At 37.8% G+C, this 51,688-nt stretch overlaps 3 protein-coding genes across 9 annotated transcripts in view; all 3 read right to left on the minus strand.

Annotated features, from left to right (window-relative positions):
- Positions 1-1,318: 1,318 nt before the first annotated feature.
- On the minus strand, positions 1,319-37,396 carry LOC109036174 (uncharacterized). 2 transcript variants are annotated; one of them, XM_072296841.1, is made up of 8 exons: positions 36,492-37,396; positions 11,365-11,691; positions 9,271-9,606; positions 8,653-8,824; positions 8,069-8,192; positions 7,098-7,378; positions 4,315-4,591; positions 1,319-2,454 (listed from the first exon to the last, which is right to left on the minus strand). In XM_072296841.1, the coding sequence occupies exons 2-8, from the start codon at positions 11,602-11,604 to the stop codon at positions 2,295-2,297; spliced, it is 1,590 nt and encodes a 529-aa protein (XP_072152942.1). In that variant the 5' UTR covers positions 11,605-11,691; positions 36,492-37,396; the 3' UTR covers positions 1,319-2,294. The 2 variants fall into 2 exon arrangements, with proteins under 2 accessions (XP_072152942.1, XP_018905699.2); XM_019050154.2 differs by having other exon boundaries at positions 9,271-9,624; positions 36,492-37,395.
- LOC109036173 (uncharacterized) lies at positions 12,687-34,069 on the minus strand. 6 transcript variants are annotated; one of them, XM_072296845.1, is made up of 4 exons: positions 33,977-34,069; positions 33,326-33,432; positions 17,057-19,545; positions 12,687-14,718 (listed from the first exon to the last, which is right to left on the minus strand). In XM_072296845.1, exons 3-4 carry the CDS (start codon positions 18,121-18,123, stop codon positions 14,574-14,576), a joined length of 1,212 nt encoding a protein of 403 aa, XP_072152946.1. In that variant the 5' UTR covers positions 18,124-19,545; positions 33,326-33,432; positions 33,977-34,069; the 3' UTR covers positions 12,687-14,573. The 6 variants fall into 6 exon arrangements, with proteins under 6 accessions (XP_072152946.1, XP_072152947.1, XP_072152945.1 ...); XM_072296846.1 differs by having other exon boundaries at positions 33,326-33,376; positions 33,977-34,066; XM_072296844.1 differs by having other exon boundaries at positions 33,326-33,510; positions 33,977-34,055.
- Positions 37,397-40,379: 2,983 nt separating the features above from the next.
- Positions 40,380-51,688, minus strand: part of LOC109036150 (uncharacterized) — a 19,145-nt gene continuing 7,836 nt past the window's right edge. Inside the window, exons 3-5 of the mRNA XM_019050123.2 lie at positions 49,563-49,886; positions 47,022-47,253; positions 40,380-41,670 (exon numbers count right to left, since the gene is read on the minus strand). Of these exons, the coding sequence (XP_018905668.2) occupies positions 41,472-41,670; positions 47,022-47,253; positions 49,563-49,886 (755 nt within the window). The 3' untranslated portion in view covers positions 40,380-41,471. The remainder of the gene's footprint in view (positions 41,671-47,021; positions 47,254-49,562; positions 49,887-51,688) is intronic.

The following is a 51,688-nucleotide window of genomic DNA, read 5'->3' on the forward strand; positions in this document are numbered from 1 at the left end:
ACGGGTTATTTTCATTCAACGAAGATATACTTTTCTATCACGCGGCAGTTTCATCACACATTGGATAGAAATGATCAAAAGAATTTTAAATAGAAGGGGGAAACAAGAGGCTATCGAAATATTGGATGTTCAAAGGCAAGGTCAAACCAAAGAATATGACTAAAAAATATATCGCATCGCATAGATTATAAAATTAAAAATACGACAACCTCCTGCCTGGATTCATGAATTTTATTAAACTACAAGAGCAAACGTTTTCAACCTCATTACCGAAAACGGTTAGATTTTTTTCTCTTTTTTAAAGAAAAAAATAAATGGTCATTTATCATTATTTAGACAAAAATGTCTGATGGAACAGATATCCTATTTAGCCCGTTTTTGGCCTTTTAATCATTGTTAGAGTGCACTGAGTTTTATTGTGCAACTCTTTAATGCTCTCGGAATCATTTTTTGCGTGAAAAACAAAATGCGTCCATCGACAGCAAGAGGCGCATTTTGGCAAAGAAATGAGTTTTTCAAAACGTTGTAAATCTGTATCCAAGTTGTCGACTTATCATAATAGAAATCGAATACATCTGTCCAAGAGAACGCTATTAATACAGGACTTGACAAGGAATACGAAAGTAAGAGCATGACAAAAAAAAAACAGCATTCGGCATGTGTAAAAATATCAAGTTCTCGAAAAAAGAATGTCATTTTTTTCGGCGACGACATTTTATCTAACTGAAACTTCTTTGAAGAAGTTGAAATGAAGAATTTAAAAGTGGTACTTTAAAATAATTTGCGGTTTTTTGGTCCAAGATGTGTTGCTTTTCTCTCGAAGAGCGCGCACCTTAAAAAATCGAAAATCAAAATCGATCTATGGTGAACTAATGAAGAGTGTCTTTGATCTTCCAATTCGCTCCTGAATGTTCTTACATATATAACGAATGGAATAGAACTCGCCTTCAAACGTACGGGTATGCAATACGAGTGTATAATCATGAAGTCGAAGAGTTATGATGAGCAATAATACACGGAGACAATTTCTGACCGCAATGAGGTTTGCGGTGAATCTAATATACCTATAATTATTAATAATGAAATACTAAAACTCAAATGAATAGTTAGTTATTATTCTTTAGAGATATTTAGCCATTAAGGCTCTAAATATCTTCCCAGAACTAGTGAGAAATGACCGAAATCACACAAAATTTAGATTTTTAACTTAATAGATGTGAAAAAGTTTAAAATCTTAAACTCGATCAAATATATTTTCACTAAATTCACTCCATCAAAAGAGGATTTTTCGAATTTTACGGCTCAAAAACAAAGAACAGACCAAAGAAGATATTTATTCAGACTTAATTATATGCAAAAGTACGTAATTACACAAGGACAATTGTTTAAAGATATACACTATAGTTATCCTCAATAACATTGAAAGAATTAAAGAATAAGGCATCATCAAAAATGGTCGGAATTATTCGGTTATAATTCACGCACTGAAACGATAGTGATCCATTTTTATGAAACCAAAGAAGGAATTAGTTATAATTTTTCAATATACATTGGACTTTCTACATAATGTACAAATGAAAAAAACATGGCTTCAGTTTTCTCCGTAATGTTCTACCAGTTAACTATCATGACCGAAAAATAAAATAAAAATAAAACAGCGCTCTGCGACGCCTAACCACACAACATCAGCCTTCCCACAGCCATTCATTAAATTGGCATCATTTCATTTAATACCCGCTGTCACCATCCTTTTATAGGGCATATCCCGAGTTTTTTAATCATTTAAAAAAAATAATTACCTCTTTAATATTAATATGTAATTTTTGTTTCTTTTTTTGAAAAAAAAAACATATTTTCGGTATGTGCTTTCATGGTCGGCTGAAAAATATGTTGACTGGCTTTCGTTTGATAAGATTCTCGTTGTGGATGATTTCGTCACCTTCCGGCCAAAGTATCACAAGTTTAAACATTTCCGCCGCCATTTTATTTTTCTACCGATAAATTGTTGGTTGAATCTGTTTGAAAATTTCACGATATTACATCGGCAGCACAAACAAAATTCAGTGAAATTATCGGACAGCTTCCTTAAACAATTTTTGTAAAAAAAAAAAATAAATAAATAAAATGTCGACGATAATGTTTAAACGTCGCTTGATGGTGCTTGTGATACTTTGACCGCGAGGTGACGGTTTTTAAACATTGTTTCTAGGGATGCAAACGGGCTTTTATGTAATAGGTGAATAATAAGGTTGCCCTTATAAAAGGCAAACAGAGGTAAATGTAGCCCATGAGTGTCACGAGGTTTGGCTTTTGTCTTTGATAAGAGAACAGGCATATTGCGACGAGCACCATGGTTCGGTCCGAGACTCTTGCACGTAGAGTCCTGACTTGTAAACTTGCACGTATGTTTTCACCGTCTGATATGGAACCACCGCAGCGACAAGGTCCAGTAACCTGTAACCAAAGAAAGGAACGGATCTTGAATACTACGAGAAAATTTTCTTGAAGAAGAAAAGAAAAAGTAGTAAGGTTGATTGGATTTTCCATGAAAAAGGTGCTTGTATCAATACATTGTTTACTCTCACATAACCCATTTGAGCAGAATCAAGGGGATAAGTAATTAGGTGAGTTTCCTTCAGCAAGTCATCATTTCCCACACAATGGACATGAACACAACCCAAAGTTGCAAAATGGCCTCAAACAATTCAATTTCTTACATGAATATGAGTATGAAATTTCGATGATATGCTGCTATTTTCGTGAAATCAGTAGAAAATCAAGTCAAATTTTCATTGTGTTCCCTTTAAATTCCACGTGATAACAAAGCGAGTGAAAATTTTGCAAGGTTTTCTAATTACTTTCATATACATTAAACAATAAACTTCTCAAAGTTGTGAGAATAGCATATAAAATAAAAAACTAGTTTGAATAATTAAGTAGATTAAGAATCCTTTTTTGAGCTTCATTTTTAATTAAATATTCCAGCATATGAGAAAATAGAACTAAGATTAGGGCCGATTGTAAAACCTCTGTTCAGGTGCTTGTCAAATTGGTGGTTTGAGCTGGCCAGAGCTTGACCAGAGGTAAAGGTGTGTATGGCTCCCTGTTTTCTTCAGGTCAAGTCCCGGTCAGCCTTTGCTCTTTCTCGCAAACCAGTAGTTAAGCTGATTAGCAGATTGACTGCTGGTCAGAGTCTGATCACTGGTTTGGTGACCAGAGGTTGACAAGAGATCTTACACTCGGCCCTTGGACAAAATCATTTGATGAGGTTCAACTGCAGATTGCATTTATAACATTCACTCGCTTTCTTCAGTCTTGAGGTCTACGGGGGCTGTTCAAACACACGAGTATGTTAAAATGTATCACATCTTTTTGAAGGAGCTTTCAATTTGTTTGAAAATGAAGGTCCAAGTTCTTTGCAGAATGTGCTGCTTTAGAAACTGGAAACTTGTATTTAATAAGTTCAATCAGAGCATTGGCGAAAACATGTATTTTTCTGCGCATTATTGGGGAACGTAAATAAATCCATATCAATGAGTAACGACGAAATACAAAGTGGTCCTGCGTACCTCCCACCGAATAAAAAAATCGAAGAGGTATAAAGTGTATATTTTATTGAGTTTAGGGCCTTTTTGACTTGCTGCTTATCATCAGAGCAGTCTCGTAACATGCATAAATTCACAGAAACACCGTGTAAAACAAAATTTTCAAAAAATAAACATCATCATAAGTGCTTTCATAGCTCCAAGTCATTGAATAAGCCCATCACAACACCTGACCTTGAAGATACACTGTTAAGGAAGTATAGTAACATATACTATACTGCCGTGTTAAGGAAAAACGCCGTATGAACCTTTAGGCGTTGCCAAGTTTTTTCCGATAAAGACCTAATTTACTGGAAAAATTGCGAATAGTATTTTCCAAAATTTTCAGAAAATTTTGTACGCAATTTGATCCGAAATATCTGAAAATTTCAATGAAAAATATGCATGAATGTTGTCAAAAATTCATGTTTTTTCAAAGGAAATTTGGCAATTCTCAAATGCTCATACGGCGTTCTTCCTTAGCACGGCAGTATAAGTCTACTCGATTTCTTACACAGTGATACTTTTTAGTGAAAATAACCAGAATTATGTAGTATTCACCAAAACTCTGGTAACACGTACCACAATATGAAAATGCTATCATAGAGTCTGGTGTTCATTACCATACTCATATCACTGTGTCAGAGTATGATTTGATCTACCATATTTTTTTCTCAGTGTATGATGGCTCGATTCGATCGTGTGACATCGGGTATTGAACTTTGATTACCTGGCGAGGACGACAGATTTGATTGGCGGCTTCCTTCTGGCTGCCATCTCACAGACGACCCGCTTCAAACACTCCTCCGAGGACAGGATCATCTTGAACTGAAGGAGGGTGGCCGGTGTGAGTGGGGCTCTGGACTCGCTGACGTCATCGTCTTCGGGTGTCCGCATCTCGGGCTCCTCCTCGTCGCCATTCGGAACGAACACTGGCACCGTCACATTGTTCAGAATAGCATTGAGCAGCATAGGAAGCAGTGCTAACAACGGCGTCAGTAGTAAAGCTGCATCAGAGGGAGAAAATTCAATATTTCGGGAGCTCCATAAGGTAAAGAAGTTAAAAGTAAATGTGACCGCATTTACACCTCGTTTTTATTTCTTACCGCCATAAATAGGCATTTTGAGTTAAGTTATTATAGAACTTAGATGAGGTTAAGTTAGGTCACTTGAAACCACCGAACGTATGATAGGTTAGGTGAGGTAATGTCACTCGGCAGCTTAGGTTTCATTCCGACTGGTCAGCTGAGTTTACCCTCTATGGCATGGTATTACTTATTCGTAACAGCGTATTTTTGGAGTATTTAAAAATTGATTCTCTCCTCTATGGCATCATTTATCAATTCATCAGGGCCAGATTAAGGGGGTGGCCACATGGGCCGCGGCCCATGGCGGAAAATCTAGAGGGCGGCAAATTTTGCAATTTTTTTAAATGTAGGTATAAAAAAATATCGGATTTAGAAAAAAAAATTACAAACGAGAAAAGGTGACAAAATCTCTCATTTCCTAAGAGTGTAGTAATTTTTAATTTTGTCGTCTTTCAGTGATACAAGAGACAGCATCTTTAACTAGTCGAGTTAAGAGAGAAACTATAAACACGCAATTTGGCCTGGAACCGCGCGGCGCAGAGAGCAATGATAACGAGGACTTGAGATGAAAAGGAGAAGCCATCGGCGCGGCGATCGGCATGTAACACATATCAGCGCCTACAAGACTGCACGAATACTTCACGCATTGCATCAAACACAGTGCGGTCATTGCGATCAGCGTGAAACGGATAGCGCCTACAAGAATGCTTGAATACTTCACGCATTACGCCAAACACAGTGCGGTCAGCGAGAAACGCATGGCGCCTACAAGACTGCGTGAATACTTCACGCATTGCGCCAAACACGGTGCGGTCTGCGCGGCGCGGCGCGGCGGCGGAAGTTAAAATCATTAAACCACATTCATGTTTGTTCTTCCATAATTTTTTCGTTCATGTCTTATGAATGAAAGGCCTTGTCCAGTGTCCACACAGAGATAGGTTTACAAAAATTAACTTTTGCTAATAGTGTTGACAGGGCATCCCCAAAAAATGTGTTCAACACGAGTAAACGCATCTTATGCACCCCTTCCCCGCTGGCACGTTCACTTGATGGTTTTTACTGATCTTTCAATACAAGTAGGCGGCAAGTAGGTAAATCCGGCCCAAAGCTCTGAGAAAAATGTTGAGATGAGTATAGGAACGGTTTGTAAATTACGAGGAGAGGCGGGCATTCTGTTCAGCATATATCGATACATAAGTATTTCCACACGTAGAATTTAATTTTCACGTCAGGGAGTCGACATATTTTGATTTTTTCGATTTTATACGGAAAATTTATGGTTTTTCGGGATTGAAATTACTTACAATTGTTTCATGAAAAATGAATGTACCCAAAATGACTATAGCATTTTGACTTTCACATACGTGCACTCACTAAATTGATTGGTAAATTCAAAGAGTGGGTACATCGACCTGGTATATCAAGTTTCTGCGATTTTTTACGGCAAATCGGTAGATTTTCGGGATGTGGATTGCTTACTTTCAATTCATGAATGAATAAAGCATGGACATGGTTGAGCTTCTTTGCATGAAAAGACGTTTAAAATAACAAAATCAAGACATATTTAATACAATTGCATTTATATCGAGTCAATTTCTTTTCACTGTTTTTTTTTCTTTCTTTGAATTACTAATTCCCGAAAATTTACAAATTTATTAAAAACGAGTACTCTGTGTTTATTATGCAAGCTTTATAGAGATTTGTGTCCCCGAGAGTCCAGGATCCAAAATTAATTCATGCCATAGAGGGCTTACGTTGTTATTTTCTCTTCACTACCATTGAAGTTATATTTTATTAGAAACTGAAAAAAAATTGGTCACATTAACCAAACGTTCGGTGTTCCATGTCGACCCAAATATCCGGTTTGTCAAACTGAACTTTCGATTTGTGTAATCAAACGCTCGGCTTATATGACCAAACCTTGTTCTTCAGATCAGTTTACCCCACAAGTTCGGTTTGACAACCCGAATTATAGTCTGTTCGAGATGGGAAGAACCGTGTAAAGTCGGAATTAATTGCACTATGTAGAAGCAAGGGTAGCGTTCGAGCCATTGTCCGCGATGAAGCACCAAACCAACCCTGGACCGTGGCGCACCGCACAGAGGGCTGGCTCCTCATGAGTCGCTTGCCGCTCGGCGCCTAGCACAGGAATTAGCGGCTCCAGGTTCGTATCCCGGGGAAAACCGCCGCTCCGAGGCCCATAGCCTCCTATGCGGTGGCTGCAGCGTGCGCGAAACATCGAAAAGTGACAGTTGACGAGGGTCGAGACACCCCCACCTTGCAAAATAGTGCTAATTATTCCGACTTTCCACGGTTCTTCCCATCTCGAACGGACTATAGTTGGGATGATATGGAACACCGAACTTCTTACGTACTTACGACCAAATTTGTTTTCATTGTAAGATGTGCAAAAATAAAGGATTACCAATGAGTGGCGCCAGGAACATAATGAGGAAGGGCACGAAGAGGAGTTTGAGGAGCTTGGCGGCCTTCATGAGCATGAGGAGCTTGAGGAACAACGCCATGAGGAGCACTTTCATTTTGAAGAAGAACAATATAGCAAGTTTGAGCAGAACGAACAACTTCAACTTGAAGAGTCCGATTTTGGTGAGGACGATCATGGCCAGTTTTGACATATCCCAACCTCCATGATGCTCTTCGTGGTCCCGGAACTGGTGGTACTCGATCGAATCTTCGTCTTGGTACCTTCATTGGTCGAAAAAAAGGATCCGACAGTTAGAATACTGATAAAAAGGGAGACTATCGAGCACTTTACAAGGTCTAAACCGATTGTGCGCAAGTAAAGTATGTTTGATTGAATGAAATGCTGCAAAACATACATTCCATTAATTAAAACAGCTAGAGCAAAAGTCAATGTCGATTTTCGCCAGTTCGGATTTATTGTTTGTTTTGTTTATGATATTTCTAGATATTGCAGGTCCCTATTGAAGAAACTTCTACACCATTTTCATACTTCTGTCTAATTTTGGACAGTACCTATACGATAAATTGAAGAACTCCAAACTAGAGGAAATGGAAATTAGTATTGTTCGTTCTAGCTGATTGAATGTCAAAGTTTGAACAAGTCAAAAATTCTGTAGTGATGATTGAAAAGAGTAGAAAGAGGACATAATAAATTTGGGCTCTCTAGTCGAAATTAGATGAGTTAAAAGTTGAAGTATTTTACTCCTATTTTCAAACTCTAAACGTTTATATTATTTAATATTAGATAAAAAGTATAGAGCAATGTACTCTGTATTGGCTCGGCTGAGAGAGTCTACCGTGGCGCGTGACTTCCTTGTCTATTCTTAAAATTAAAATAGATCTCGACAGTTTGATTCTCCCTGAACAATTTCTACTTAACGGTATGAATGTGGTGGAAAAAATATTGCCAACCTATGATAGCCCGTCCGTATGAGGATTGGCGGATGCCCGGGGGGCCAATACCGGCCTAGACCATCAAGATTTATAACTCTAGTGTCATCAACGTAGTCCACGTAAACAGGAGGCTCTTCTAAACCTACAAATATACACACACAAAAATGAATTTTAAAAATTAATTATCTCCCAAAAGCCGACAGCAACCAAATAGGTAAAATGTAATTATAAATTATACTTAAAAACGCTGAATGTAACACAACCTTGAAAAAAGCTGCCCATTGCCCTTATAAAGGACAGATGCCCCTCCAGACTCATAATCAGAGCCTCTCTTGACTCCAAGGAACTTCTGGGTGTCCGCCGGCCATTTTGCAGATTATAAAACTTTTGGAAGGCTATATAAATCAGTAAAAACACGATTTTATGGAATTGGTTGCCGATTTTATGTTATACTATTTATATTTTATATTATGTATTTGCAGGGATAAACAATGCAGCGTGCTATGAATCAAATAATTATTAACGTGAAAGCTTCAACCATTGACAAGTCAAGAATTTTTTTTGTAACCTCTGAAAAGTTAATGAAAATTAGTTTAAATTACCCATAGGTCGTCGGAATCGCGGCGGATTAAGAAAAGGTGGTTTCCAATCCGGAAACGAGTAATCCGGGATAGGAGGCGATGAGCTGTGCACCATTTTCGGGGCGTAGGTTGTCGTCAACGATGGAAATGTCGGACTCTGGAAATCGCTTTCAGGATATCCACCCCACATGTCCTGCAAACGAGAATAATCATATTATTTCAGCGATGGATTTCAGATCTCACCCGCTTTTCTAGTCGTAGTCTCAATGTCACGTTTGTGGCAACAATTCATTCGGTCCCGCTGATTATGCTGCAGTGTTACCGGAATTAGAGTATTTGATGCCGCAAAGGTAACATTGTAACTGCAACTAGGAAAGGAAGTGAAATCTGAGATCCACTATGAGCATTGTAACAGTAACGATTCTTCTTTTACGAATCGATCTTATCTTTTTAACCGGTGGAATGAGGAAAAAGAATTCTCTTCGATTTTAAAATGAAACTGATCAAGATGCTGAATCTACTCTCTCCAACCTCGTTTTTCTCTAAATTTACACGTTAATTATTCGATTTTTACAGTTTCTCCACAATTTTACCCCATAATATCTAAACTGTCTATATTTACCTAAAAGCATTTCTCACCTTGACCATGCCAAAGTTAGACATGATGTCCTCACCAGACTCGGTCGGAGCCTGGTAGTTGTAGACGGGGTAAGTAGGGTCGTAGTTGTAACTCCGTGACTCAGACTCATTCTCGCCGGAGAGAGTGAGTTCTTTGGTCGTCTGCACGAAGTTGACCAAATTGCCCCTCTGCGAATGCTTCTTCTTGTGCCCGCGGCGCCGCGCCACCGTCGCCGCCGTCAAACGCTGCAGGGTTGGTAGCGTCGAATTTGTCCGCATGATCTTCAGGTTCTTCCTCGGGTTTTTTCCACCTTTCCCATCGGCAACGCGAGTTCGGATCTCTTCATCGAGGCGCTTCTGTGACAACCGCTTGAGCTTAGGACCAATCAGGAGGAGCCGATCAAAGACAATGTATTTTAGAAGAACGGCACACAGTGGATCGAGTTTATTAAAGAGGTCGAACATGAAATTGTTGGCTAAAACTGAAAATTTTGATGTTTATTCTGTCACGTTTAATATTTTAAAGGGTGCTGTTATAAAGAATTTCACGAGAAAACCAATATGGAATCACTTTTAGAACCTCGAAGTTTTGTATAAACGGAGTTTTAAGCGTTTAAAGTTTTCAAATTTTGTCCGATCTCTAAAATTGACTCGATTCAGTGTGCGGCATTCACAAATTAATCCGTGTTATCAGAGACGAAAGGACCCTCACTGAGCCTCCGGTAACACTTGGAAATTTTTTCTTCCGGGCAAAGAACACTTCCTTATTGATAAGTTTAAGGGAGCACCAGTCTTCGTCATTTCCCAGGTAAAAACACGTAACAACATTCCAGCGTTCAAAATATCCGCTATATTTATTTTTATTTATACTGGAAGACTCGACTTCGGCATTCATGACTAAAAATTTCACCGATTCATTTTCTGACTCCATGCAAAAGTCAGCAAAATTAAAGCCATGAACAGTGCTGTGTTATTTTTGTAACTAATCGTATCGATTGAGTCCATATTGCAACCCTGGAATGACCCTCAATATGATTTGAGTCAATTTCAAGGTAAAAGCAAGTAAAACCTCATTATCTGCACATTTGAATGATCTACAAACTTAGTCCGCCATTTCCTTATCCTAAGCACTTTATAAAGCCAAAAACTAGTGTCATACGATCACACCTAGCCTTTACATTGGCGTGCGCATGCAACTTTTTCTTCAAAAACCAGCGGCCCGCACCTATCTGTGATGTGACCGGGATGTGAACGCGTCCATTTGACGGCTAGGTTTGATCGTGTGACACAAGCTGAGGCAATCAGGGGTGAATCCTCCAGTGACCATTCTCTCCAAAGTTACTCCAGGGGTCCCATCGAAACTAGAATACCTAGGTACGTAAGGAGAGTAAGGATACATCGAAATATGGAGCTCTACGGGCCTAAAAGAGCAGTCAATCTTCTGACACAAAAAATGTCACTTCCAATCTTCTAACTCAAAAAATGTCACCGCCAATCTCCAGATTCCAATATCAATCCAAGATAGCCGAAAATGTTCTTGAGTGAGCTTTCTTCCGCAAAAATGAGTAACTTTATGCAAAAATTAAGTCAAATACGTGCTTTAAAAACGACGAGTCCTAACAATTGTAATAATACATCACTCTATATAATTTGAATTCATTGGTTGGCTGCCCTTTTGGGCCATATAAAAGCTCCATGACCTAAGGACTGCACACGCATTCAAAGTGAAGCTTCAAAGTTGTGGCTGTTTAGTCAAGGGTTGCGCATTGATGCGGTAATCGATGGCAACACTTGGCTAAACAACCACCACTTGGAAGCTCCACTCTGAACGTGTGTCCACTCCAGTCCTTAGGTCATGGAGCTTTTATGGCCCAAAAGGGCAGCCAACCAATGAATTCAAATTATATAGAGTGATGTTTTATTACAATTGTGACAAAGTGAAGCTTTAAAGAGTGGTGGCTGTTTAGCCAAGTGTTGCGCCATCGATTACCGCATCAATGCGCAACCCTTGACTAAACAGCCACCACTTTGAAGCTTAACTTTGAACTTGTTTCCAGCCCTCTAACCTCAAAATTACCGACAGTGCCGTAACTATTTGAATAGTATGAAAAATACCTTCACGGTGCCGTTTTTGACATCTGCTCCCTCGTTGAAGCCCCCATCAGTGGTAGTTTTGACCACTTCGGGTAGGACGGTGACAATTTTCTGCGTCGTGAGTGGGTACGGAACCAGCGTGGCGCTCTCGTCTTTATCGAAAGTAAGCTCGGCCGACATGGATGACAGAAGGTTCAGGATCGACCACTTGAGCACGATGCAGTTCAGTTGCGATCGCCACCGTGTTAACGTGACACCCATCCTTCAGCTTCGCCAAATTTCGTCCTCCGACAGACACAGGCGGGATTACATGACTTGATGTAAAGCTCCTTAGGCACTCGTCGCAGCCTGCAAGATAACGTGGGCATAAAGTTATTTCCTGTCAGAATTTTCCTGTTCTGGGTAGCCCGCAAAATCAACATTTTCAGAAATGTTTAAGAATAAATGTTACATTGATTGATTTGGTTGCCCTCTTCTGATTAAAACATAACTCCTAATAAAAGATTAACCTCAGCAAGATGACTGTAAAAAATGTTAAATGGAAGATTTCAAATGTTCTTGGATATAATAATGGGGCTCATTTCTTTTTGCGAAATCGCTAAGTTCTCAAAATTTATAAAAAAAGAAAGAAAGAAAAAAAGAAAAAATAATAATTCTTGACTGCAATGGAAATTCAATTGATTCATCAGGAACGAGAATGTGTGACATACTTGACGAATTTTTGTGTAATTTGGGACAGTCTTTAAAATGGTTTTGCTTCTTAGGTTTTTCTTTACTTTATAATTTCAGTAAACGTTTTCTTAGTTGTAAAAAAATGAAAACAATCAAAAGTCATTTCAAACTTGAGCGATGTACATAATTAATGCTATTTGTTTATATTTACATTCTTATAATCTTTTTAGAAGAATTTAAAAGGTTTTTTCTTCTTTATATTTTCTCTTTTTTACACATCAAAGTGGTTGATGTTTGATAAATGCAATCCACGGTACGATCAATTGATAGAGGATATACATACAAATATTTGTAGCTATGACTCTAATAGCAACTTTTATAAATTCTGTAAATGCATTTTAATAGCCTAAGTTGCCGAAGGTGTTCAAAGAACAATAATTAATAAACTAACTACCTAACTAACTAAGTGAAAACCTCAAGTCTATTACATTATGTTTGAGTTTTCTTAATTTCTGATTCAAAGGTACTTCTGAAGTAAGGTATTCAAAGGTATTTTTTCATTTCAAAGCAAAATTAAATCATCTTACAAGTCAGCTTAAACTACCGTAATAGGTTGGGTAAACCACACTTTTCTGAAGTTTTAAGGTGTTCAAGGTTTGAAAAAATTGTAGATACTATACAAACGTATTTATACTAATCATCAGAGGTGCGTTAGAATGATAAAACTATTTCAATAACACACAGATACTTGTTCATTCGAAATAAAGAAATTTTATTCTCAACGTAACTGGAACAATTAATTACTTAACTATACATTCCTAAGAATTAGACCATGCATTAAAACACTTTCATCGATTTGACTTAAACTTAGTACAGTTTATAAAAATAACAAGAACGGTTTGTCGCATCTTAATTGTCTTGAGAATAAACCTGAGACAAAGTAAGAACTATAGCCCTTAGAAGTCCTTCAAAAGCATCAATTCTATGGATACAGATCGGTGGTGAATCTTTCAAACCAGTTATCTCGATGCCCGTCAGTTATGATCTGTAAGAATTGTCTCTTGATGCCATTATATTATTTTAGTCGGAAAAAACTATGGAAGTTATCTAAAAACTTAATTTTATCTCGGCGTTAGTATAAAATAAAAATAAACTGAGAAAATCTTCACGCTGCGCTGTACGCCTGACAATGTCAGGGTGCCTTCATTGTTTGTGTTTGCAACACGCGCAGACCACGAACTCCTCAAATATGATCGATGGAAATACGCACCTTTTACATTTCTAACCTTGTTTCTGCTAAATTTTACTCTTTACATCGTTCAAGAATAAATATCCTTTTTTGTGCAACGTTACTACACTATAATTAACATGTTTTCTTACGATCAATGAAACTTCTCTTAGTGGCTGAGGCATCACAGTGAAAAATTGATTGTTTTTAAATTACAAAGTGCAGGAGCTTTGTCGAAGCGCACAATATTTTGACATCAGTGGGACCGGAATATTTAGTGAAGGTGTGCAACGGATCATTAACTCAAACCCGTTTGGCGAGTGCAAAACATTATAATGGTGTGACAAGTTTCGATATTTAATAAGAGGACTTTAATAAGAGGATTTGCAAATCTAAAATTTAATGTAAATTTAAATCCTCACTCCAAAGAAGAAGTAAAAAGCAAACTATAATCGAATCAGTGAGAACGAAAACACACCAACTCGAAAAAATGAAAATAATCAAGACACACACAAAACTGCACAGTAGTTGAAGAAATTAGCACAAGAAAAATATTTTTGGAGCCGAGAGACAAGTACTAAAGGATAATTTATAGATCCAAATTGGAACGGATGCGTTAACTTCAATGACCTCTATGAAAACTGACTCTCTTTAATAAAAATTGAGCATTTTTGAGTTACCGAGTTGGTGTGTTTTCGTTCTCACTGATTCAATTGCATTACAAGGACCTCCATTAAGTCCACGAGAATAGATGTAACGCACTTTTCGATATAATATTAATTTAAATCTGAGAAGGAAATCCATTCATTGCTGAAGGGATTTTGGCCGTGAATGTGTTAAAAATAACCTCACATTAGTGTATCTTAAACTTGTCTCAATGGCAAATTCCTATTCCCTCCAGTCCAGGATTATGAGCTACAATCAATAAATAAGAGAGAAAAAAAAGAAAATAATTATGGTGACTACGTTTACCATGTTCAGATCACAAAATGACTATAAATTCTGCCTCAGAATCATAATTCTGCATAAGAATGAGACAGTCTTCTTCAGCAAACAGAGTGAGACTTATGGATTCTGTAGTAAAGTCGTATGCCTTAATCATTCAGCAAAATTGGTGTTTCCATCGCAACCATGCAGGAATTCATATGCATAAAGTATTTTATAAACCTGAAATTAAGTAATATACTAGCATAAATTTGACAATTTGACACAAACGTCACTTCAATTCCGCCGTATGACAATACTCTACCCTTTAGAGAACTTATTAATTTTGCACACCCGTAAATAATTTACTTTCTCAAAGAAAAACGTATTTCAAGTATGTCTCTGTTCAACTCCGTTTCTTGAGGTAATTGCATCTATATTTAGAGGAACATCCTGAAGAAGACCGATTCATCTGACGGCCATTAGTGTAAGCTTTTGCGTACTCTTTCACAATGGGGATTGGCAACATGTTGGCGAGCTTCTTCAAACTCCTGAAATGTAAAAAAGAACATATCAAGTAAGAAAGAGAAAAATGCAGTTCTCACTAGAGACAAAATTAAATTGATTTTAAAGCGGCGAGACTCTACTCGTACATTAACGCAATGAAGTGGGGTGGCATATATCGGTGAGTTGCTTTTGTTGTTTCTTTTCTTTCGACCATTTGATGAGCTGATAAAGGAAGTTATTTAATGAGCACTTAAAATGACCTTTTTTAGCACTACCCATATTAACGATATTTCATCTACCCCGGTCGGTGAGGCTTGTGATGCAGTTATTTTTTTCCCTTGCAATTCTTATCAATTTTATCGTAAGTGGGTTCTGTGATACAATACGTTGTTACTCCGACAGTCGGACGTATTTCCATTCCAAGTATAGTGACTCAAACGATTTATTTGTTTTATTAAAAAAAATTAGTGAAGTTTTCCTTTGGAAATGCCGGGCAGTTTCCTTTTAAAAATGGAACAATTCCCAACGTTGAAATAGAGTTGCGTTATCTTGTCTGGAAAACTGAAGAAGACGAGGTTGAGGAGACAATCTTTTAGAGGAACCCCCTACCCCTGAACTTTTAGCAATTTATCGTGGGAAAATCAGCATTCGAAAGCAGCATTGCCTTCGTAAAAATATTCTCTTAAAAATAAATGAGAAAAAAAACACACTTAGAAGTGGTCCGAGTACTGTACCTATGTAACAACAAGGTGTAGAAATGGTGCTGGGTCCACACCATTTCGCGGGGAAATCGAAGCCAAGAAGTTCAAAAATTGTAGAGTCAAAAATTTTTTACTCCAATTACAATTTTTGGAAGGTCTTGCCTTTGATTTCCCCGCGAAATGGTGTGGACCCAGCACCATTTCTCCACCTTGTTACTTGAAAATAAATCTGTGTCCAAAATACTATGCTTATTTACATTGATTTTGTTAGTTAAGCACGAATTTCCATTCTTTGGCATTGGATACACCTTAAGAGCGAATATTAGACATGTCTATTGCAAGTTGGGGAAAAGCGCGAAGAATGACGGTAAAATGGGGGAAAAATAAAGAATTTAAAGCAATATGATGCGGATCACCATAGTTTCTTGAATGCTACCCACGACTGGCCCCCTTTGCAAGTTGGCAACACTGTTTTCCTTCATTTAAACCCATAAATAATATCGATTTTAGGTGCGGTAAGCTGCCTCACCAAGAATCGATTGTGTTACACACATTCAGATGGAAGAAAAACAGTATTGCCAACTTTCATTAAACGGCACTGCTGGCCCTATGCCGAATCGGACATTCATTGGTACGCGATTTTCGAATTGAGAAAATCCCAGCTACTGAAAGTCCAACCTCGGGATTGAAAGGAAATCATTAAATATTAAAATAGTTAAGTAAAAATATTTTGCAATAATAATCATTGATATTGTACGCAATACTTTCAGTAAAAAAAAAACAAAAAAATCTAATTTGCATGAGAGATTACCCAAAAAACCCTTTACAACCCTCTGTAAATTCAGAAAGAAACAGATCCATCGAATTATAATGACTGCCAGTGCCATATAAAATAATAGTATCGCAGAATCATTTCAAACCAAAACCTCTAGTTCTAGATCCGCTCTACATTCTCCCTTTTTGAAATTTGTATTCACTCTGAGAACATGTATACATTTTTTGTATCCCCTATAAATGTTGTCTTGGGGACATATCCCCTCTCGGCATTCAGAGATTCAAAAAGTTCACCGAAAAAAAAGTGAAGTTGATTTAATATTCTAGATGTAAAAAAAGTGCAAAAACTTACAAAATGCTGAAATACTCGCCACGGCAGCTATAGTTTTACATCTTGGCAATGCTTAAGTAACTGATGTAGCGGGTAATTCTGCATTCAGTACGTTCTTGCACACTTTTTTTACATCCAGAATGTTGAATCAACTTCAATTTTTTTGCGGTGTTGGAATTTGAAAAAAAGGCATTTTTCAAAATTTACAGTCCCTCAAAATGAGCTTTCCCTGTGATTTTGCTGAAAATGGACCTTTAACCCAATTTGACCCTAGTCCCCCCCCCAAATTTTAGCGTACCCCAAAATCGTTTGACGTGCATAGAGAGACCATAGATATGGTGTTCTGTGCCAATTTTGAATGAAATCGAACAGATAGATTCTGAGATATCGCTGTACACAGATTTGGGGGACATCGGACGGACGGACACACATTTTTTCAAGTATGGTTATTTTGACTCCTGGGACCTTAAAACGTCCAGAAATGATGAAATTTCAACTTTTTTTTTTTTTTTTTTCTTGGAGGATGACAATACTTCCTCTCTACGCTAAGGGAGCGAGAAAGTAAAAATTACTCACCAAGCAACAATAAACGGTACGATGGCCAACTGTTTCTTGGCGGCCAGCTCGCAGGCCATCCTCTGGAGGCAATCCTCAGAGCGCAGAAGCCTTTGAATCTCGCCCAAGGCGCGACTTCTATGATGCTTCCGTCTCTTCCGCCTCTGGCCAGATTCCGGCGTATCTCCGCCCATTTCATCGGGCTCCTCATTATCCGGGGGATCCGGAAGGTCTTCCACCGGGTCCGGATCATCCGGCTGCATCTGGTTGAGGTTCATCAGGAGCGGGAGCAGCGCCGACAGCAGACTCATCGGAATCATCATGAGCAGCGGCAACAGCGACGAGAACAGCAGCGGCGCGATCAGGTACTTGAGCAGCTTCATCGCCTTGAGGACCATGAAGAACTTGAGGGCCATCATCGCCAAGAGGAGCTTGGCCTTCAGGAGAAGAAGCAACATGATCTGGAGCGCACCGAGGGCTTTGAGCTTGGCGATGGCTAGCTTCAACAAGAGGAGAAGCCCGATTTTTGAAAAATCGAACTTGCTCGTGGTCTCAGTGTGGCCGCCGTGTTCATGGACATGCGCGAAGTCGTAAGAGGGGCTGTAGTCGTAGCCGCCGCCGCCCCCCTCGTGGTACCGGTGGAACTCCGGGCGGATGGGGCTCACGCTGGAGGCGGGGGCCGTGGGCTGGGACCAGCGCTGGAGCTCCTCGTCCTCGAGGTAGTCGTAGAAGGGCTCGTCTTTGGGGTAGCCGCGGAGGCGGGCGCGGTACCAGAGCGGCAGGCGCCAGCGGTGGGGTGGTACCGGGAACTGCGGGGCGCGGGGTGTCTTGGCGGTCGTCAGCGTGGGGTAGGTCGGGTCCTGGTACCACCCCGACTCGCGAGTGATGGTCGCGAACGGGTGGTACGCCTCTTCGCCGGAGCCGCTTGGGTTCACGGGTTGCGCGTAGGAGGGGTACGCGGGGTCGTAGTTGTAGTTTCGGGACTCCATCAGGGTCTCCTCTGAGATGAACTCCTTGCCGCGTCGTCGGCTGACGTTCGAGAAAGTTTCGTTCTCGAAATTCGGGCTTACATTTAACTTTAATGTCATCGAGTCAGTCTCGTTGTCGATTTGTTGACCCACCAGTTTTGTACGGTTGGTTATTTTATCGAGAGTGCTGTTTCCACTGGAGGTTACGTTGAGCGTCCCAGCCGACTCTAACTTAATCGAATTACTATCACGTTTTTCTAAAAAACTAGGATCCTCGATCTGACTTCTAGGCTTTAAACCAGCCAACTCGGTGTCATTTCTGAAGTGAGGCTCGGAAAATTTGATAACGTTCTTTGGGTCTGAGCCGGAAAGTTTCAGATTGAACTTCGGCTGCAAATCAAACCATTTAAACCGATCCTCAGGTTGGTCCTTGATTGGGTGGATATCACTCTCTGTCTTCGAATTGGACGATATAAAATTATTCTCTAACTCCAGATTCAGAATTTTAGACGATTTTATAGACGCCAAATCGGTCAGATTTTTCTCATATTTTGACTCTAAACTAACTGGTCGACTATCATTGTTTGACTGTACATTCACTGTCCTGAGTACTTTTGCAATCGGTGAAATAATTTTTGATGGCTTTTCGTGGGATAGTTCGGTGATGTTATTAGGTTCCGCACTAATTCGTTGTTCTGAGACATTATTTAAGCTAAAAATATCATCAGAACGCTTTGAAGACTGCGTTATCGTGATTGGTACTAACTTATCACTTTCTTTGCTAGCCTCAATATTAAAATTGAATCTGCTATTATTTATGGGGGAAAAAGGATGAAATGCTTTAATTTTTAGCGCGGTCTCTCTATCTTTCAATTTCTGCTATCCAGTTCTGGCAGTGACAGCTTCATCTTATCTTTAAAATTCTCGCTAGAGTCAACGGCATCATTTATTGATGTATTCAGGTGTGTTCTATTGTGGAGTATATTTCGCTTGCTATCTTGTGTTCTGTTTGAAAATATGATTAATTGACGGTCCAAGGGCAATTTTTGCGGCTCAAAAATTTTATTTTCACTTAAATTGTAAACGTGCACAGTCATTTTACTGCCATCGGTTTGGTTCGAAGGACCAGAATCATTGAAATTACGGAAAGTTGCATCGGGAAAATACGTGCTTCCATTCATCTTTACTTCATCACGTGAAGACCTAGATGCCACATTGAATTTCGACATGTTGAAATTGGAGCCTGGACTAACAGTCTCGTTTACTGCGGGGGAAGTTCCGATTTCTTTTTTCGTGTGATGTGTCGATGTGACGTCATAGTTTATTTTCCCGTCATCGGTGATCAAAGAGAATGCGCTCAAAATAGCGTATTCGAACACAAAAACGCACAAAAATCTAATGCGGACACGGAAGGTCACTCCACGCGTGACCATCATTCGGGGGATTTAAATTTTATCGGTCCATTGAGTGTCAAATATTCTTTAATCTTCGAATCTTCATGATGGATTCTTGCGGGATTCCATACATTTATTTCTTCGAAACCTGTAACATACAAAAGATGAATATCAAAAATGTAATAAATAATGCTCGACCTACAGAGAATTTATAAAGCACAATATGAAGTCTTCGTGAAGAGGTTATAGGGTTATGTTTCCTTAAATTTATGCCAAAAAATACAAGCAAATAAAATTTATGGATTCAACTCGATTAACTTTCGCTAATTCCTTATAACGAGTATACATTTAACTACATTTTGCAATTAGGAACTGAATTAGGGTTATGCTTCGACACGGGGCAGTGGAGATTAGGTGTCGTGGAGGGCTAGGATGCTGATACAGAGACTTCTTTTACATAAATTTTCTGGCTCATCTATAAACACACTTATGAGCACAGGAAAACTAATGGTACGTACATTGTTTTTAATCTGAGGCAGAAATAGTAGTTCCTAATTGCAAAATGTAGTCCAATCGATTTGGCTTTATCCATTCGAGTGATGCAGAGGATTATTACGTCGTCACATTACATGTTTACTCTGTACGGACTAAATTGCCACTTGTTTTATCTCCGATTCCCAGTGTATTTTGAAACTAATACATAAGCGTTGGTAGCAGTGCTTTGTTAAAATGCCCATTCCGACATCTCTGGAGGTGTTCGATAGACGCAAAAACGTTCTCCTCAACAATGTCCCGAAAATGATTTCACACTAGCAAAGTCTCAAGAATGCCGTTCATCAGAAATCATAAAATTAGGTGTACGGGTTCTATTTAATAATCATAGGAACATGAAAATTTAATATTTTCACAGAAGCTATTTGAAGAGTGAATTACATGTAGTTTCGTTGTCAGAAGACGGACGCTCTGAGTGATATGACAGTATTACGACAGCCAAAATATTTGGGTTTGAGTTATAGGAGGTTAACATTAAAAAAAATAGCTAAAAATAGCACACAGCTAAAAATTAGCATTGTGAACTGTCATGTATAGGTAAACACTTTCAAGGCTAGATATAATGTAGTAATGTCGGATTTGAAGGATAAAGTTATGGCGCGGTGCGCGGCTGGCGAGTCGCGAGACACAGCGCGGCGCGGTGCTCTACATTGCTGAGAAGAATAGGATACCAAAGTGCCTTCAATTTGATGCATCTGCAATGCGGACAACCACAGAGCACGAATAGTTGTATCCGCAAGGCGCTATCGTTATACGTTGCGACAGCAATGCATTCACCCGCCGGAATAGTGACTCAAATAAATGAGTGCCTACTTTGCACAATATCGATGCTATCGGTCAATAGTATTGATCCCTTAAAATTGATAGCAAATAGTATATACTTCAATTGGATAGCATTTTGCAAAAAGGAACCATTGAATGTTGAAACCAATTGAAACCCAATTGTTGGACCAATTGAAATGTTGCTAAGATTATACAGCTTCTTTTGCCTTGGAAAAAAACCTGATTATCTATAAACAGTTTCTATTTTACTTGCTCAAAACTGTAAATTTAGGACAAAACTTACCATATAAATTTCATATTTTTTCAGGATTTCAATAGTTATATTTCAATGGATGAAGTTGCACAATCTTAGCAACATTGCAATGCTCCTGGTTCCTTTTTGCAAAATGCAATCCAATTTAGATATGATGTATTTTAGTTAGATACAATGCATTTGCGCTTCCCTTCTTTATTATTACAATTTGTGTAAATTAAATATTATTCTCTTAATTTTAAAAATATTTTTTGCTCCATCGGTGTAAATGATCTCAAACATTCAAATTTTTCGCCCTAATTTTGTACTACGTATTTTTACACGCGCACCAGTTGCAACTGGTCCCATCTTTTGTGTTGACATGTGCGATTGTTTTAAAAGTATTGATTGAGATCTTTATATTGTTGGGTTGGCTGATCTGGCATTAGTCTTCATACGAATATTGATGTATCTGTTTTGATAACAGTATCAAACAGATTTCTCCTCCATGATCCAATACTCTTTTTTACAGGATCAAGCAAAAATCACATTTTTCCCCTACTTAATATGTGGAAACGGAGATTGAGAGAAACACTATTCCTCTTGATTTCTCAGCCTGATTATCGACTGATTGATGTTGCTGCTGAGGTGGATTGGGAAAGCTCCAAGGCATAATCCTAGGTCTTTTCTGTCTTGTTGGACGGCCCCACGATCTATTATCAACCGCACAGTTGATAACTAGGGGGCTATGCCTCCTGGCCGCTACGCGGCCCAACCCCCAGAGGACGCTTCGCGTTCTCTTAGGCCCGCGTCGACAAAAGAACGACTAAAAAAAACGTAAAGATTTTCATACCCGACTCTCATTAATCCAATCTCCCTCTGGCCGGGAGCAATTGCACCAATAGGAGTCGAATGAAAAAATCGGCATTTATTTCAAACTTCATGCCAAGACTTACACGAAACGGAACGGAACGTTTCGTCGCTTTTGAATAGTCTGTAGCAAAGTAGCATGCCTTCCATTTCCTTACCCTACTAACAGACCAAGATTCGAAATTTCCCGCTTACTTCAATTTTCCACTAAATTTGAAATTCCCGCCATTTTTCATTGGCGGGAATTTCAAATTTTGCCCCCCTTTCTAAGCTTTCTGGTCTCCTCTAATATAAAAAAAACCTGGGTCCTATTTTCAAATTCTGATTACAGCGGGCTCATGTAGGGACTATCACCTGTCAATAATCGCAAAAATCATGGAAATCTGCCCAGTAAAACGCTCAATCGAACTATGATAAAAAATAAAAAAATTACATTGCTTAAATGGGAGAATTCGCGACTTTACCACGTAATATAAAAAAAAAAACCTGGGTAGCGGGCTCATCTAGAGACAATTGCCTGTCGATAGCCGCAAGAAGCATGAAAATCGGCCCGGTAGAACGCTGAACTAAGCCAGATACGCAAATTCAGGAGGCCTCGGAGCTTATATATATGATAAAACTATTTTTATAGACACGGGTATATTTCAACATTAATAACGTCACATAAGTTATATAAGGACGATATTAAAGGGGAAAAATTATACTTTTCCAGTATTATAAATGGTTTTAAGTACAGTTGTTCGAAATATTTGAGAAGTTTCTACAGAAACAGAGCCGGATCATAGATTTTGCACATTTTCCTTTGGGGCGTGTCTGATCTTGCATTTTCGATTATTTTCGAACAATTTTTTACAAAAAAACCCTGATCCTCTAGATCTCAGATCATTTAGCCTTACCCCGATCTAGGAGAATAGTACGCACTTAGATGCCTCTATTTTGAAAGCAGTAATGATGAATGTACTTAGCTTTTAATAAAGTTGCCTGTTATCAATACTTTGACGCGAGCTGGTATCACTAAATCGAAGAGAGCCGTTAGTTTTACTTTCGATTTTCATTTTCAGCAAAGTGAATTAACTATCTTATCGTTCTCCCCCCCCTCCCCCTCTCTTTTTACTCATTACACCTGTTATATGTGCAACTACTACAGCATGAAAATGTTAGGAAATAACCACACGGTTCGATCAAAAGGAAAAACTACTGAAAAAACTAAAATGACTGCTCCCTGGGGGTGGGGCACTCTCTGGGGGCAAAAGCGAATCCATTCACGTGTATTTATGTATTGCAACCCTCGAATCTAAACAGCACAAACGCTTAAACGGCTCTTACTTGAAGCAGATTTCACGAAATTAAAAAGGAAATGAATAGATAAAAAATTTACATAAAGCACTAGCAGCATGCTAAGAAAGGACATTTACAAGAGGTGAATAATAAGGCATGAAGTAGCGTGCGGTTAGTGGCTCAAATTTCAAGAAAAGATCGCGAAATAAAGAGAAAAGGAAAATAAAAACAAATAAAGAAATAGAGGTCAAGAAGTTGTGATGCTGAGACCACGGTCTCTCATTAGAATCGAATACACATTATGTTCAAAAGGGTTTCATTTTCAAATGGTATTGAACATGAGAAAATATTGATACAGTTTGAGAAGAGGAGCAAACACATTTCCCTTATTGTGTAAAAGTTTGTTTTTTTTCCAACCGAATCATTTGCACACTCGAGCAAATTGACAAAAATAACAAATTTCTATCAAAGAAACCATAATTTCTTTACAAAGCCTTTTTAGTTTTAAGGCATTGATTTAATTTCATTTTGCAATGAGGGACCACTATCTCTGACGCTTCTGCAAAAGCTACCTTTCGGCGTAGGGAAACCAATGGCATTTATATCGTTTCTAAAATGAGCCAGAAATAGTGGTTCCCTACTGCAAAATGTGGTCCATTTTTGACTTTATCAATGTTAACCTACAATTTTCTGTTCAACTAAAAATTGGTTTCCTGGAAGACTTTTCGACCGACACGAACGTTACTGATTTTATGTGGCTGATTTTATGGGCAGAATCAATATTCCAGAACGAAATTACCCCAAAAAACGACCGCGCCGACCAAATCTCGAGCGATACAAAAGCAACAATTACAGGTTTCAAGCGACAAACCGAACAATTAACGCATGGTCTGCAGTTGTTAACAAATCAGCGCAAAGACCGATCCGAGAAGAAAAGAAAAGAAATGGAAATTGGAGAGCCTGGCAGATGGGTGAGAATTACGTGAAGAAAGACCGGTTATTAAATTAAAATGGTGGGAGGGAAATGAAGGTGAAGGTTGGAGCGTGGTCTGCACTGGTACAGTGTTGTCATTGTGGTCAGAGTTTTTCGCGCTGTTGTACTTTTACACTCAGATGAAAAATTCGGTGGGTCTCCAGGATTGTATTTTCTACAATCTCTAATTTTTACTCTGCGCGTAAAAAAGAATGTTAATGTTTAGGGGATTCTCTAGTATTTGTAATCAAATAAATGGATAACGCAAATGCCTTACATTGGCTTCACTATTTCTACAAATTATATGCAATCCCCAGAATATACCACACAAAAGCCGCTTTCGCAGCACTCTCTGGCGCTCTGCGACTCCTAGCCGCCTGAGTCCCCTATCCTCTCAAAGCCCTTCAGGGGGTTTGGGCATCCCCAAAATATTTAGTAGCAAATACTGCAGAAAGCTTTCAGTTCTGAACGCGTGGATGGTAAACGTGATTGAATGCATGATTAAAACTGACAGAAATCCAGTATTTTTTGTCAGAATTCTTGAGGATAATGTATCTGTATGAATCTAATGACCACTAACATTCATTTGTATCGGGGTGCACAAATAGGAAGAATTTTTGATATCTTTGGGCCCATGTGTTTGATATTTGTCCATGTTGATAAAATATGATTAACCTTAACAATCGCGAGAAAAATGGATGGTGGCCTCCTTTTAAAAATTCAGTCTTTGCGCATGTGCACACTATCAGAATATACAGTCAGAATTGTAAGTGTGATAGTAGCTTATGCTACAATCGAGTTTAAATTATCCAACCTTGAGATGGAATTTATTCGTTGAAAATGACGATTTTATCGTAACTGTGACCAAAATCACGTGTTGGTTTTTGGCATCGCAAAAGCTTCTCTGGTGGAAAGCTTTGCGTTAATTTTGCTGGTGAACGCAATAGCAACGGTCCAATACCCTGCATAATAGTAGGGTTTTGATCACATAATTGTTCAAAATTTAAAGGAAATGCCGATTATTAATGTCAAAAAGTTCGTATCTTAATTTATGGAGTTGCAAATTTTGCGATGACATTTTTTCTCTCTGAATGAAACCTATTTTCACTTTTAAGTTAAGTTTTGTTCTGTGTGTGTTATGAAGCAAACAGCAAAAATTTAAAACGTAAATATGCTCATAACTTTTTAAAAAGGAAAAGTAATTAATGCAGGAATTTCAAGATACCATAAAAAGTTGCCCATTTTTCCCCTTCCATCAATGCACTTAGTATATTAACTTCCACCCGAAATTCGCAATTCTTCCCTAAAAATGCACTGAAAAACTTTCGCGGGTAAAAAATACAAGTCTCTCGGCATCTATAAAAAATGTTTCAAATCTTGCAAATAGTGCTCATGTCCGTATGTTGAGATAGTGGGTCAATCATTTCCCGTACTTTTCTTTTTCTCACTCATTTTTTCGAATTTTTCAAATTATGATTAAAGCTGTGCCAATTTATTTCAGTCATATCCTAATCAATTATACTACATTTTTTCGTTACCTAACCAAAAGATATATACTTATACCTATAACTTTTTTTCATGACTAAATAGTTGAGGAAGATGAATGGTGATGTGACTTAGCCAAAAGTTTTGATACTGTAGTTCTCGACATACCGACATCTAGTGCAACGAAGGAAGCGTCTCCGTCCGCAGCGTGTTTGAGCAAGATAATACTTGATTTTAAAGTGTTTTGGTAATGCGTACATTACTTAAAAGTAATTATCCAGTTAAACGGTGTAGCTAAGAGGGAAACCCCAAAAGATCTGAACTCCCTTTCCCCTTAGTTTTTGCAAAGATCATCTTAATTTTTAGGGATTTTATACGCTCAGACTTCCATCTCTCCCATGGGAAACGTTTGCCTCCTTCGTGATAAATTCCTTGCTACGTGTCCAGCTCCAGGTGGATAAAAAAAAAAAAACATTTGAAATGTTTCCAAAGAACAGTCGGTATACATTTTCTGCCCACAAAGTAAGAGATTATTCTACCCTCACGATACACTACTCTAAAAGCAAAGTGGCTTCCAGTAATGTTCACGATAGTATTGATAAGCGTTAATCAATTTTTCGTCTGAAACGTAAGACCCGTGTTCAGAGTTTTGATTCGCGAAAGATCTAACAGTTTTGATCTTCAATTCTAGTTTCATTAACACAACCTGGCAAATGTTCAAGGAACGTGTCGTCGTTTAGAGTGTTTAAGATCACCAGAGCGAATAATGAGAGGCCATTTAACCCGCAGTAGCCGCAAGCAGCGTTTAACTGGAGGGTTCCAGGCGCGCGCCCCGGAGAGGTGTTCCAGCTTCTGTGTTTAAGCATCCATGCCCGAATAGCAAACGTCCTCGGTTTCTTTTGACTATGTTCCATATTTTAATACAGCACCTACAAGTACTCATGTTCCTTGAATTTGTGAACCTGTTTTTATTACATGTTTAATTATATCTTTAAATTAGAACGTACGGTTCTGATTAATTTTTCATCGTTTTTGATTTTGGAATATTTTTTTCAATGGGAATTTTCAGCTTTCGCTGGTTAAAAAACTCGCTTTGCTGGATCTGCTCTGCCTAAAAAACCGGAATTTTACATTTTTTTCACGGTGAACAATGAAAATGAGGTGCGGTACTGAATCTACGCACCTGGAAAATCTTAGATGACTTTACTCCATCAGTCTAGCGGGCTGATTGTTGACATCGATAAAAATGTTATTGACAAAAAAAAAGAAAAAAGAAAAAAAAAAAAACTCATGAGCGGAAGGAAAGCTGGTAAAAGGGGGTGTATGCAGTGGATGTATGAGGTAAAGAATATACCAACTAACGGCAACTCACCAGAGACCCTTTATAATTATTTCATAATTTTTCCCCTTCAGCCCAAAGCAACCAATCTGATCAACCAATAGGATCACTTTATTTTCCCTTTATCTTCCTCGTATATCGCTGTGTCTATCAAATTAAATAGATAAACTAAAGGCAACCCACAAGGGACTCCATCGTCCTCCATTTCCAAAATGATCACCCGTTTCAACCAAAGGGGTGACTTGTTTTTTCCTTGCTTCCTTTGTCTATCGCTTTGTCTATAACTTTAAATAATCAGCCTACACGTTACCTACAGAGGATATCTGGGCATCATCTTAGCTTCTCATCCCTCTGTGGAACGTGTGAATGCTAAAAAAGAGTGACTTCATGCAAAACTTCTACTGAAAATTATTGGAGACTTGAACGCAAGGATAGAAAAGAAATCCAGATCCGAGGCGCAGCGCAACATCCTTACTTGAACAAAATGTACAAAAAACCCCTGCCTTTATTACGCCAAAGTTTGTCAAATTCGGTAAGTAAATTCTTCTGTCTTGAGATAACAGAAATGCAATCTCAGAATTCGATAAAAATGACAAGTACCTAAAAACATATGAATAATCGGTGCGATTGATCGAAAGCCATTCTGACGCAAAATATGGCGGCCATGGAATCAGCGAGCAATAGAATATTTTTGACAAAAATGCAAAGGCACCGAGGACATTACCAGAATCACGCAAAGAGTTGACAGTCATTTTCTCTGGTTTATGAGGAAATTATAGCGAGGTTAAATTGATCTCAGTTCCCCGAAGCCTTTATCAAATTATGAAGTTATGAGAATAAGGAGAGAAACTTCAACGGAGGTACGAAATGAAACGAAAAACAGTGGTAATTTACATGTTGATTTTACCAGCCCAAAACAATATTAAAAAAATATGGTCTTCCTTGAGAATTTGCCCCGTCACATGTCGCTCATTGTGGCAAAATGTTTAAGACCATCTCGCCAAAACTCCAAACGCAAAACCGGATACCTCGCAAATATTTTGACTGTCCGTATTTACTCATCGTTCAAGACGACGTCCTTCCTCTGATTCATTGATGTAAATCTTACGATCGCAATCATTACTTTGTCCGCGTTATAGAGTTGTCGTAGCGTGAAATAATTCATTTGTGCAAAGAAACATACTTCCTTGTTGTTGCATACTTTTAAAGCGTAGGAAACGAGAGAAAAAGCGCAAGTAAAGGATGCAAGTGATGACGCCGTGCTCTAAGTGATAAAATATTTATCGGTGCATAATCATGATTTATTTGCGATTTTACATGAGAAAATAATTAAAATTAACTCTTTATAAAGATTTATTTTATCAAGGGCCTTATCTGAAAGAGAGCTGACAGTTTTATTCTTTTTTTCGTCTCCGTGATATTTTTTCGGATGTATGGAAGACTGAAGATAAAATGCATATTTACGCACACTGAGAAGAAAATTCCGTCATATGAGCCGTAAGTATGGTGTCTTAATCTGCCGTGATAATGAAGAGAGCAGTACGTGCATGCTGGGATGAACCGCAAGACACTTAAAAGCATGTGCTAACCATGGCTCATACAGAAGGCACTTACTGCTCTCTTCGCTGTTACGGCAGTAATGTTCTATGGTATATTCCGTTCATATGAGTTTACGTTCGGTTTTTCGGCTCTAAGAGCCGTATCCTTGGTTTATACAGCCACGCTGATTCTATAGTTTGGTTTGGTTTGTAGGTTTGACTCGTAGAACCGAGTGTGCGGTCACATGAACCAAATGATTCGGCCGATATAGAACACCGACGGTTCGCAAAGTCAAACTTTTTTTTTGTCCTCATTTAGTTAATATTAGACTCGTCTGGTAAAACGACGTAGAAAGGGCGTTTGACACGGTCTGAGAAATGGCAACAAGGAGATGAATCCATTCATTCATGCTGGGGTATAATCAGCAGTAATCAATTACGCGAAATAATCAGGCTTTACAGTTTTGCACTTTCGCTGCCTCGAAAACGAGCTGACTTCCAAATTATCCAAACTCTTCTATGGCGCCCTAAGTACCGAGTATTTCATCGTAACAACTCACTTTCCATCTATTATGCAGCAAAGTACTGTGACAGTATCGAATTTTTTACGCCATACTTAACTCTCACTCTTCAAAAATTTAACAGGGACGATCCAAGAAATATAATAAATTCTGCATTTTTACCGAATCATCGACAAAATTCAGGGGAGAAAATATACAGATGTCTTACCGGCTGCTAACATATCGTTAAACTAATTAAATTTGGGAGGATTTGCGAAGAACGCGATGTACAATAATAGAAATACAAACATAGACTCCATTCTTATTGTGATTACTCGAAAATAATGGTGCAGTTTCAAAAATTCGCCAAAGAACTCATTATTGATAATTTCCACACCTAAGAGAGAAATGGGCACTGTGTCCTAAATGATATCACTTCCTTTAATCGATCTAGATAATTTTATTTCTTTAGAATAGACTTATCAGTATATGCTGTTGAATGTCTGCTGTATGCTATCCGTATATGTTGAATTGTTTTGAGCATTATGTGTAGCTAGTAATAATTTAAGCTTTGTGCCATAAAGTTCGCTAGTGCATTATGATAGAGCGGATGCCAAGTGCTAGGAAACAAGAAAAGCAGTAAAAATTCAGCTATGCGCTGTGCGCTGCCAGCTGCAGCTCATATACTATATATATAGTATGTGAGAGTTATCCGAAATACAGTAGATAAAACTAACTTAAGTTCCGAATTTAAGCTAAGTTTTAGAAAAATTAAAATTATATTTTAATTTTCAATCACATTGCCGATATCATATTATGAGCGCTTGTTCGCCGCGATTACAATTTGAAGACTTCTTTCTAGGTATAAAAGTAAAGTAAGTGAAAAGTATTGGATCAATACCTCCGTGATTTGTATAATCTAACTGTATTTACAGAAATGGGGCTGAATAGTAAATACATATACAGGGTCGTCCCTGCGTGTAAGGATCTCTAAGTTTGAAGATGGTAATTCATAGCGCCCTTTCCTGTCAAACTCTACCTAACAAGAAGCTTGTCAGACCCCTCATCTCATGCACTACCGTAGACGCTAAAATTCCCGTTGGAACCAACAAGCACAAAGTACTGGGACCAGTTATATTCTCCACGTGGAGCTGACACTGGACATATCCACTCAAAGAGTGAATCTCGACGAGGAGCAGTGAAAAAGGCATCGTCTTACGCACGCCGATGATGGCCCTCACGCGCGAATCAAAGCGGAAACGGTCGAGTGTCCGCAACTAAACTCCGGAAATGAGCCGTCGGATTTTCTCGAAACCGCGCCGGGAATGTGGCGGCGGCCCCAAAAAACACTTTCGAACCCACTTTCCAGCCGGAATTGGGTGAGTGGGTTTTCTTTCCTGCACACATTTCGTTTTCGAATGTCTCCAAAATGCCCGGGAAGTGACAGAGCTCGGAGAATCGGGAGTTGTCACAAGATCGAGGGCGGTGTCTTGTGCCGCGGTTAAATAGATCCGTCCGGTCCGTGACAGTGAAATTAAGAGCTAGTGTTGACCAGTGGTCAATCCAGGCTTGCACACCGAAAAAAAAGTGAAGTTGATTTAACAATCTGGATGTAAAAAAAAAAAGTGTGCGAAAACTCACAAAATGCTGAGATACCCGCTACAGCAGTTAGTTTTACATCTTGACATTGCTGAAGTAACTGCTGTAGCGTTCAATTCAGCATTTTGAAAGTTCTCGCACACTTTTTTCACATTCAGAATGTAAAATCAACTTCACTTTTTTTCAGTGTAATTTAGTTGAAAAGCCATCATCAATTTTGAGGACTGTACACGGACAGAAAAAAAGAACTTTGTTTCACACGGAACACTGAAGTTTTTGGTGATAGGGACCAAACTTTGGGACAGGTTACTGGAGTTTCCGTTAAGCAATTTTTTTTACCGAGAGTCGAGCTGCCTAAACTTAAGTATGGTATGCACCATCAAAAGCTACTATTACTCTGAAAGAAACATTTCCATGAAGATAGCAATGGAAGAGAGGGAATGGAGGTTGGGTCAGAGGTTCATTGTAACAAACTCGCTTGACTTTAAACACGTTTTGAATAATACAAAAGAATAAAATCCAACTTTGCAGCAACAACTTTCATTTACAAAATACTGCACGAGTAATTGAATGCTTAAATTGAATGTATAATGTATACATGGTGATTGATTTTAATGAAATTTCGAAAAGTGTTAAAGATTAAAGTTTTTTGGCTCTCCTCTTCTGATATGCTCTCTTTAAACTTGTTCACTTTTTCTTCATTTTCTCAGTTAACTAACCTTTCATTCCATCTCACTTTCCCTCCTCACTCGTCTCTTTAGACGCCTGTTCGCTTTTAAATCAAATTCAGAAATGTTCATGAATCCAATCATATGGACGTATTTCTACCACACGGATCTATGTGCATTAAGACATGAGCCCTGAGACCCATAAGAATCTATGCATAACAAGGCTCACGTCATAATGCACATAGTTCCGTTTGGCAGAAATACGTCCATATTATGCAAGCCTGAAGTTTGAATAGTCAAGCGCTGAGAGTGATCGACTTATCTGATGAACGGTTATAATTTGGCAATGAAGTTTAAATTTATTAATACAAATGCGTAATTTTTCATTCGAAATCATTGACATGCAAAAACAGACAAAGTATAATACTTTTTTCTAGAAGAGATGAAGCACCTGGGGCTGAACCATTAACATGGAGTAATTTCTCATACTCTGCGGAGCAAATGTCCTGCTTGGGTGCAATAAATACCTCCAGAACTGGATTTTGCTTTTAGACATAGCAATAGACCACTAGACAAGGTACGAATTTAAGCAATCTGATACATGTTTCTTAACCAGAATTTTACGTAGAACACGATTAGCGCAATGGATATTACTGAAACTAACTCCTAACGAAGATATCAACGTTTTTATTTCACATTGGGTACGAGGAATTTGAACTGCCCGCTCACAAGAAACTCAAAGCTCTACGTGAGTCAAATCGCGCACTACAACGGTTTCAGCAAGCTTCTCAATCGACCAATGTTCATTTTCCACCATGTATTGTTCAAACTATAAGCAATTTGCTATAGCTAAGCCAAAGCGTCAAGATCGAGGTTGTCAGATTTTTATATCGCAGAGACTGTCATGATAACGTTTAGCGCGCGATGTGAATCACGTATAGAGTATTGAGTTTTCATGAGCGGGTGGTTTGAATTTACGCATCAGGAATCATTAAGTATCTTCGTAAGGAGTTGATTTCGGTATTTTTCGTTGTGCGCATCGTGTTTTACGTGAAATTTTGGTTAAGAAACATGAATCAGAATGCTGAAATTCGTACCTTGTCTAGTGCTCCATTCTCTTTTAGAGCCGAAATTCTATTAAGACAACAGATATTTTATTTATTCTGGTCCTATTGGTTGAAACAGAAAGCTAAAACATGTGCACATTTCTTACTCAGATTGTGAGGTTAAGATCTACTTCCACGCCTTCTCACCGCCATCATCGTATTTTTTTCTTTTTTTATTATTATAAATTACAAAAATCCGTTTTTTATATATTTAATCTAATGTAAAGAAAGGTAGGGTACGTATTTGATTTTTTTGTCCTCTGTATTCAAGTTTGCTGGAAAGTAATAACATATTAAGTTTTTTAACTTTGATTAACTTGCTCGACGGAAAGCATGTTAAGTAAAGAAGAATTCTACAACCACCCAGCCTGGCAGTTAGGCCAGTAACGGCAGTTACGGTAGTTACAGCTACATAGAATTAAAATGTTCTACTCTTCTTTATTGTGGTTCTCAAATACATAGTGAAAAACATGATCCATACTGGATAGTTTGAGAAACGAAAAATCCCGTGACCTCAATCCCAGGACAATACCTCCTTCGATTCTCGGGGAAATACAATACAGAAATATCAAGGTAGAACTTCAAATAAACCAGATCAGGGCCACTCTATTTTCATAATCCATTTTGATGGCTAAAATGCAAAATCACGTATCTCCATTTGCGACGTTGCAGACTGCCAATCACGCTTTATTTTATCTTTGGAAAACTATGGTCAATGTAATTTTTCAAAAATTTCCTTGAATTTTCTTCTCCATTAGAAAAATATCCTGCATAAATTTCAAGCTGTAAAGCTGACTTGTTCATCTCGTCAATAATAAAATGAGAGCGGCAATTTCGAAACGCTGCAATGGAGATGCGAGGTTTTGCACTGCGGCCATATCGATTCTAATCGATAGTAGAATTATTTTTTCTTTAGAGCGTACGACTAACTTAAAAAGTATAAAGGTAAAGGAAGAATAATACAACTAACAAGAAGCAGAATAGTTGGAGAAGAATAGAACTTACCTAAGATATAGCAAAATTACGAAGCAAGCAAAGTGGAATCCTTTAGAAAGCCTGCATCATGGAACAGCAAACATTCGGGGATTATCAGGCACAATCGTGGGAAGCGGCTGCCGTGCAGGGCAACGGAAAAAGGCAAATACGCAAAAATGTGACATTTTTCAAACGGAGAACAAGGTAAATTAAAACTGTAAACTAGCACCATTCGAAATTATACCGAGCTTTCAATACGAATGGACTTGCTCACCAGTTATTTCTTCCACAAAAGGGTACTACAGTAAATGGACTGCATTTTGCAATTTGGAACTATAAATTCTGGCTCATCAGAAAAAACACCTGTGTGCATAGGGAAACTAATGGCACATACGTTGTTTTTAAACCGGGCTAGAATTTACAGTTCCTAATTGCAAAATGCAGTCTTAATGTCTGTATATTGATGGCCAAAGTGCAAAACCTCGTATCTCTATTGCAGTGTTTCAAAATTTCCGCTCCTACTATACTTTCTCGAAGAGCAACAAGCTAACTTTATAGCTTTACATTGATATGGAATATTCTTCTAACAGAGAAAAAATTCAAGACATTATGCTAGTTTTCTAAGAAAAAGTCAAGTTGGACATAAACCTCGCAAACGCAGATACGTGTTCTCGCACTTACCCTCTCCTAGATTTCGATAAAATCCCACGTTATTTTTGGAGCCTCAGACCTTTGCCTCGAGACATTTTTCAGCTTCCATGAGAAGGAATTGATGCATTAACTTTTTCAGGCCCTATTTATGTTTGGATACAATTGCTTTTCCGGTATAAGCAGAGACAAGAGACCTTCCACTAGTATTTTGGCCATGGTGGAAGCTTTTACTTTCAGGACTTCAGCATTCTACTGTTGACTTACCTACATGGTTGATGTTTAGTAACGTGTTGGCAGTTTCGTTTTGCAAATAAGCCAAAGTTTAGGAAGCTTGTTTGGCTTATGACGTCACCTAAAGCTCATCATCCACCATGTAGGAAGGTCAACAGCCAAATTTAGGGTGATGACTGTTGCTCCCTTATAATTGTCCACAAGAAACTGTTGAATCCCCGAAAGTGAAAGCTTTCACCTGTCGCCAAGAGGCTAGTGGAGGGTATCTTGTCTCTGGGTATAAGGAAAAAAACATTTGCATTTCTGAAAAAAATTCTTACAATTTCAGGTATGTTATACACGGATAAACTAGTGAGCAATCCATTTGAAGTGGATACGGGTCGAAGAACGTTACGGAACTTTTAAATTTGAGAAGTAGTATAAAGACGAAATTGCAACTGTAATACCGGCCTAATTCTCTCATTTAAATCGTGATTTCAAAACGCTAAGTTGAAAAATTTACTTTATTACAGTTGAAGCACAGTGTTAGAAGTAGTTATGTCTCATCGCCAGAATTTGATAAGTTGAGAAGATATTTTGTAAGATAACGCTATGAAAAAAGAGGATACGACAATCAAGTTATTAGCAGTATAATGTCCGGTCAAATGACCGACCTGTAAGTAGCTATTGCTTTTTGTTGACTTATTCTGAGATTTCTAGTACAATTATTATCGTTAGAACTTCTTGCGACTTTACGATAGTGATAAACGATGTAATTTAATCTAGTTTACTATATGCTATTTCTGAACATTTTTTAACCAACATGAGACTCACGACCAATGTTTTAATAATTTACCAATGTCTTTCTAGAAAACCCAATTTTTTTTAAAAATAATAATAGATCGCGAACTTTTTGTCGAAAGTGATTATTTCACATTAAGTCTTCAGTTTTTAGGAGAGAACTAGTGGCCATTCATAAATGGACTGCATTTTGCAATTTGGAACTATAAATTCTGGCTCTTCTGGAAAAACACGCAGGGGGAAACTAATGGCACATACGTTGTTTTTAAACCGGGCTAGAATCTATAGGTCCAAATTGCAAAATGTAGTCAAATTGATATTAAGTAACCTATCTAATTCCTCCTTCTTTCCACTTTGCGAGACACCTTAGCACAAGTCGATACCCCTCAGACCCCTCTATTTCTAAAGTGCTGACGTAATATATGGACGGTCTGTTATTCGTCATGTGAAGACCTATTGATAAAACTACGTCTAATACTCTGATGACTGAAAAAAGTGCCGATATATTGCAGATGCGATTTTGCGGTTGCATGTAGCGATTTCTTTGCAAGTGACTTGTCTATTTGATCGATAAGCGTGTGCTGCTATAGGAGTTAAGTAGATAGTGTTGCAAATCGAATCCCCCTGTTTTAATAATTTGCATGAGAAGCATTACCAAAATCCAGGATAACATATACTTAGTTGACATTGCATGTTGTCAGAATTTAAGCAGTTTTATAAAATAAATAAAAAAAACTATAGTGTTCTGTCTTTGCCATAAAAAATCTACTCAAATATGTTTTAAAAATCATGTTTACTGTCTTAGAATAATCGTGATAACGCAAATTAAGCATGTGCTTTGAATATCCGGCATCTCATTGTGCTATGATTAGGTGAGCAGTAAATAAGTCAAAAATAAACATCTAAGGAATTAAATAAATGCATCAACTTTTTTGATCAAAGACCGCGTGGTGAACAAAAATTCTAAAATTCAGTGACGCTTTGACAGAATTTTTTCTTCTTTTTTCTCTTTTTTCATGAAAAGTAAACTCACATTTTCGTCCCTGAGGAACACGATAGAAATATTTTTCAAAAATGAATTTAGTCTCAGTTGGTTTTTGCATAAACTTACAAAACCATTCAAAACAATCAGTGAATTTCACATTTTCCGACAGCTAAATGAAATAGGCACTCAAAAAAAGATTTATTGCTAATGTTAATTTTTCTGGCTTCCTTGCTAATACTATTCTCTCAATACCTTTCGTATATTTCTTGCCACCATAGTTTTTGATTCAAGTTTCTATACGGTTCTGAGTTTAAGGATAATAATTGCCGTTGTAATGATAATTAATTGATTGCTCTTATTATCTGCCGTGATAGCGTTTATCGTAAGAATAGCATCTATGTCTCTTTTCGAAGGTAAAACCGCAAATTCCATCTTCTATGAGAATTTATCCATAAAAATATCTAATACTAAGTCATGTTAAACACGTAATTATTTTTGAACAGTTGAAAGTAATACCTTTCGAAGTGGAAAATAAATGTAAAAGCTTACCGGCAGGGGCCCAAAAAACTTCTGATGTTCCTTTTGCAGCTCTTGACTGACTGATTGGTGGTATCAGCGATGAAATTCAGATTGTCATAGACGAACACGGAATCAGCGCGGGCTGATTTTATCGCACAGCAATACGCGCAAAACTCCAGGATAGTTCCAATTTCCAACTAAATTTTGGGTTAAGGTCTTATTAAATGAGCCCAAAAATACTACCCATTGCTGATAACGTAGCATTTTATTCGCGTTTACGCACCATTTCCATGCTATTCATCCAATTCCACACTCTACAGGATTAAAGGAAAATTAAAACGGAGCACAGCATCTCAAATGCTTTAGTTTTATCTCCGATAACCGGTAAAACTAATTGATGAGACGAAATTCTGACGTTCAGAACGTCAGAGAAACATCTAGATTAGGTCATTTTAAAGTTCTTGATTATAAAATTATCGAGTTTTAATTAAATATATTTTTCACGCGTCTCTTCGATGTTTTGTTTTTTCCTTTTACAAAAAAGCTACTGGAAAATCATTCCGGATCTTAGCACTAGCAAATTGCTTCGAAACGACTGAACTATTCAGATACAGCACGCAAGAGTAATAGCTTCAGTTTGTGTCACGAATGTTACGTGCTGTCGACTTCCTCTTTTAAGTAAAATTTCGTTTTTTAGAACTTGGGTTTAATGAATGTGTTATCATAACGAACGCACAGTTTCCATATCGCGCTTTCAACCACCGATCCCGAAATATTTTCCCGGTTTTACAGCCTGACTGGTCCAGAGTTGGTACTGTCCTGCCCGAAACAAGGAGCAGAAAGATCGGCGGATAAAAAAATTACCGAAAATTATGTCAGTTGAGAGGAGAGGGGATGATATAGCAAGGCGAAGATAAGGTGCTCAAGCGAGAGAAAGAGGGGAGACTCTATAGAAATGCAGAAGAGAAGGAGAGTCTGGCTCAGGAGCATGGCGCTCAGTGGGACGAATTGATCTTTGATTTGATTTTCCCTCGACGGAGAATCCAAAGCTGAGGTAAACTTAATCTGGGGAAAATCTTGGTTTAAAAACATTCCTTTTGAATGTCTTTTCTGAGTGTTTCTACATGCTAGTGTCGAAATTTTGCTCGGAAAATATCCTGTGAAAGACACTAATTAATAATAAGTTTGATTGATGATCAATTTTTAAAAATTTTATCAAGGACGTTCATTCCCTGATTTGTATTTTTTTCCTGCCGTGTTAGAATTAGAATCTAAGAATTAAAAGGAACTTTATTATTTTGCTATAATATGAATACCATACAATTATCTCTGGAGCTTTTCTCTTTCTCTCTCTCTCTTTTTCCCTCTTTTTCTCCCTCTCTTCACATAGTAAGTACAGAGAATGATCATCATTAAAGACAACGTGATTGAATTGAGATACTTCAGAGGCTGATTCAAAAACATACCAATGCTTACAGGTTTCCATTTGTTATTTTTATTTTTACCTATTTTATACCTTTTTACCCATGTTCCATTGCCTGCACCAAAAAAGGAAAATCTGCAATTCAATATTCTCCTTTTATACTGTCTGGAAACCAGCATAGAGAAATTGCGAATTTATTATTTCAAGCGTGATGATATTTGGATTTGCTGCCATTTTTTTCTTTCTTTTTTTTCTTTTTATCGTGATTCTAGTTGAATTTCTCTCAGAACAATACAAACATTATGATTCTTGAGGGCGAATTCAAGACTTTTTTTCCAGTGATCGGTAATGTTGCAATCCAAATCTAATCACGAAGACAGTTTCTCGAAGACATGCATTGAGGAAGTTCACTGTAGAGTCCCTTTATACTGAGAGTCAAGACAACACCCCCTCATGGAGTCAAAAACGGGAATAAAGATTACACAAATCGAACGTTTTTCGTAATCTTTGATCGGCCCATTCTCAAATTCCTTTCTCCGTTCCTTTTCTTATTCCGTTTGTTCCTTGCCGAACCCGTAATTCCCTGGACCATTCCAGATTATAATCTTTGCAATCGGTGAAAATGTAATCTTTATTCCCATTTGTGACACTGTGAAAGCCTAAAATACGGGAACCGATCAGAAATGGATTCATATTGCCTTGACTCTCAGTATAAAGGGACTCTAATTCACTGGATCGTCAGCAGTTTGATTTTGAAAAAACTGACCGCGAGTGCGGAGAGTCAGTTGGTAAAGTAGTTGTGAGGACCGGGACAATTAAAGTAGCCACAGAGGAAATCGAAGGAGGAGGCAATCTTCAACTGAGGTGGTAACACTTGTCTCGAGTCCCTCCTCCAAAATACGGCGGCAGCGTTTTCGGGGTACATCATGAGCTTGTCAAAAGCCTCACAATCAGCGTTGATGCTGCTGCTCTGCCAGTTTGAACTCACTCGGGGACCAATGGTACCGCGCCCAGGAAAAACGCCGTATGAACCTCCAGGCGTTGCCAAAATTTCCTCTGGTAAGATACGAATTTATTGGGAGAATTTTACATATATTTCTTCTAATTTTTTAGAGAATTTTGTTCGCCATTAAATCTGAAACATCTGAAAATTTTGAGGAAAAAAATACATAGATTTGGTCAAAAATACATGTTTTATCCGGGGAAATTTGGCAACTCTCGAATGTTCATACGGCGTTATTTCTTAGCACGGCAAAATGCTACTGCGCCAAGGAAAAACGTCGTATGAGCCCCAGACGTTGCCAAATTTACCTCGACGAACTACGGATTTTCCGGGGAAACTTGTGAATATTTTAATTCCAATTTTTCAAATATTTTTATTCGAAATTTTATCCCAAATATCTTAGAATTTCAAGAAACATTATTTTTAACGACTACTTTACGACTACTTTATCTTAAACAGTATCAAGTTTTTCGCAGTTACGGTTTTCTCTCAAATACCATAATTCTATACCGATGAAATAAAACACTTTTTGCTATTTTAGCTGAATCAGTAATTTTATCTCAATTGGGTTACAACAAATTTAACAAAAAAAAAAAAAAAAAAAAAAAAAAATCGATTGTGGCAATTTAAGAGTTACTGTTCTTTTCGGTAACACGGTATGCTATAGGGAAGAGAATCATATCATAGCTGTGCGGGGTCTCTTAATTGTTCTATCTCTGAGCGCAGGGTATCCTTGGTTATAACGTCTGGATACAACTATTCGTGCTTGATGGATGTCCGAGTTGCATAGATACAAAATTGGAGGCGTTTTGATGTTTTAGCCCGAATAAACGCGGTGTGTCATCATACCTAACGGGCCGAAAGTTTCTCCAATAATATTTTGGATATATATATATCCCCTTTCTCCGGGACATATTGTCTCTGAACTCAACAACATTAAGACAAGTTTAAACTGGTCTAATTTTCAGCATACCATTCACACAAAACTACAAGATTTTTAACGGAGAACGCATAGCGACGTACATAATTTTCATCTGACTGGAGATTTTAGTTTGCGGCAGTTAAATAACGGTCATTTCTGACGATTCGAAAAATCTCAACCACAATGGCCAAATGTATCTCATTCCTCCTTGTGATCACTAGCAATTTTTTCTTAGCTCATTAAAACAACTGAACAATTTGGCTTCATTTGTATTTTTTATCTTCATTTCTCTATGATGTCACTAAACAGAAAATTCACCGAAAAACCACACTTTGGACCGTGGCTAATGATCTTTAAATATAGTACTATACTTTTATGCCAAAAAATATGTGCGACGAGAAGTTACCTGCGAGTACAGTTTTCATGTTTCGTCTTTTCTTTTTCTTCTAGCTTTTGGTGTAGATTTCTACATCAAAATTTCTTGTAGCTTTTGCTTTAGATATCTACATCAAAAGCTAAAAGAAAAAGGAAAAACCGAACGTACACCAGATCAATGAAGTTTTCCTAGTATTATGCTATGATGTCTATATTTTTTCCATGTGTTGCTGCAGCACGTAGTTTATAATGTTCCTCCTTTTCACTTTTTCCTTTCTTTTCGAATATTGTCAGACTTTTTCTTGCTTCCCACCATTTTTAAAAATGCTCAAGTAGTTTCAAGAAAATGTGTGCTTGATATTTCAAATCAATTCCTTGTGAGCGAGCTTCCTCAAAATCATGAATTAATTGGGTAAATAAATCACAGTTAAGTCTGGTTTTGCATTTATTTGTTTAAATAATGGCACATGATAAGTTACAGATTTGAATATTCAACTTATGTACAAATAAATTAATGATACAAAGATATTTACAAAGTGAGAAAGTTGCGGTGCATTACCAATTGGCTGTTAACTGGCGTCCTTTTCTATGCTCATGTATGGAAACTGAGTGTTATTTTGTTCGGGTGTAGCTACTATAGTTAAGCAGCACTGATTGATCAGGTTATGCGTGAACCGGTAATAGCCAACTATTTAAGAAAAAAATATGTGATGTAATCACAAATGACAAAGCAAAGTAGTTTCACAGTTATTTTGGAAGCTCACAGCATAATATAGTGTTTATGCGGTATATATATTAGCAACCACCACACATCGCGTACTAGTGCTCAATATTATTTTAACCCTTAAATGAGGTTTCCTGACTCAAAGTATTTTGAAATTACATGGAAAATACATACAGTCGAAATTATACGTTACTATTTCATCATTGAAATTATTCCACTATATTAGGATGGCTATTAAAGGCTTGAGATATAAATGCAAATGTTTTTATTGATTTTGGGAATTCAGAAAAAACATGTCAATTTTTTCTTTGGTGTATTCACTTCTGTGTAAATAATAATAATAAAAAAAATCCACCTTAGATTTGCATGGAGACTGAATTGCAAATTGTAAGAAGTTCAGGTGATACATATCATCTATGTCATGTGAATATGAATTTAAAGGTGTAAGCATAGAGATCTCCAACACGATCTGCAGTCTTGTGATAGATAACTAAGTGCGATTATCCGTTCAACTGCTTTGAGTAAAATGTATTCCCAAGGTTCCAGTTTGCAGAGTGAAATCATTATATTAAGGTGATCGATCTCTTTGCTTGTCTGAGGACGATATGTGGCGTTTCACATGGGAACCGTTCGTCTGAAGAGCAAAATTCGGTAGAATTTTGCTCAGCACCCAGGTTGTAGGCATTCCTGTACGATTTCAGTCTTGCTTGAATGTCGGGGCTGCTTTCAGCCATTTTGAATGTCTGCAGATACTTCAGCGCCCTGCACAGACACAATAATGGGAAAAATGAATATTAAAAACAAGAATATAGAAAAACGCTGGATGTTCTGTAACTAAGTTCTCCGAAAGTACACTTTCAAGGAATTTTTTAAAAGTACATATACTTCAGTATGTTTTGAGACTTGAACCGCTATCCTTTAACCACTAATACCAGTGGTGCAGTTTTCTAGATTTACGGCCTACTAGCACTAGCTCATCAGCAGGAGACCATTGAGTGCGAATAAATTCGCGACCTACTTGATAATTCACCCAATGACTCACAGAGTGGTGCTTTAAAAGTAAATGTTTTCCATCGGCAGCTCAAGGCTGCGTTGCCATATTGTTCCGTTTTTGAGCAATAAGTACCCCTATCTCTTCCATTGATACAAATATTTGCCGATTCTACACTTAGATTCAGCAAAGGGTAGACATGTTCAGGGAACACGGAAAAAATATTTTCGGTCATAGGTCAATTAGTATTACCTTATATTTTTTTGCCTCCCTCCCTATAGGGAGCTATAGGGGAGGTCATACATTTTTATGAGCGTTAAGGTGCATAAAGCAATCATACATATATATCAGTTACTTCCAATTACATAAACTCTCATTTTCAAAATTCTCTGTATAGACGTTAATAGCCTGTGACGCCGAATGTCTTAAAATATACTAACTATCTAACTAACTAACTATATAACTATTCGCTGACAACAGTTCAGAGGATCGGAGAACCAGGCGCAAAAAAGCAGTTTTTGAAACAATTGAGGTATTCATGAACTCAACCAAAATTAGTTTGAAAGTATATTCTGTGAAAAATGCACGACTAAAATCCAAATTTAGAGCATCGCAAAGTGAGTTCAAACTTACTTTTTGTCGTAAGGCTCCATGTAATTTTGAAACATGAATCACGTATTTCTCGAAATACCAACAACTGCACTCATGAGCTTTGTCCTTCAAGCCCTCGATTCTACCGTTAATAACCTGACATGTAATCGTGCGTGAAACCCAATATTTTATTAATTTACAAAAACCCAGTCGATTGTTATTCCAGAAATTCGGTCGTTCATAAATTTGCAAGATACGATGTGATAAATGTAGTCTTTCAAATCGAGGATCACGTGAGCACTGATTTCTGTATTTATAGAGGAAAATGATGAATAATTGTGCGTTTGGCAACAACGACCTGAATCAAATAACTCCAGCTGATTTTAATAGCGGCCGTAGCCGGGAGCCTGGTTCGGGAGCCCGATTTTTGAGAAAGAAAATACAAGGAAACACCGTTCAAATAGCAACAAAAGAGTCCCAGCTAGAGCCAACGTTCTGGTTCCGTTGCGCCCGAAAGGCGGGGGGCGGGGCCAGGAATTAGTATAAAATTGTTTCCTGCTATCCAGAATGTCCACCTGCGTCGAATATACTTCCATTTTACAGATAAAATGATCCTCGATGGAACATGGAAAATTACACGACTTGCTGAAAGTACTTTAGATATTACTCGTCTCTGCCTCAGGACCATCAATGTTGCTTAATATATTTTTTTTTTTTTTTTTTTTTTTTTTTTTTTTTTTTTTTTTTTTTTTTTTTTTATTTATTGTATCTCAGTATTGTACATAGTTAATATATAGTTAATATGTTTAATTAAATGAGTAAAATTAAGATTATATTAGAATAGAATTAAATCATCTACTAGTTAGTCAATAATAACTTAGTTATTAACAGAGTATTTACATGTATTATTAATTAAACATTTTGATAATAAAAGTAATTGAAATAGATTTGATTTTTTTGCTATTAGTTACAGATTTCTTAAATATTTATGTACCTGTGATCCGAGACACGCCGGAATTACCCGAAGGTATATCATCGGCCGGGAGTTGGTTGGCTTCTACTATCGTTCTGTCATGTCTTCTATTATTATATACACAACTTTTAACAGTTAAAGTTGCTTAATATGGCAGAACAAAACATAGTCAAAAATTTTGAACAAAAAGTTTAATAAAATTGTTTCAAAATTGTTTATCAAAATTTAGTTTCTTCGTCACTTTTCTCCTTCCTCGCCGACACTTTAGAATATAAGACAGTACAATAAGGTTAAAGGTTAGAGAAATATGCAACGATGTTTTGTAGCCATCGTGATTGAAGTGAATAGTTCGATACAATTTATCCTCTAACATCATTTAAAAATGTTTCTATTAATCAGGGCCGGATTTACCTACTTGCCGCCCAAGGGCCACCTGTATTTTGCCGCCCCCTTCTCATTCGTCTTGAAACATTAATAAAAACCATCAAGTGAACGTGCAGCAGGGATGCATAATACGCGTTTAATCGTGTTGGACACATTTTTTACGACGCCCTATCAACATTACTAGCAACAGTTCACGGAACTTTGCGCGAAAGTTAAGTTCCTTAAACCTATCTCCGTGTGGACAAGGCCCTCCATTTATAAGAAATGAACGAAATATTTATGGAAGAACACATACTGACAGCACTGTGTTCGGCGCAATGCGTGAAGCATTCCTACAGTCTTGTAGGCGCTATGCGTTTCACGCCGACCGTTGCTGAACGCAATACTGTGTTTGACGCAATGCGTGAAGTATTCATCCAGTCTTGTAGGCGGTAATATGTGTTACATGCCGATCGCCGCGTCAAGGGCCTCTCCTTTTCATCTCAAGTCCTCGTCATCATTGCTCTCTGCGCCACGCCGTTCCAGGCCAAATTGCGTGTTTGGTTCCTCTCTTTACTCGGCTAATTGAAGGTGTTGTCTCTTATCACCGAAAGACGACAAAATTAGAAATTACTATACTCTCAGGAGGTGGAGATTTTGTCGCCTTTTCTCGTTTGTAATTTTTTTATACCTACATTTAAAAAAATTGCAAAATTTGCCGCCATGGGCCGCGGCCCATGTGGCCACCCTCTAAATCCGGCCCTGCTATTAATATATTTTACATTTTTTATTTCCGACTCTACGATCATGAGGTTGGTCATTTTGCAAGGACTAATCATATTTTAATATTCAGGCTCCTTTCGATTGTGTATGTGTGGTCATGAATTTATTGTATTAACTAAATTCATTTCAATTTACAATTAATCACCTACGTTAGAGTTTGAAGAGTGTCTTTAGCGAGAAAACAAAATCTTGTGACGGTACCCTCAGAATTACACGTCTATAATTGATCGTCACTTTTAAAACTCCAAAAATTTCTCTCTGCATCTATTATTCCTCAAAATGTCTCTTTCATTCTCTTGATGTAGCCGTCCTCATATCAATGGCACCACATATTCGTAACATAGTGATGTCAATATTTACGAATCAGAAATATGATATTTCTTCCACTGAGGTAAAAGAAGTTTCAAGCTGTGCCCCGCTCTACTATTTGCGGCAAGTGAATTTTCAATAAATAATGACAGGTATCTTTTGACGGTGCGGTGATGAATTGATGAATTGAAACGAGTGGTGTGGATCGGAAAAATATGAGAATTTTCTAGCCCATAAAGTGCGTTAATTGAGCCACTTAAAATCTTCCGCGCACCCGGGCGGCAAACAATCCGATAAAATATTCACTTGCTAACGCTACAGCGCTGATTTACTGCGTTAATTTGATTTATGACTCAGTTTTTCCGGCTGCTTAGATATAATCCCCAACGAATGTTTGTAGACTCAAATCTACCGCTTTCAATTAGTTGTGATGAACCCGTTTCTTACACACGCACATAATAGGACGCTTATTAATTGGATTGCGTTTTGCAATAAGGAACCACTATCTCTGGCTTAACTATAAAAGCACATATCTGCAGAGGGAAACCAGTGGCATGTATGTTGTTTCTAAAATGAGCCAGAAATAGTGGTTTCTTATTGCAAAATGTAATCCAATTGGAGCACATTTTCCAATGGACCATATTTTGCAATAAGGAACCACTATTCCTGGCTCAGTTCAGAAACAGCATATATGCCATCGGTTTCCCCATGAAGAAAGGCGCTTTTATAGAAGAGCCAGAGATAGTGGTTCCTCATTGCAAAATGTAATCCCAATAAGGAGCCACTACTTCTGCCTCATTTTAGAAATGACATTACTGTCATTGGTTTCCCGATGCAGAAAGGTGCTTTTATGGAAGAGCCAGGGATAGTGGTTTCTTATTGCAAAAAGTAATCCAATTTAAAGTGAGACGACGATGCATTCGAAAAGAAGAAGAAGAAGAAAAAGAAAAAGAAACATCAGGAAAATTAAGAGAAAAAATTTTAAAAAAAGAAGTTGAAGAAAAATGTATTTCATCCACTTTTCCTGAATCTTTTTCTCATTTATACATTCTAAAATCGTTGTCTTTTTATATATTTCTCTTTTCTCCATTTTCTTATTTTTCTTCTTCCTTTTTATCTTTGTCTTTGTCCTCCGATTCAGGAGACAAAAAATTGGGCCAGCGAAGACTCGTTTGTCAGCAAGTTTAAACTCGTTACTAACTATATTATACTATGTATAGGCCGACTGTTTTATTCATCTCCACTTTCTTGCGGCTGCGTTTAAGTCGCCCCTTGAGCTTACAGTGTGATTTAAATTGTAGCAGTACTCACTTGAGCTCTGGTGATACTTGCCATAATATAATGAAACGCTACCATAGAGTCTTGTGTTTGATACCATACTCGGATCACTGTGTCAGAGATTGGTAAAATCTACCACATTTTTTTCAGTGAACTATACAAAATGACTGAAAAATATTTCAATTTTTTTTTTTAAATTTTTAGCTCTGGACGGCAACAGGCTGCAAGCCTCTCGAAAAACTGTGATGAGTTGCATGCGCGGGCCCTCTACATGACACTTGTATGTTTACTCGAGCGAGCAGCGCACGACGGTCATCTTTGGCGCGTGCGCGCAACTTGTCACCGCCAAACAAGTCGCCGACTTTTAGACGGTAGCGCGCCTTGGTGCGACACTTCGCACTTCAAACGCATCGTGTTTACTCTCGCACGATGTCATCGGCCATTGCCAAATCGGTCAAAAAATTGTGCGTGAAGAATAATATAGTGTAAATGTATGTTTTCACTTGCTGTAGGACCGTTTTCCGTTATCCTAAAAATAATCGTCCCCACTTAATCCATGTGATGAATAAAAGCAATAAGCTTGCTTAAATAGCTTTACTGGGAAAAGACTGCCTGGACGACCGCCTAAGAGATGGGCACAAAGCTGGCTCTCTTCTCCTGAAGATGATTGAATGTTCCTGTTGCTATTTGTTTTATTGACTTGACGAATCTTTACAGATAATTATTATATTTTTAATATTTTGTGCTCGGCCCTCGAAGGCTTGACAAACAGGGCCATGCCCTAGTCGTTAGTAGAAGAAGAAGAAGAAATAGCTTTACACTTACCACGAAACTGACTTCCTATATTTGGAATCCGCGTCCCTGACTCCAAGCTGACATGCAATGCGTTGCAGGCACAGTTGCGAGTCAAAAATTGTGCTCAGAATTGAGTCTAGATAGGTATCAGCGTCCCTTGATTTTCTAGATTCCTCCTCGTATTCGTCCTCATATCCCTTTTCGCCATTTTTATCGGACACTCTATACAGGAAGTCCCGCGTGCCTGGTCTTTTGTTCCCACCTTGAAGGAAAGAATTAATTAAAAAGGAAATTTAAAAATCACATCCAGAAATTCAAGTAGCTTGTGGTTTTAAGTTCATTTTCTGCCTCAATCCAGGAAAAGGATAGTATTATTTTTTTTCTTGTGTGTGTGTAAGAAATTAAATTTTTGCAAAAGAAAAAAAATTATGGTATAGCTAAATGATTCATTGCAAAAACGTTCCACTTCCATTTTCCTGCTGCGCTTTTTTCAAACTATACTGAGTCTACTTAATTTGGCTGATCCCTCGAAAAAGCCTAACTCTGTGCCTTTATGTTTTTATACAAAAATAATCAAAAAGCAAACGTCTTTTGCGTTAAGAGCTCTTTGAATTAAAAACTATTCTAGTGTTGTATTTTTCGTAGTACTATCGGATCCACTTGAGAATAAACCTTTTTTCTTTCTTTTTTCCTCATTGCCTATTCTTTCATAAATAAAATATCCGTTCATTGATGAAAGCGTCGCAGAGAATCAAAATGATTATCTTTTTTTAACCAACCATGACATACGCGGATTTGGAATTTACTTTTCGATTTAGAAAACTGAATCTAAGATCGTCGGTTTAGTTTATCAGTGCATATGATTTCCAATCACGATGCTGTTTGCGCCTTAATCAGACCATTGTGCTTTCATTAAGTTGATAACCCCGTTTACGAGAAGTAAAGTCTGTCGGAAAGTTTGACGCATGATCGTTAGAAAATAACCCAAAATTTTACAGGCATTAAATTGATACAAAATTCTCACGCTGTATGGAAACTTCGCGAAAAAGCTCCTAAGATTGACACACAATAACCTGTAAAAGTTCCGTCTCACAATTGAAATTAATAAAATGGGAACAATCTACGATTTTCATCCCCCGCAAAAGCTCAATTTCAACGGCTCATAGTACTCATCCATTTCAAAGCCATATTTCCGACAGACCTTACTTACCAGGTTCACGACGATGAGGAATTTTTCCGGAGGGGGTTTTCAACCAACTACTTGCAAGCGTTGTTGTACTCTGGGGGGCTTTTACACGACCTTCTATAGGATCATCGTCCTCCTCATCACCGTTTCCATTCGTGTTTTTATCTTTCAAGGTGGGAATCAGCATTATAAAAAAGAAAACATTTGATGAGAGGGGTTGCAATTTAAATGTTAAGCTAAGTACAAATCGTAAAAAGTTAGAACGCTTCTTGGAAGCCTCCTGGTGGATTCGAAAAGAAATATCGACGGCGTAAGTCTGCAATCACATATCTTGTTTGCGATGTCTGAAAATCTCCGCCTGTATGTTATTTTTTTAAAGGAGAACAAATTGACGTCATTTCTTGAAGTTTTTGTAGAATTTTCTTCGCACAGAGAAGAAAAATCGCGGCAGTTTTTAAGAATTGCCGTTGAGCAGTTTTCCGTTTAAACAATAAGGTACGACAAGAAGTCTGCGACGTTGCAAACCGAATTATGTGATTGCTGACTCACACCGTCGATATAGCACTGCCAAATTGAAAAAGATTATGTTGTCCTTGTCACTCAACAAAAAAAAGTAAAAATCTTTGAAATAGTAATGAGAGAAAATCGCTTCTTAAAATGTCAATCTGCTAATTATTTACATAAAAAAATGATAGACTATATGCATGGAATGTTAGGTTTCAATATACACCAGTGGCGAGGTGTAGGAATGGTTGATTATCGATACTGTCCCATTGGAAGCTATGGTAGAGAATCGATTATGAAGGGGTTCGTTGAGAACACCCTGTCTATTGATCCTTATCTATAGGTGTGAGGGGCAGCTCATTCGATAAATCGCAAAGTACGTAACACCACTGATCTACACAATAACATCAAAAATCTTCAAAGTAAGAGAATAAAGCTATTGAAACTTTTTGTAGGTGTGCTTTTAAATATTTAGACATACTTCATGATTATTTGCTCGCCTTATTAATTTCACAAAACAGAGTTAGGATGAAAACACTACGTACGTATGAGAACATCTAGACGTCGCTGAAAATTCATATATGTGATTTTTCAATATCATACATATGTTTGTATTCAATGGCACACCAAATTCAAATTAGTCGATATACATGCATAAAATGAGCGTTCTTAAAAAAGCGTGGAATATTTTTTCTTATGAATTCATTTTGGATAAGGTCAAGATTCCATCTTAAAGATCCATGTAACTTCAAACACGTATTTCTCGAAATATCAAAAACTGCACTTGAAATCAATCAAAATCAAAAATGCGCCTTGTCCTCCAACCCTCATTTATGCATCAACAAACACTGACTATCCTTGATATTTATTTCTTGACTCACCGTTGGTACTGTTATTGGCATTTTCAGGTGTCATCATCATCATGATTGGCTGCTTGTCCTTCATCAGGTTGGGGAGGAAGAAAAGGAGAAGAGGTAAGAGAACAGGGAGGGAGAAAACTAAGAAGCCGATTGGGAAAATGATAAGTTTAACGATAAGGGTCTTGATGAAGAGGAGCAGAGGGAGTTTGGTCAATAGGCCAGCCGCAAGGGCCGTGAGACCTGCTTTTATGAGACCCACTTTGATGAGCCCTCCGAAACGGAAAAGGTCTCCAAAGACGTTCGAATATCCCGCCATTTGACACTCAACTGGGGTCATCGGCATTCCTGAAAAACAAAAATGCATCGTAATTAGTACGTTGAAACTACAATATTATAAACAGCTATAAATTCGGAATAACGCTGAGTTTTGTTGGTGGTTCTTCATAAATTGAAAATTAATTCTAAAAATTAACCTTTTGTGAGAAGAAATTCAATTTTCCGGAAAACTTCGAACGGATTGCAGTTCGTCGCACGTGTCGTTTAGACAGAGCATAGAATACATAGAGTCGAATTGTAAATGGGGGAGCTGGCGCCACTTTTAAGCATTTCCCAACTCTCGAAGTCCTCGGTGACTCCTGGTTACCATTTCGATACTTAATCGATTGTTTCCGATACACGGGGACCCGGCCATCCGATGTAAACAAAAATGATACGAATTATTACGTACCATCGCCATTTTAGATCGAAAATGTATCGAAAAGGTGACCGAATCTCGGCACACACCGGGCTCGGAACTCGTCAACTAGAACATGACCCCAGCTCACTTTATTATAGGAATTACGACTCTATGTATTATATGAGACAGGATGTTGGTGATTTTGCCAAGAGCGTTAATTGTCAAGTATAAAATTGATATTCTCATTTTAGAAAAAAAGCTACATAAAAAGCACCCACCTCGTGCCCATTTTTTTATTTATTTATTTATTCATTCGTTGAATTTAACAGTTAAGGAAGAGATAAGTGTTCTATGGTTTGACACTTTATTTTGCAAATAATTCAAGAAATGTGTTAAAATGAGATGTCTTTTTTTATGCTTAAGAAATAGTGTTAAACTTTTAAAAAGGCTAACAAAAAGTCCTCGGAATGAGTCAAATTATGGATGGGACCTAATTGTTTCGTTTTTTCGTTAATTCTAAAGTAATTGATCCCATTGAATCTTCACTCTTTTGATCCTGTCAATGCGTGGCCGACGGAATGAAAGTGAAAAAAATCGCAGCTGTTTGTGAGAAGTTCTAACAAAAAAAGGACAGTGCCGGACTCAAAAAATCAAAAAGCCTTCGACTCGAATCAATCGAGATCGAAAGAGCAGTCGTGGTGGACAGAACAATAAGGTAAATGAAGTGTGAAAGTAGCCCACGTGCTATGAAGATGGGCCCCGTTGTGGTTTGCTGGGAACGAAAAGAAAAAAAGAGAGAGAATCTCTGAAAAATTCAAATTGAAAAGAGAAAGATAAAGCTGTGTTGTCATGTGTGGCGACTTTGGCGCGTATTTCTTCGCCAGCGGATTTTGCAAGGACACTGAGACACACTGACGTCTTCAAAAATTGAGCTTTTGCCCCTCGCAAGTTGACAAGCTCTGCCATTAATTCGTCGGAAGGTTATTACCATCTGATAATTTCGATGAATACTCTGCCATAATGAACATTAAAACATTACCAGGGTCTTAACCAAGGTCATGCAGCTTTCGGCTTGACTGCCTGAAACCTGCAGACATGAGGGCTAGTATGATTATTACTAATAACCATCCCAATAAGACTTTAGTAATTTGATCCATTTTATTTCCCATTAATGACGTAATAAGGCCACAAGTTCATTGCCAATAATTCAAACTGACTTCATACTGATAGAAAATGTACAGAATATATCACTGCATACTACTGCATAGGGTACAAAATAAGCACCCTTGTACATGTTTCCTAACTTAAATTTCACCTAAAATATGATGGATCGGCTTGAAACTTTCTCGAATAAAATTTTCAAGTGAGAAAATTACCGTCTTTTACAACCACCTCTCACAAAAAACTGAAAGCTGCAGAAATATCACCGAGCAATAACTAATGTTGATATACTTTTCGATGAATGAATTTT

Source organism: Bemisia tabaci, chromosome 2 (assembly GCF_918797505.1).
Source record: "Bemisia tabaci chromosome 2, PGI_BMITA_v3".
In the NCBI taxonomy this organism is placed as follows: Eukaryota; Metazoa; Arthropoda; class Insecta; order Hemiptera; family Aleyrodidae; genus Bemisia; species Bemisia tabaci.

Excerpts from the sequence above, each read along its gene's own strand:
- LOC109036174 (XM_019050154.2), bottom strand. The coding sequence starts at position 11,604 with ATGGGTGTCACGTTAACACGGTGGCGATCGCAACTGAACTGCATCGTG. Across the intron at positions 7,379-8,068 it reads ATACGGACGGGCTATCATAG|GTACCAAGACGAAGATTCGA; the intron begins GTTGGCAATATT and ends CGACCAATGAAG. Across the intron at positions 4,592-7,097 it reads GTTCCTGGCGCCACTCATTG|CTTTACTACTGACGCCGTTG; the intron begins GTAATCCTTTAT and ends CCTCTGATGCAG.
- LOC109036173 (XM_072296845.1), bottom strand. The coding sequence starts at position 18,123 with ATGACATTAAAGTTAAATGTAAGCCCGAATTTCGAGAACGAAACTTTC. Across the intron at positions 14,719-17,056 it reads GTACCGTTTATTGTTGCTTG|GAGTTTGAAGAAGCTCGCCA; the intron begins GTGAGTAATTTT and ends TTTACATTTCAG.